Raw genomic sequence first — 72089 nt, 5'->3', positions numbered from 1 at the left:
GCACTCCGCGTCGCGTAGGCTTGATTCATTTTTGGGCGGGATGAAGCATTTATATTTGGTTTTGTTTTCCAATATTTCTAGTGATAATTTTGTTACAAAGACAGCAAAAATCATGTGTTTTTTCTTCTCGTGTATGAAAAGGGTTCACGCGTATTACTTGTTGGGAGATAAATTAGACAAAATAATGCACGCGAGCTGATGTTGATGCGTCTTATGCACGAGCCCCGAAAAAAATCGCGTTTATTAACATATTAATGTGTGTTCATAGTTTACTGTTCATATATATATATTAGTTAAGTCAAAAACTTCAATTTGGTGACCACTCTCTGGCTAGTAAGGTTTGACGATTGATTCGACTTCTATGGACCATTTAGAAAAAAAATAGCCTCCATGTCCCTCGCGAAAATCCCGGCATTTTTCGCTAGAGGCCAAAATCCAAAATGGCCACCACCACCATTTTGAAAATTTAACTTTTGAACTAGAGCACCTATAATCATGCACAACGACTCTTTTTCGGATATGTCGAGAACAAGGATTCCGATTCTGACATTAGTTTGACATTACGGCATCATTTTCACCCAGAAATCCAAGATGGTGGCCAGCACCATCTTGAAAATTTTTGTTTTGAACCAGAGGACCTAAAATCGTGTACAAGGACACTTTTTTGGATAAGTCGTCCACAAGGATTTCAAATTTGACATTACTTTGACATTACGACCTCATTTTTACCCAGAAGTCCAAGATGGTGGCCGCCGCCGCCATCTTGAAAAAATAAGTTAGTTTTGAACCAGAGTACCTAAAATCGTGTACAAAAACACTTTTTCCGGTAAGTCGACCCCAAGAAATCCGAATCTGACATTAAGTAGACGTTATAACATAATTGTTGCCCAGAAATCCATTTGGTAGAGCGTAAATGTGATTTTTGAATGAGAGCAGAAGCATAAGTGTGCCATTTCCGCCTTATCTGGGGTTCATGTCCATTATATGGGGTTTAAACTGCCTTATCTTGGGTTTACATCCCTTATCTAGGGATAAGGTGCCTTATCTGTGGTTTAGACGGCCTTATCCTGAGTTAACGTTCCTTACCTGTGGCTAAGATGCCTTAACCTTAGCATATCGCAGTCTAAACCCAGATAAGGCATCTAACCCCCAGTTATTGCGCCGTAACCCCCGATAAAGGACGAAGACCCCCGATAAGGCAGTCCAAACCCTAAATAAGGGGCCTTAACCCTAAATAAGGAACATAAATCCCAGATAAGGCATCTAACCCCAAGATAAGGCGCCTTAACCCCAGATAAGCGACGTAAACTCAGATATGGCGGTCTAAACTCCAGAAAAGGCGCCGTAACCCCATATAAGGGACGTACACCTCAGGTAAAGCAGTCCCAATCCCAAATAAGGCGCCTTAACCCTAAGAACATAAACCTAAGATAAGAGTAGTAAACCCCAGACGTCAAAGTTTTTGACTTAACTATATAGATTTTCGCATTCATTTCTACAGGAGTTTTGAATAGATAATCCTCTATGTGTCTCTAGACATAAAAGTTTGTGCTTTTGAACCGTATTTCCCAAATTCTCTAATGATCAAAGGTGGCATATAATATGACCTGAGCACATTGTCAACAGGTCAGCTTAACCAAACAGAATCTGACACATGGACATTGTATGCACAATCATGGCAATTGGTCTGTAGCAGTGACAAAATGACAATGGTAATGCATAATTACGTGATGCAGGCAATACTGAACGTGAACATCGGTAAATTGTTGAATACAATTTCTGCTGTTTTACAATTTTTTTCTCAAGATTCGTGCTTGGAAAGAACAAGAGCTATTGATTTTAAGCTAGGCGATTTCATCAATATTACCAAACCTGCGATTTATTTCCGTATTCAGGAATGCGTGTGGTATCTGCGTTCGAGCCAAAGCTTGGCGAATGACAGCATTTTGCAATATTCAAGTACGTGCACAAATTCACGAACCCAGCGTTGAAATTGGCGATACTGTTATTTATGCTGGTTTTGGTGGAGCAATAACCCAGCTGACATCTTTGTTTTCCTTCAATACCATGGATAATGGTGAACAAATAGTATGGGTGTATGATAATGAAGCATGGATTATAGCAAGCTGTGTTGCTTTTTGTTTAAGAAAGGAGTCGACGTACAGTATTGCAATTACGTTGCAGACGTCCGCTGGTACAGGTCGGTCATGAAACGACGGTTAAAACAGCTTTCTCTGTATTTTGAAGTTTGGTCATTTTGATTTTAATATTTAAGATTTACTATATTATATTAAATAATTCAATAATTATTGTCTTGCATTTTCAAAATAAATCTTAGTATAACAATAAAGAAGATATCTGGTAGGCTGAAAACCACAGAGGAGTAAGATAAGACAGAGCGCGTACCACCAGTCAAAGTCTCCGCCTCATCCGATAATGAGGGCCGATTGTTCCATGAAATGCGACAGGCGAGACTGCTACGCAATTACCGCGTATTTTCATGGTATATCGCGTAATCGCGAAAGCACGCAACGCTCTATCGCGTATACGCGAAGGCACGCAGCGCTGGCGTGATTGTTTGACACGGCACAATCGAACAATCGGCCCTCATGAATATGCGAGAACTGGTAGCATACAATACACGGGGACTTTGACTGGTGGTACGCGCTCTGTCTTATCTTACTCCTCTGTGCTGAAAACAAGTAAAGATGAGCGATATCAATGTGCTCAATCGCATCCATCAAATATTTAATTGATATAATGCTAGTTGACCATTGAAATACAAAATGTCGTACGTAACATGTTGGTAATAGTTAAAAACTGATTCATTCGGCGATAACGTAATTTCAAAAAAGTTATCCCATAAAATCACTGATACCGAAAATACACTTAGCCGGTTTTGCCAGTAAAAAAAAAGATAAGTATTTCGTTGTTCCTCTCTTTTTAGATATTTTACACAATTCATCTGTACGATGCTCGTTTGGAAGTATTGTTGAAGGTCTTGAGTGTGACGGATGGCAACACTGTATACCATATTCGGAAGAACAGCATTGTGGTATCGGTTTTTTTTTACCTTAGCCAAATGGCATTTGGCTAAGGGTCTCTTTTTCTTAGGTTCTGATTCTTTCTTTCTTTCTTTCTTCTACCAATCGTATAATGAGCCATGGGAGGGGGGGGGGGGTGCCACAAATAGCATGTGATAATATCTGCCGTAAATGTCATGTCAAGGTCATTATAGCTCAAAACGCGTTTTTCACTTAAAATACTACTCCTTCCCCATATTACATAGCACCGTACATCGTCTATAGCCAGTGTCTAAACTTTTTACACAAAATTGGGGTCAAAGGTCATTTAGGGGTCATTTGCGGCATGTAACCAAATACCTTAAATCGGCCATCGTAGCCATATGATTTTTACCATGTTGACCACAGATGAGCACTAGGACAATTGGGTGGTGCCACAAATGTCATGTGCTCATTTGCGGTCACAGTTCTTCCACTTAAGGACAATGACCAAAAAGGTAATTTTCACTAAAATTTCCTGGGGGGTGGCTATGACCCCCAATGATACATGTAGATTTGTACACAAATATGTCGTCCATACAGAAAAGATATATAGTCCTTACAAGCCCACTGTGGTTCAATGAGCCATGTATAATAATAATTGGGCTGATGATTCCTCATTATAATTTTGAATTGTATATTGTTGTTAATTTATGCTGTCTTATTCGCTGCACAAGGGAAGGCCACTGCAGCTGATGTTGAATGATATTAGTGATATAAGTGATATTAACAATCATTCCCTTATGTAATAATTATATCAACAATTTATATAACGAGAAAGGATATTTGCAAGTACCGAGCATCCTATTAAATGCAAGCTTTCATTTTCAATGAACAAAACCTAATTACATGTCTTGCAAAAAGTTTAAAAACAACGAAAAGGATTCACCGAACAAAATATAAAACCCATTGACAGCTATGTGTTGTACTTGACTGATCTTTCTTTCAAACTTGGAATGAAGTGAATTGATGCATGCGTTATGTAATCGCTCGTTTCTTCACAAACAGTCAACCGATTCCAGTAAAACTAGTGTTTTTGGATTTCGATGCCTATTTTCTCGACTTGTGTCCAAATTCGTTTATCAGGTATTTTTCTGGGACACCCTGTATTTACGTTACACTATACAATCAACTTTTCACGTAATAAACGACATTCCCCTTTAAAATACTATTGTAAACAAAAGGGAAACAGATACATTTTATCTTTTCTCTTCTAATTCCCATTTTAGGATTTTGTCATGACGTTTCACGTATAACCTTCGAAGACAGTGAAACCATATCTTCTCCGTTGTATCCAGCATTTTACCCCCGAAATTTGGAGTGCATTTGGCTTATTAAAAGATCAGGCGGCCTTCATACATTTCTACAATTTGTACATGTCAACATTGATGACGATCGACTCACTATTGGGTTTGATGATGATGTCAGTACTGAATCTAAAGTAATGGAAATGACAGGGTATAATATCTATCCAGTATCGTTAACTCTTAATACAACGGACGGGTGGATCAGATTTATTACTAATACCATTGGACATTCGATGGGATTTCTAATAAACGTAACATCTATGGATGAATATGGTATGATACCAATGTACTAAAAGGGAAGTCATACGCTAGCACAGCTAATTTTCTTGAAAGTACCAATTTTGTATCCAGCTTACAGATCCTGGTAGGAAATCCAGCTATTTTGTTCCTGGCATAAGTGTCTTGGTAATCATCTTCATGAAAGCATAGCTGAGACCAGTATCTGTGAGCTATCTAACATTATCCAGAAGAATCCAAGGGACTAAGCCAATTACAAACGATATAATTATGGATAAGTTGACATTTGTTTCCATTTAGTACGCCTTTGGTTGGTCAGAGATAAAAAGAAAAAAAATGAGTTATTTTCCTAAAATTCTTATATATTTTAAGAATGGAGCAGTCAGTTGTAAGATATCAAACATATGTGATATCTGTTTTCTTCCTAAACCACAAATCACATGTCTTGATTTGTTTGCATGGTTCGGGCAGCAAAGACTCGACGATGTAGTATTTTTCAAAGACACCACGCATTTCAAATATAGCCCACGACCAATACGGAAAACGATGGTACACTCAGGAATATTAACTGTGCCAGCACTCGCCAGCAAAAACAAAACATACACATTCTAGCATAAGGCCAAATGATTGTATATAGTATGCAAGATGAACAACATCGAGTAAAACATACCACTGATAGTACTGGTGAGGTATGAAACTAGGACGAGGAACTATTTGTTTGGGGGCCATCTGAAAAGGCTGCATTAAAATCACTGACATTGACCAGGTTACATAAGAGGAACAGTATTGTGGACACGAAAATGAATATAATACAGTGTAGAGGGTATTGCTTACTTGCTTATTTCGGGTGGTTTTCCCGAACCACGACAGCTCTCCATATCCTCCTGTCCTGTATCGCCGTTCCCAAGTCAAATGCTCCCATTCCGGTGTCTTGCTTGAGTGCATTAACAAATATAAGGGTGGTCTACCAGGATTTCTTGTTCCATGGTTGGGAGTCCAGTTCATCAGGTTGGTGACTGGTTCACACTTGCTCCTGAAGCAGTGGCCAGCGAAGCGCGTTCCCCTTTCTCTGATCTTCTCTGAGAGCTTTGGGAGGTCTCCATACAGCTCTTTGTTACTTATGTGCGGCTTCCAATGGATGTTGTACATTGCCCTAAAAGCATACAGGTGTAACAGCCATCCAGCTCTTTAGATAGTTTGGGAGTTATGGTCCAAAGACTCCACTGTTGCACTGAAGACCCGCAGTTTGAAATTCGTTGGTAGAGTAGACTTCCAGATCTTGCTTAGGCTGTTGCATGCTCTCCAAGCGGCTGCTTTGCATGTTTTGACATCATGCTCTGTGCTAGCCATTCATGCTCCGAGATGTTTGAAGTCTTTCAGCTCGTCTAGCTTAGGCCTTGGAGACGCATACAAAATTATTGACACCTTTGTTGGAATGTTAAATAAATAAGCTTATAGTTTCGAGGGTGCACTGTCATTTTATGTATTTGCATTTTACGATTCAGTGCGTAGCGTATACTTGTATACGCAATGGGCAGTTACATTATTATTGTCCCTGCTACTGTTGATTATTTGATGTTATAGTAAGTTGTCAAGACTCAAACAATTTCCAATGCAAGTCTGGATACGGGTGTTTGAATGTGAATCAAATATGCGACGATTATCCATTGTGTGTAGATGGGTCGGACGAAGAAGAGTGAGGTAGGTATTATTATTATTATTATTATTATTATTATTATTATTATTATTATTATTATTATTATTATTATTATTATTATTATTATTATCGTTATTATTATTTTACATGAGAAAGCAAAGTCCAATTAACAAAATGTATATTTCAGAATAATCCAAAATTATCAAGTTATTGAACAGCAAGGATGAATATAACTGACGAGTTTCTTTTGTGTCTGGTGTATATCAATACACAGTGTTATGATTCTTAATTTTTCTTAATCTCATTTCAGGCATTGGTAATATGTGACGTGTCATGTCAAAAGGAGACACTTTTGGGCAGGATCGTAAATGGAGATATAGCCAAAAATCTGCCCGGGGGTGATTTTTTCACAATTTGGGATGGTTGCGAATTTTTTATGTTATTAATGTTAAAAATATTGTCTGACAATTTCAGACCGGAATATAACCGGCATCTTGTATTTTTGAGACATTTTTCAAGGTAATTCCTACTCTCAACATTGTCAATAATATTTTTAAAGGCCGATATCTCAATTTCCAATTTTATAATACCATAACTTACGAACTCGATATCTTCGCTAAGGAATGTCCGATCTCATTTGGGAAAACGGAGTTGTGGACCAAAATATCTCTATATTCAAGATATGTAAAATCCTCAGAATTGATAACCTGCCCAAAAGTGTCTCCTTTTGACATGACACGTCACATATTCCTATCTGCTCGAGCAATATTTTGATAAATATCAACGAATCGGTCAATTTGACGTCACCTTTGTATCCACGCACGCCGTTTTACCCACCAGGAACATTGTTTTGCTCGTGGACTTTTCAATTCCAAACTCCACTGGAACCCGAGATTCGAATCATTGATTATAAAGGATCAGATTCGATACGGCTAAATGTCTACATGGAAACAAGAAAAACTTCTATCAACACAGATACTTACAACAATCCCTTCACGAACATGTATGACATTTATGAAATTTACAGTTCTATGGCTCCTATTGCATTTTGCGGAAGAAACGTTTCTACCTTACGCCTGGATTTTGACGATCGAAGTCAAGACAGGAACATGGTCAGATCACCGGAGTTGGCCATTTGGATTCAGGTCTACCTCCACAATATAGGTGCAGGTATTTATATCGATAATTAATCATTTCAGGGTTCACAATGAGTTGTGTACAGAGTCAAACATACATCGTTGTGCTTCAAAAAGAAGTTCATTTGACCCAGTTTACATAGCCAATAAAGTGCTATTTTAATACAGCAACAAAGGAGAATTTGAAAAGGAGAGTCTGGTTCATAAAACAACACATCTGTCAATAAAGTAGAGCAGTAAAGAAAGAAGACTGTTTCCTGGAGAAAGAGAGTGATTGGTGAAAGAAACAATAATTTGGGAAAACTGCGCAAGAAGTTAAGTGTTTGGTCAGTCCTGTACAATGATTTTGTAAAGTCGATAATATATTATCGACTTTATATACATCACATGGGCACAGCCTTTTGCAGTTGGCACCAGGTTGTCTGGCATGTGGCTTGAAGCTCTGCGGGTGGTCTTCCTGTAGTTTTCAATAGCAAGATAGGAACTGTGGCCATTTTTCTGCTTAGAAAATTGTATTTTATGCCAATTTAAACCAATATTACAGAAAATTTCTCGATTACTTTTTAAATCTCTCGGCAAAGATTTTACAAATATTGTTTTGCGCATTGTATGTGAAATTTAGAATCACCCGGTGCTCAGAAGTTTTGCCGTAAGCGGTTTATCAAAAAGTCATGATTCATTTTCAAAATTCTCCTATTCATTTGTGCTTGTGGCTGAAAATCATCCAGCCATCTGTCAACGGGTGGTCTGCTAATGGCTGCCTCCATGTGCTCTACTCGATAATATTGACTATATAAAACCATTGTACAGGACTGTTGGTGAACGGCGCATCGTGTTAAGTGTTTGAAGAATTGCCCAAGGAGGTAAACGTTTCGAGAAAGCAGCATCATTTCTGTGCGAGGATTGTTATTGTTTGCGCAAGGATACATAAATGCAAGTGTACAATGGACTTCGCTGATTCTCGCTGAACAAGTGAATAAGGATATATACATCAGTAGTCTAGAACTTTGCTAGAACTCTATGATTACCAAGAAGAAGACTTCTGGTTAAATACCGATTAGTGAAAACTGTGATTGTGTGATTATATTGTATGTGCAATTGTTGTTAAGTACTAAGCATATTTTACTTCCAATTAAAGACATATATTCTGTTAAGTTAACTAAACAGTGTATTAGTGTGAATTCGGTAAAGGTGATGTTGGCTTTGAATCATTGCGGCTCGTAAAACAATTGGAGGCTCATCCGGGAACTACACTGTGAAAAGAAAGGTTACATTAATTTACCATGTCTTAAAAGTATTCGTACAGTATGGCTGTCAATGCAGAAGAGGTTCTTAAAACTTTAACTTGGAAGAAATATAGTTAGCTGCATTACTAAATTTACTTTGCAAAATGCTATGACTAGGATGTCAAGCAATTTAACAGAAAACAAGTGATGTTTTGGTTGATGAAGAGTTTTTTGAGGAGTCCGTATTGGACATGTACACAGAGGTTCAAACTGAAATCGGTGGGGATGCAGTTAAGTTGAAAATAACTAGAAGTTAAGGAAGAAAAATGAAAATGAAATTACAATTAGATATGCAAAAGTTAGACATGGCTAACCAAAAAAAAAACCGAAATGAAGAAAAAGTGCGCAAAGAAAAGATGGTGTTTGAAGAAAAACCGTGTCTTCGGACAGGGATATGTATGCGTTGGGAGTGCATTCTACATGCGGGAGGTATATGCTACAAAAGGGCTTTGATGTCTGTCTTTGTTTGATCGTAGTATTATGACTGCAAGATAGTGCGATCTTACGGACTGTCGACGCCTACGACCTGGAGTTTGTGTGTTTGGCATTAGCTGACACTTTATAGCCTTCTAGTAAAATAGTGGGCTAAAAAAAACGGCAAGAGCTTATTTGACATAACTATGGGCAGCTATGACGGCGAGGAGATTCGTGAATTAGTCGGATTCTACATTCTCAACACCCTATCCCGGAAGCTTGACAAGAAGAACATCGGACGACGGACTTGCAGTTAGACATCGCTAAGACATTTCGCGACTTAGGCTTAAAAATCACTATCGACTGCAATCGGAAAGTGACCAACTTCCTTGACATCACCCTAAACCTAGACAATGGAAGTACTGTCAGGTGACAGGCCAGTGTGCATCCACAAGGACTCTATCCATCCGCCTTCAGTCATCAAGAACCTGTCAGTCTCGGTCAGTAGACGCATATCAGACATTTCGTACATCATAGAAGCATTCAATGACGCAGCAACAGTATACAACGACGCATTAAGATCCAGTCGATACTCCGAAAACCTAGCCTACACAGAAAACAGACATAAGAGGACGCAAAATCGGAAACCCAACATCATTTGGTTTAAACCCACCGTACAGCAAGAAAGACGCTACCAACATCTGTAAATCATTCACGAAGCTCATTGATAAACACTTTCCCGAAGGATCCAACCTCAACAAAAATTCCACAGAAACACAGTTAAGGTAGGTTATACAGCTGTATGTCAAACGTAGCCAGCATTATAAAGTCTCATAAAAAGAAGGTTGCGTCCAAGAAAGAAAGGAAAGCAAAGGAAGACATGTAACTTACCAAATTGCCGCAAGAATACAACATGTCCCCTACAAGGTTAATGCCTACGGTAAGTAGCAAATAGCCCTCAGCTTCCTTAGCGTGAACCTCAGAGTTAGAAATTTCGTTCCGCATGTTTTATTCGTTTTTATTTATTTAGTTATTTAATTAAAGTCTAGACATTACAGAGTAGATAGTTTTAACGCATAAATGCGTCGTCTGACGATCGCCTTTAGGCGTGAAACTCAGAGATACAACTTCTATTCTAGAAGGTTTAATTAATGTATTTATTTATTTATTTATTTATTTATTTATTTGTTTGTTTGTTTGTTTGTTTGTTTGTTTGTTTGTTTGTTTGTTTATTTATTTATTTATTTATTTATTTATTTATTTATTTGTTTGTTTGTTTATTTATTTATTTATTTATTTATTTATTTATTTATTTATTTATTTATTTATTTATTTATTTATAGGAGAGTGTTCGGAGTCTAAATACGTTTGCGAGTATTTTCCAGATCGTTATAATTATACATACTTTGTAGTTCGCCGTATTAATGAAAAACAGCAACCGTCATGGATTATTACCTGGCTGTGTCTAAGTGGTGATCAGTTATGTAATAGCAACATAAAAGAGTTGGGAGGAGGGCCATGTTTTACAAAACTCACAAGACTACCATCGCAAAATGTGCCAACATAATAAAGCGCCTTGCGGTAAGTTCATATATCTTTATGTTGTAAGGATTCTCCGCACGCATCGCAGCATTGTTGTGGGGAATCGTATTCGTACCATATAATACCCTTTCCGGGGAACTTCTTTGTGGGGGCATAAATCTTGTTCCCAGTCAAGTTACCTCAATGGACCCCTATGTGGAATGAAAGCCTCATAAATACTATCCGCTGGAACTCAATCTTAGAGGCTCGGGCGGTTAAGGCCACTTGTAAGCAAGCACACACAAGTTTCCTACTGGGGAACAGATGTGTGTTTATTTTCACAGAGGGCCCACCTACACCACCTTTCTAATTCCTAACGAAAGACATCAAGTTATTTCTTGTACAGTATTTGACTTTTTCCGAGAGACAGCTGCGATTTTCCGGGCCCACTAACGGTGGCGGCGGGCAACGGAGTGTGGGAAATTTCATCACTGTGCACCACTGTTTCATTGTTACGAGACGGGGCATTTCTTGGACAGTAGGTGACTTTTCCGAGGGACAGTTATGGCACAAAGCGATTTTTCGGGCCCACCATCGTTGGTGGGCAATGAAATGTTGAAGAGATGTGAAAAATAAACACAAGCAACGTTGGTCACATTTTCACATTTTTCCGGACAAGATCCCGTGAAGGTCCGCGGGTTGTGAAGGCATTACGGACACACAAAAAAAAGAAACGAAAGAAAGAAAGAAAGAAAGAAAGAAAGAAACAAACAAACAAACAAACAAACAAACAAACAAACAAACAAACAAACAAACAAACAAAGAAACAAAGTAAGAAAGAAAGAAAGAATAAAGAAAGAAAGAAAGAAAGAAAGAAAATCGGGCAACACCAACCAATAAATGTTATAAAGGCCATATCTTGTAACATGTTGATGTAGACCTATTTAAGCTAAAATCCCTGCGTATGTTGCTGTGATGATTAATAAAATTTGAGGAATTATCTTTGCCTTCGTGGCGCAATTAGTTAGCGTGCTTTTACGTGTTGTTTATGTCACGCGTATATCGCATGCCGACGATTTAACCCGGGTTCGAACCCCACCCAAGCCTTCTCTCATTTTTGTTTTCTTCTTCTTCTACTTTTCTACATTTTCCCAATCGATCCTAATTAGATTTTAAGGCACAAAATTCAAGTTTCAAACGTTATTTTAATGCTGATTTTAATGCTGAGAAAAATAACTCACGAAAGATATAGGCCTCTCATATACTGACCGACCACACTTTATATATAAAAAAAAAGCTTCCCTCACCCCTCATCATTACTTTGATATAGATAGGCTTATACTACCAATCATACTTTGACGATGACTTGTTGTTCACAAAAAGACCGTAAAAATGCTGTTATCATGGAGCGCGAGATTTAAATGGTAATCCACAAACGGTCACACGCGTGAGATTTAAACATTAACCAAATGCAAACTAGTGTGGTGATAAACGTTCAAATAGAAAATATAGAGATATTGGACGGGTGAACCGTCTATATCATTGCATCTGTGTGGGGAGCCTCGACTAATAGTGGCTAACCACATAAAAATATGTATTGGTAGGTGTTGTCCATATTCTATATTTCTATACATGTACACAATGATATGTGAGTTAATAAACCAAGGAGCAATATACGCATTTATTAACCTTATTGCTTATTAAGGGCTGGGGTATGAGCGACCTTCAAGTTCCGGTATCTGGAGAGGGGAAGCAATGAGTTACCCCAAATCACAGCGGCAGGTAGTGACTGGGCCGCCGAGTGCTAATATATATTTATTTTGGAAGGTTCGTGTTTGTTTTTAATTTTGGGGCGTTTTTCCAAAATTTGATATTTTTGGTCATATTTCAAAAAAGCGACATGCCAAAGACAACTCTTTGGGCACATAGTTTGTTATTGTTATTGCAGTTCTTTTCCACATACCTACGTTAACATTCGATTGGGTGATTTACTAATATTATATATTTTATGACTGCAATTTGGCGTTTTCAATGCGTTTTACACGTATCATGAAATTAACGCAAATATCTAGTCACGCTGCTTTTAGAATTTTTACCTGATCGTCGGCTTTTGCAGGCAACAGAATGCAGATTGGCTCACGATAGATGTCGTATTCCTCTATGTGGTTCACTCATTGATAAAATGAGTTTGCATTCCTTGTAACAACACACACATTGCCGTCTGGAAACCGGGTCTGGTACTGATTTTGGGACAGCCAATAGACTTCAGCGCCGTATCAAATCTCATAAAAACCACACGACTGACGACTATGTGTTTATGTTTCCCGCACGAAAGCTTGTGTCTACATCTATTACTATACTTCTTTGGAAACGTTGACCTTTGACCATTCTTTGTATAAAACCCTGATATGACCTTAATATGTTCGCTTGATTGGGTACGTTATAGCATCCATTTCATTGAGGTGTTAGGACTTGGTCAGTATAATACTTGCAGGGATACAATAGTTTAACATGGTGTGTGAGCATGGTGAAAGACTCATTATTGATTAGGCGCGGACATATTAAAGGCACAGGTCCTTTGCGTGTATAGCAGAAAATTATAATAGAATGTGTGAATAGAATGTTTGGAATTTTGCAACTAAAATACTAACTGCATTCTGCATTATGTATTTATTTATTTATTTAGGCCTATGCCTATTTATTTATTTACTGACTTATTTATTTATTTTATTTATTTGGTATATTAGTTAGTAGGCCTAGTTAGTAATATTCCATGATAGGCCTACGTCGGTTTATTATTGATTGTTGATAACTTGACAACTTGATTGATTGATCGATTGATAGTCATTTCACATTATATTCCTAGTTTATAGGCCAATTTGAATAACATCGTACATTAGATAAATAGACCTATCAGTATTGATTTATTCTATTCAGCAATATCAAGGATTACTATCAAACTTCTCATAGCTGATTGTCAGTTGGCTCAGTGGTAACGCAGTAGGTTTTACAACACCGAGGTCTCGGGTTCGATTCCCACCTCTGCCTATTTTTTGCAAGGCTGAGAAAAAAAATGAAATTTCTGGACTGCAAACTTATTTGGCGCGCGATCTGAGCTGGTCCTTTTCTGGTGGCTGTGTCTGTTACAGGCACACTCCCTCTGCATCCAAACCAGGTTCACGCTCATTAGACCTCCCTTAATGATTGTGTGATATTGTCAATTGAAAACAGAAAGATGCGGCGAAACACAAATAACTCTGAAAGATGATGAAACACATATCATTAATTCGACTTCACTTGATGTACAATTTACCGATAATATCATATGCCATTACGACATAAAAGGCGCAGCGAGTCAACGTCTACTCATTCGAATTCATGAACTCCATCTTGAAGAAGGTTTAGGAGAATTAACAATTGGTGATTATATTGGAGAATCATTTCGTGAAATTAAACTCGCAGGAAAACCGAAGTTAAAAACGATTATGTCGCAATCAAACAACATGGATGAGGTTGGTCATTGAAGCATATGTGACTCAGCCGATTATGGATTTCTTTTTGCAAGTTGAAACCTTTTCTGGAAACGTGGAAGGTAAGAACAGAAGCAATTTTTTTTAAAAACATTTTATACATTTCATTCAACATTCTTTGCAACCTTAATCATCAGTGTCAGGTAACATGTTCCCAATTAGTATTAGTTTGGACCGATTGATCCCATATGTATTGGTCCATAGACGAGACGTAGTCATTATTACCTTTTGGATCCAATATTTTCACACACTTGGATTCATCAAAATAATAATGGGTGATATTGTACTACCTAATATGTTTCCAGATGCTTGTCTTGGCTCGGAGTTTCATTGCGGAGAAGGCTTTTGTATCGACGAGGAGAACGAATGTGATGGATTTCATGACTGTCAAGTCAACAACGGAGATGAGACATTTTATGGTGTGTATTGCACGACCTAACCCGGTTGTATGATGTTATGTAAAACTTAGTTATTTTAAAGAAAAGTTGAACAATGATGGCGCTATTTATATTAAATCTTGTTTGCATCTTTGCAAGGGGTATACACTTGTAAAAAAAACTAATTAGCGCCCTCAATTTGCTCACAAATGTACAGTTTATAGAATAAAAATACCACAAAAAGCATAAAAAGATGAATAATTTGACATAGAAACGAAAATCCATGCTAAAAATATCAATTTCAACATTTGGAGGTTTAAACTACAGCTAAAGAGTACATGTATTGACTTCTTGTTTAACTTTTGACATATTTGCTTTGTTTAGGATATACAGGGGTGAACATAACTGACACATATATTCTTTATATACAACAACAGCTTCACCACCCCAACCCCCCACCCAACACACACACACAAACCCACCCCTACACCCCGCCACACTCTGCGCACCTTCATAATACAGTATCGTTTTAGAATGTTCAAGATAACACATGTGAAGACACTATACTTTGGGGTTTTAGACTCTAAAAGCAACACAACCACTGCAGCACGTGTATACATTGTATTGTAAGTGCACGTCACTACATTATGCCAAAGAGCACAGACACTTGAGAGGGCACAAAATAAATTGTATAGCATGCCAACCCCTCATTTTTGGTATTTATAAATTACAAGCGATTCGGGGAGGGGTGGCAAGCTTAGAGACAGTAGAGAGCTTAAAATGACTCTCGTGTGACGGGAATTTAAATAGATGTACGGGCATATGATACGTAATTTTGGAAATCAAAAGCTCTCTCACTAGCTAGAGACCGAGCACGCAAAGTACTAGAAACACATATTCTTTTCAGATAGAGGCTCGGGCAGTTAAGGTTAATTGATTAATATATAGTATCACAGCACCATTAATATGCAGTCCACATGCCCAAACGAATATACTGATCCACGTCGGTGCCCCTATATCACTAGCTAGAGACCGAGCACGCAAAGTACTGGAAACACATATTCTTTTCAGATAGAGGCTCGGGCAGTTAGGGTTAATTAATTAATATAATAGTATCACAGCACCATTAATATGCAGTCCACATGCACAAACGAATATACTGATCCACGGCGGTGCCCCTATATTGGCTTGACTTTGCAAATCCGTTTATCTAGATTTTCTTTGCATCTGTTTTGTTTAAGAATATTATGCTTAAATAATACAACTAACTTGGTTTTGATTTTATTTCCGTTTAGTAATAGGAATTGAATGCAAGTATCATAAGCTTATTATGTCGCCAAAAGGTGCCGGGTTTACTATATTTCAAGAAATTTTTCCAACCCCATCACCCTATGCCAGAAGGAAATCTACGCCAATGGAATTTGTACTTTATTACTGAGCGATCTAGCTATCGGTTTCTAGCAAATCAGACAGGACTCCTTTTCTTATGTTGGTGAAATACCAATCGTCCGTCGCTCACCAACGGATTATTAAGACGTGATTCATTTCAAGGAAAAAAAAACTTATTATACATGTTGTCGACACTGTGTAGCGCGGACATTGCTTTATTCGCAAACCGCCGAAAACGATTTTATGGAATGTCATGGGATCTCTTTTTTCATTCTTACTTTCTTATTTATTGAATAGCTTACATCTTATGTCCAGATTACTACCTGTGCAAACGAGATGCAGGACATTCGGATACACTCTGCATTGTAAATGATTTCATTTGTGATGGTATAATGGACTGTGCCTTGGGAGACGATGAAACATTTTGCGGTATTGACTCTTGTAATGCCTACCTGGCAAAAAACTATGTTATATTACTGTTATTATTACTAGAACATATGTAGCAGTGAGGGAAATAGCAGCATGAAAGCAATCAAACTGTTTGACCCCCTTGAATTTTCGAAAAGCCTAATCGGGCATACTTTCATCTTTAACCGTTTTTATTATGACCTTTAACCTCGGTTTATTTTTTTCATGCTCCTCTAATATAATAAATTAAACCCCTCAACAAAAGTTTAGAAAGTTTTATAAGCATCTGTATCTCAGACTATTATATGTGCCTTGCTCATATCGTGTTGCATATAAATGGCAGCGAATATTTTTCCTTTACAGTAACATCACATTTGAAACAATCACGGCTGAGTACACGTCTTGTGAATGTCGTGGGGTCTCAGAACGGGACAAATTGTTTGAAAAATGTTTTGAAACAACTTTTCAAACTTTTGTGAACAAGTTTATGACCAATATGGCAAAGTTTAAAATGTTAGCCCTTTGGTGACCTTTGAACTCAGCAACCTCGTTTTTTACATGTTTTCTTCGTATAAAGGATCATCATCTTCATCATCATCATCATCATCATCATCATCATCATCATCATCATCATCATCATCATCATCATCATCATCATCATATTATTATTATTATTGTTATTGTTATTATTATTATTATTATTATTATTATTATTATTATTATTATTATTATTATTATTATTATCTATTATTACTATCATAGCCTAACCTAGCCAGGGGAAGATGAGAGAATTTAATGGAGGTTATGGTTAAATCCTGTTCAAGAATATAAACTAATTTTTATTTGACCCCACCTCATAGAGGCCCCGGCTTTCGGTAGTAAATTGGCTTAGTGAAAAGTCCAGTGTATTTCTCCTATATGCCCAGCCTCATTACTTTGTAAATAATTACTCGCCAATCAGTAAAGCCTGTTATAATCATGTGATGGCCAGAATCCAATAGTAAATATGATTAGAAAAAGGCTATTTCATACACTGTACAGTCACATTGCTAGATTAAATGGGATAAATTGTTCTTGACATGTGAGGCAGGATTAGAAAAAGACATTCAAACGAGGGTATGAGATATTAGGAAATATTTCCCAGCCTCTTAACCACAAGGTTGGTGGGCTACAATAGCTATTCAAAGACACATGGTATATAGGGGATAAATTGTGCATAGGAGATGTGAGTGGAAGTGAAATTAGAATTTCACTCCGTGAACAAAAACTAGGTATAATTCTGGACCATTGTTTGAGGTATCATTTATTAATCATTCTGGACCATTTTGAGGTCTATTTGCATTAGGCTGTATGACCTAATCCTTTTTTTTCATTTCAATAAAGCAGTTACGCATTGTACATACCGGACTTTTGATGTTCAGTTGAGTTCATCACTAAAACAGTAAACATTCTGATCTGTAAGCCAGTTGCTGCATTACTAAACAGTTCACTTCAAGTTGACATCACTGATATCACCTAGTGTGGAAATTCAAGAAATAAGATTTTATAAAATGGAGCAACCTTTTACAAGAACAAGCATTTATCCTCCAGGTTTCTGAAAAAGGGCTTCTCCATGCTGCACTTACATGTAAAAGAATCCTAGCTCCAAAGTTACATGGGAGGTGGGTCTGATCAGTACCAAATTCAAAATGTATTAGTGAATTGTTTGGCTATTTTAATATTTGAACGCTAAAGTAAACTGCGCAGTGAGCACCCTTTCATGCTTTGGATAACCCATAGCAAAAAGAAAAGGTATCGGTATAGTTCCGGCTACTATACGGGATAGTATCCGGTAGGTATTCTGGAGGTATCCAAAAGTATCTGCTAGCAGATACTAGTTGGATACTAGTATCGTATAGTGGTACTATTCCGATACTATACCGATACTAGTATCTGATACTATAGTATCGGAATAGTACCCGCTTTCAGCTGGCGCCAATCCATGTCACATGACTAATTAGAATAACTGCCATATCTACTTGGAGCCAAATTGCTATACAGTCAAGGAATGAGTTCCTCTGATTCAAAGGATAATATATACTGTTGTACAAGGAATTGTACAGTGTGTTCTATTTCTGGGCTTCACAAAACAGGTATGGTTGTATTGGGTGACAGTTTTTGAACAGAACTTTATATTTTATCTAAATTTAGTATAAGCTTAAGAACATCGTACAATGTAGGCTATATCAAACCACGGAGTATGTTGAATTCTGCACCCAAGACAAAATGGTGCTCAATGCATGCAATAAATGTGAATGTGTATATTATATGTTTTTAGCATGCAAATGAGCATTCAAAAGGTACATTTTCAATTGCTTTTTGCCACAAATTTCAATGCTGCATGTATGTGCAATAATCAATTGCTACACATTTAACATTTAATGTATGTACAACTATAATCATTTGAAATTTTCCAGTGACCTTGTCCGTATACCATGTAAATCTCTGGACATATCTCTATGACCATATTTGGGCAAAACAATTTACATGTGAAACAAATAGTATCAGATACTATCCCGATACTAGTATCAGGTACTATCCCGATACTAGTATCGGGCACTATTCCGATACTATTTGTCAGTGTCTCCCAGTAACAGTATCGGATACTATCCCGATACTATATGTCCATATATGGGCAAAAAATTTGCATGTGAAACATATCCGGATACTATACCGATACTAATATCCCACTAGGTAGCGGGTACTATTCCGGTATTAGTATCAGATACTATCCCGATACCTATTATATTTTGATATGGGAAGTGCTGCAAATTTCTTCATGCACACATATTGTGTACATCCCAGCTGCGCGATGCTTGGTGCAATGTAAATAGGTCAATGTAATATGAACAGCAAGCTAAATACAAACATTGTAAGCGCTGGAGTGAAATCATAATTTTTGATATTACCTCATTTGTTTGGCTCAAAATTAAAAGGGGGCAATGTGATAAGTGAAAACTAACATTTAGGAATCTATTTTATGAAAATCACACATTATGGCTTTAATAGTCCAGTGCTAGCACTCACTTTATCTGACCCATATAATGTTTCATACCGTCCAGTGCTGGTCGAGATTTGCTGTGAACATACCAGGTTGGATGATCAGTGTCTGTAAAGGAGGGCTTTAATAGTCCAGTGCTAGCACTCACTTTATCTGACCCATATAATGTTTCATAACGTCCAGTGCTGGTCGAGATTTGCTGTGAACATACCAGGTTGGATGATCTGTGTCATCGTTGAAGCACTTTTTCACCAGTTATCTAGAGCTGTGTAGCCTGTGTTGTGCCATGCAAAACCAGACCGAAGTAAGAAACAAATCCCTGAGAAAAAACAAAAACAAATTGCATATCTATAACAGAATAATCATTTTATAGGAGTTGAAAGAATAACTTTTTCATACTAAGTAAATCCCTATAATCTAAGTATTCTTCTTCCTGATCCTGGTAAATGTGTAAACATTGAGAGTGTCCCTATGAACTATGTTACAATATTGCTTTACCTTAATTGACATCTCAATCAGCACCAAATTGAAAATAAAGTTTAACACAGTGCAACAAGTTAAACTCATTTACCCTTGCTGAGAAATGGGCGAATCCATGTTATTGTTTACTGGGTCAGAGGTCAATCATTGTCATGCAGACAAATGTGTATTGTTTGGCTCGACCCGGGAACTAATGGAATTTTCGCGGGTTTCGGGCGTGATTAGGTGGTGATTTATTCACTGTTGGTTTTGTATTGGACACGACAACAACAAAAATCTTCCCACCCACCGCTCCCTGTGTGGACATGTGAGAAGGAAGTAAAATATAATTATGTGTGCCAGTAATGAGATAATGACCTGTATAAATACAGATATATTTTATCTACTACATGGTAGTGTGTTAAATAGTTATAATTAAAGCATTTAAGTGTCTGTAAGTTTAAAAAGAAAAATCAAGAATTATGGTCCCTGTAGATAAGGAGGGAGGAATAAAGAGTTGACGCCGATCATTAAAATTACATGTGACTTGCAATAATTTCCCTTTCTCAGTTCTTCAAAGATACAATGTACACTGTTTAATTAGATCATGTGTTCAATATGTTGCTACATAAATTTTATATAATTGTTCTGTATCAACCTTTTTAGGATGATAGTTCAAGAGGGAAAGTAAGTCGTCAAAACTATATATTTCTTAAAGGGGGGTAACCCTATTGGTTTTGGATATGGATTGTCTTTAAAATTACATAATAATATCAAATATCGCCTCCTTTATGCTGCTTTGTGAAAAAACGAGAGCATTTTCAGCGTAAATGTGAATAAATAGCCAAATTTGCAATCCAATACCTTGGTATACGTGAATTGCATTCTGGGCAGAGCAATGACGAATGCTGACATGCTGTACAATGCCCGCCCGTATTGAACGGAAAATGTTTTTTTTTCGTACAGTAACAGAAAAAAAGGAAACAAAATATATTTCCCCTTGCAATATGTACATTTCAAATGCAAAAAAAAAAAGTTTGGGTAAAATGGAGAGGAAAAAAAAACCTTCCGAGACCGGGTTTTGAACCGGTACCTCTCGGTAAAAAACAAACGCAGCTAGTCAATTGAGCTATTTAGCACACCACGCTTACTGTTGCCGTTTTCATAACTATATATACGGCGCACCGTCTCTCTCAGCAGTTAGTGTGGTTCGCTTTTTCACAGAATGTGTATGACGCGAAACCAAAGTAGCTGTTGCGGTGACTGATATTTCGCTCATAATTCCTCCCAGAATTCCAAAGTATTTACCATTGTTTACAAACTGGTATACCTGTAAAACCGCTGTGATTCATGATTTCTCCGGAAATACATCGACTTGGAGCGCCAAATTTCAGGATAGTAATGAGAAAAATAGTATCTATTATGTGATACCAAAACCTCATCAACAATGAAAAAAAATCGGGGATGATGCTGTCGATCGGGTTACGGACCTTTAATATGTACAGGAATTGACAATCGTATTGTTACATGCAGGTACAGGTGTCATCAAAAACAGTAAAGTAGTCTTTTATAAGGTCAAAGACTTCACACAGTAAGCAAAAGAAAATAATGCTGGGTTTTGAATTATCTTTTCTGTATTTATTTATTATGATATGTACATGTCATAGAATGCTAATATTAATACTTTATCCTTTGTAACTTCAGGTCGATCACCTGTTGAGAGTCTCGAGAATTGTTCCACTCGGGAGCGTCTGACCTGTATGCACCAGTACCGTAATTTATTGTTGAGTTTCCAGCCATTATATTTGATTTAATGATCCAAGGGTTCGGGGTCAAACGCTCAGAATTTGAGCTTCGGGTGGCAGCTACCCGAATGCAAGTTTGGATCACGTGTTGGTTTATGACATAGCATATTTGTTCCTTTTTATGTCACATTATGTTAAAAATATGCATAAACTAGGTATGTGGCAAGTGAACCTGTGTACTTTGTGTGCCGCTAAATATGGGTGGTTTTATTCTTGGGTTTGCTGTGAGCAGTTACATCAATTTTTTTTTATTGAAACATGTAGATATTTTCATTTACAGTGTATTATAGATCTGTAGTTACAGCCCTTTATACCCGGTACATGAATTTAGTTTTTTTAATAACATTGTAAATGATTGGAATTAACTGATTGGATTTGGAATTAAGGGTATTAATTTGCTCCACAGATAATTCCATTATCTGTGTTTGCTCAGTCATTTTATTGATACCGAGAAATGTACAACAACTTAAGGTGGTTTTAAATGCAAATTAAAAATCTATGGACCGTTTTCATCTTTGGCACAGAAGATAATATAATCAGATTGTAAATGATTGAAATTAACTGATTGGAATGAAGCGTATTAATTTGCTCCACAAAAATAATTCCATTATCTATGTTTGCTCAGTAATTTTATTGATACTGAGAAATTTACAACTTAAGGTGGTTTAAAATGCAAATTAAAGATCTATGGATCGTTTTCATCTTTGGCACAGAAGAAGATAATTATTTTTAAAGATTTTCGGCAGTGTTTTCAGCACCCTACCTCCTCTGATTATTGCTCTCCAGGGACCGACGAAAAATTTCAGACCTGGATACTGCTCTCATATGGTTGAAATTGCACATGTCCAAATAAATTAGGAAATGGTGTCAAATCGTTCAAGAACGTCATGAATGACCTCCCTGCTGATTTTCTCGTAAAAAGTTTGTAAGTAATGTGGAATCTGTGGCCAAAAAACAAAAATTTCACTTTGACCCCCAGGGGGAATTCCACTGGTATTTTTTTTACGGGAAAATCAGTGGAGGTGCGCAGGAACATGACTCAACATGTGAGTAGGCTATACTTTTATTGGGACAAATGAAGTGATTTGCGACTCGAAAAAACAGCAAAAAACTTTCAATGTGATTGGTCAGAAGCCAATAGCGACTGCTTGGTTACCATGGCAACAGTTTTATTACCTTCATAACATGGCCAACATATCCATACATACGTACAAACTGACTTGAGATTGTATCATGAAAGGTTTTGGAGATATTTGCAAAAATGTTGGAATTCATGATTTCCCTAAACCTTGCCTTTAACACCAACAATGACCTAACAAGTAGGTGTTAATATGTTAAAAAGACATCAAGTCTGGACATTAATTTCTTACATATGCTATAGTCAATCACTTTTCCTCACATTTCTAAGTTTATATTTACAGTGTACAGGATCTGTTCAAGACCAATAAACGATTAAATGTTGTAGCATTAAATGTGTTAATTGAAAAACTAGAAAGGTGTTAATATGTTACAAAGACACAAAGTCTGGACTAGCATTAAATGTGTCAGTGCCAATGATATAAACTAAGTTTTGGTACAATCGTTTTGAATGTGCACTAATTTGGAGAATTTGAGACACTAATTGCTCATGACTCGCGCACAGAAGGGGCCTATAGACAGCACGAGCCCAATTGGTGCTTTATCTATTGACTTGCCGAATGTAAGGCAAAGCAACACTGAAAAGCAAACATTGTAGGCGCACTCTCTTTTACAAAATCGCCAGATCAAGGAGTTTGTACAGTGTTTGTAATATGAAAAGCACCACAAACAGTCTGCAAACTCTGCATAGGAGACTATTCCATGAAATTTGGTAAAAATTTCCGTAACAAAATGCTCCAAAAATGACACTTTCCGTCCGAATTTTCCTAGCTAAATAAGTAACAATCATGAACGATCATGCAAAGATAGCTCATAGCTGCCTCAAATTACCAGATCCATTGCTCAAACGATGTAGCAAGAGAAAGAAAAAAAACATACAGAAATCTGGACCATGACAATAGCATCATTTGCGTTGCAAATGTGCTAAAAATCTTCCTAAGCCAATGCAAATGTTGATTTACCTTGTTTTGCAGATGCAATCAAAATTCAGTATCTTTTGTCGCTGTCATAATTCCCATTCAAAAAATTGGTAGACCAGTAGGCCTACAATAGATTTCTCAGCCATTCTAAGTGTATATAGGCCTAAAGCAAACATAATGTAAAACAGACAAAATAAATAAAAGCATATTACTATTGTATCATGAGCTGGACTGTCTGGACAATGGTTTATCTTTAGAACTAAGCAAGAAATATAGTGCTATTTTTATTAATTCAAATTAATCAATTAATTGTGATCCCATGGTGGATGCCATTCCTGCTAGATGTACAGGGAGTGGGGAAGATATTTGGAGAGTTTTAATATGTCACATTAGGAGTTACACACACATATTTGATGAGATTTGGTCATGGCATAGAATGTTGGGTGCAGCCTGTCACTCAGAAGACTTGGTAGTCAGAAGACCTGCTATTCAGAAAACCCATTATTCAGAAGGCCTGCTAGTCAGCATTTTCTGAGCAGCAGGCCTTCTGAATAATGGACTTTCTGAATAGTGGGCTTTTTGTTGTATTTTATGTAAAAGTCTCGCTACTCAGAATTTTTTTCCCGGCTAGCATTTTTTGGCTAGCGGGCTGTATCCGATCCTTTACCCGCTACTCAGAATGCCCACAATATTGACTATAATATAGTGGCCTGCTTTTATCATTTGAAAGAACTGAGTTAGCTGTACATGTACATGTAAATTATTATTTTGATAACTAAAACTAGTTTTATAGGGAAAATAAATTAACTATAAAACAAACAGCCATGAAAACTTCCCTCATTTTCAAATTAACAAATTCAGTTGCGCGTACTGTGTGGCGTATTACTTCGCAGCACTACGCGCAGCTAGTGCCCATCTCTCGACAAGCGTGTTATAATGATGCATGTACGCCGCACCATATCCTCTACCGTGTTTTAGACGACATACAGGAACTCAATGAAATGCAGTGCTTACAAGCTAAACCACAGCCACTGACTAAGATCAGAATTAACAATTTTATATCAAGGCCTATGCCTTTGCAGAAACTATATGCCTAATCTAGTCCGTTATAGACATAGAGTTGCAGCTAAACTATATGGCTATTATCTAAGTATTAAATTCTTGGCCAAGCTGGAACATAGTGCGCTAAGTGAGGTACCGTACAGTAGAAAGCATGCACTCATAATACATGATTGCGTACGGTACACGATTTGTACGCTACATGGATGCAACAGGTATGTTCGAGCTTGGCCAAGAATTACTTTATAGTATATACTGTAACGCTAACAGACAGGGAAAAGAATATGTTACTAATTAGTTTCTTGAAACTGAGATTACGTACCGCGTGGCGCAATTTTTGTGGTGGAATGGCACAAATAGCGTGATTGATTGAGCACGCATAGGTTACTGTTTAATTACTGTATTAAGCATTGTATGCCTGACAGTCACAGTTGTCATGACACATCATGGTTGTCATTGCATTATCAATATCATTGCGTGCCAAATGGTGCCAGGATCGGGAAACTTTTATAGTTTTTAGCTAGATTGCAAAATGCCGGGGCAAAATGTTAACACACATGCACAGGCTGCAAAGCCTGCAACTGAATAACGATAATGCCCCCAGCTGCGGCAAGCGGCAGGGCGTTTCAACCAATGACAAGCCTTGATTGTGTCCGTTTGTCTGCCAATGCCAATGCGCGTGCGCCACGCCGCTCAGCAGCAAGCGGCAGGGTAGTATGAAACCAGAGACCTTGCAAATGATTTACAGTTATACATGAGAATATTAAGCTTACCAATGTAACAGCATCATGCAGTTGTGCACCTCTACATGTGTCTACATTCATCATTCATGATTGACATTAAAGAAAATTTAAGCTTACCTGAATTGCAATGTAATTCACATGATTCATGAATTGTAATGTAACATCATTCAAACACCTCGTCTATACGGTACATTACGAATTAGATCGACCTTCCTACACATGTAAACTGTCATGACGAATCATTTTCCACGAACCACGGACGCGGGTTTGTGTCGAAATTGAAACACCAGATATAAAATCAGTAGGGCCAAAAATAGAGCTACACAGCCATGACAGCGTTGACACAGCTACACTGAGCCCGTGAGGCCGTGACTGAGCTGATAAAATCGATTGATTGATAAACAAGGTCGCGACCCGGAAGTCAGAAGTTGCCAGTCATAGAGCTGGGTTTGAGGCAATGGAACTTTTAACACAGGTGACCCTGGGTCATTTGGATGCCCTAAGTCCTAATTTATACTAATAATCTCATCCCCACAAAGTTAGGGCATTTTTGAAAAAACATGCATGATGAAAAATTTAAATTAACTTCACAAAAAATACTTATATTTCACAATAGTTATCTGTATGACACGTAAATACGTTTAGCGTACTTAAAATCTCTGAAATTAGCTAATATGAAACAGTTTTGAGTCAAGTGTTGCCTGCCCATTTAGGGCGTATGCCCTAACTCGCTATTTGTAATTATTATTATTATTATTATTATTATTATTATTATTATTATTATTATTAATAGCGAGTTAGAAAAAAAAAAAATGCCCTAACTCGCGATTTGTAAGTTGACTAGCAGTTAAGGCATACGCCCTAACTTTCACCTCCGTGTATCTCACGTAATCTCTATTATTTTTCATTCATGTTACTTCTGCCAACTAATGTCATTATCTTCGAAGATTTTATCTTGTATTTGTAAGGTTTTTTTCAAGAAATTAGGAAGAAAGAATGTTTTATTAGAAAATGCGTATTAAATACTATTTACGTTCAAAGTATAGACGGCGACTTAGGGCATTCATATGAAATTCGATGATATCATTAAAAGTGGCCTTTATTATTGAGAAACTACGATACAATATATTAACTTGAGCGACTGCAAATACTAATTGTGTGTAAAAATGTCACAAAAAAATCAAATTTGATTATAAAAAGGTTTTATTTGTCTGTCTTTGGGATGATGTTGTTATCAATAACTCCCGATATTTTGTGTCGCCAAATTGATGATTTCGAAATTCCCCGTACTGCCGTAATATTTTCATGGGGCCTAATTTTTATGTTTTTGCATAAACATTTTTTTTTTTTTCAATCATTTATAAAATTTATTTTTTGTAAACATTTTTTGTAGAATTTTAAACATATGCAATGGCTGTAAAAGCATCTAGAATTCATTTAAAATTAAACAGCGAAATCCTCAATCAATTAAGAACGTATACAATAGTCAACCCGCACCCGCCATGTTATTTGGATAGATCCGTTCGACGTCACGTTCTGAATCAGAAGCACTGATCTCTACACACCTCAGAAGTCGCTGCCTAGTGGCATGAATATCTCCAGGATACATCATGCATGTATGTACGGACATGGCGACTTCAAATCTGTAACCATGTACTGACAGTCGATGCACAAAACAGATTTGATTTAAGCAAAGTAAGTATACACCTTGTATATTTTAGCTTAACAAATAACACTGCAACACATGAACTGCACCAGTGTGTAGGGCCTACAGTCATGACAGTATGGCTTTACTTATAATTGTTTTCATCATTCATGGTTTTATACTAAAATGCAGTAAACCTTTGACGAGCGCGTATTGTAAGGATACATCGCATATTTACTGCGTTGCACGCACTTGTCTCTGATTGGCTGCTAAGGCGTCATAGTCTATCTACCTCGAGTCGAGACACTGCACTGGCACTAGCTTTGAAGTTTAGCGTGTTCCGCGTCAGAGCGTTACTTGGTGCGTGTACATACTTTTATGCGGGCATCAATGACAATGTGCCGCATAAAATTATGTGCACACAACTTAACCACGCTAAAGCTGGTTTCATACTACCATGCCGCTTACCGCTGAGAGGCGTGGCACACGCGCATTGCAAGCAAACGGACACAATCAAGGCTTGTCAATGGTTGAAACGCCCTGCGCTTGCCGCAGCGGCAAGCGGCAGAAAACTAGTGCCGTCGTCTCGATGCAGTTGGCAAGCTATTTGTTTGAGGGAGTTGAGATTTAAAAGCATATCTCAAATTATTCCACTTGTTCATGTTATTGGTCATTGCCATTTTGGGAATTAAGGCCGTCAGCCTTTCGCCATCTTGTGGGTACAAATGATACGCGTGTTCATGCGTCGGACACTACGCGCAGGGCGCAGCTTGCCATGAAACTGTTATCATGCATCATCACGCATGGAGATGGAAGGACCATCGCAGCATGTACCCACAATATGGCGGCATATGAGTATGACGTCACGCTGACAGCCTCTATTGAATGAATGCAGCTTTCAACAGCTGTACACAATCCAACTGCGATCCTATATCGCGCATTTCAAACTACAACACGAGCGGTCGAGCGCACAATGGATACCAAAATTACCATACAATACCAACCAATCATGAGTGCATTGGCATGGATGGGTCCGCGTTAGGCATGAACAGTCGTACATGGTGGCGTATATCACGCAGTGTACGCACAAATTTGTCACGCTATGCCTATGTCAGGCTGTGTTCATTCAATTGGAATAATCTGTAAAGCACATGAAGGCTTGCTATAGGCCCGAGCATCACAAATACCGGTTAGACATGAGCGGCTGACGCTAAGCCCAGCCCCAGCAGTAGTACATGTACATGATGTTTGAAGCATCTCTCTTATGTCATGTTCTCTAGACCTATAGTGGGAATTCCAATTGAATGAACGCAGCTTTCAATAGCGTGACGAATTTTTGCGTACACTGGGCGATGTACGCCAGCGTGTGCGACTGTGCGTGAGTAACGCGGAAGTGAATCCAACCATGCCAACACACTTGTGATTGGATAGCATTGTATCCAAGGTAGAGCCTTCGCGTTGTAGTTTGAAATACGCAATATACGATCGCGGTTGGATCGAGTGCAGCTGTTAAAAGCTGCGTTCATTCAATTGGAATTCTTTTTTTTTTTTTTTATAGATAGTATATAATAGGCCTATTTTGCAGTAAACATTTGATGAGCGCGTACTACCAACCATGATGTTGCAGAGTCAGAGCCAAAAACGTGTACGGTGCAAAGTTCATTCATAAATTTCCACTCTGCAACAGCAGATTGCCTCAGCAGCCAACAGGGCAAGTGCATTTCAATGCAGGAAATACACCATCGCCATGTAGGCCTACGGTTAAAATATGTGCTCGTCAAAGGTTCACTGCAAAAATATTATAGGGACTACTTTTCACCTTAGGGAGATAATTGGAAATATATTACCGTGATTCGTCCGAGTATAGTCCCACGTTAGGAGTATAATCCCACCCCCATTTTTCAAAAAAATTTCAGAAATTGTAAAAAAAAAAAAATTGAATTTGAATGCATTTTGAAATCATTAATAGAGTATGACATGAAAACAAAGTATCAATTTTCATATTAAAAATACAAAATATCTTGAAATTTTTTTTTTTTTTTTTTTAGGTCAACCATGAATGACTAGCATCTAGTTCTAGATTTTTTGAAATTCGAGTATAATCCCACCCCCAATTGTGAAAAATTTTCACATAAAAAACGGGTGGGACTATACTCGGACCAATACGGTATATCAATCATGCATAAACAAAGTTTGCTGACTCAAGCTTGCCTTGTGCATATGCATACTGTATGTAGGCCTGGCCTAGAGTGGGGTTTGAGTACGGTACTAGTCTAATGTGCATCATGTTCAACACTGTTCATGTCACGTCCGTCCGATAGTGATGTCGTTACAGTGCGCTGTAAGCGCGCTGAGAAACCACCCTTGATGTGTGCATGTACGCTCTGTGCGATTAACATTATGTGTGCGAAGTGTAAAATTCACCAAAGTATGCGCATTTACACAACACGCAATTAAGCACAATTCATGACAGGTGCTGTGCCTACAGCCTACTTGATACATTTATGGCGTGCAGAGAACGCGCATTAAAATGGCATTTTGTGATCTACAGCCTCATCCCCCACTATTCTCAAAAAAGTTGTGATTTTTATACCACTCACTGTACCTCTGGCTACATAATGTTTGGGGCTGTGCAATAATTATGAGCCCTGGGGAGGGGAAAATTGGGGGGAGGCAAGAAATTTTTGGTGAGTCGAAAGGGGGGAAGCAATTTTGCCAAAGCTGAGAGGGGGCAAGAGATTTTTACAGCGTTCTTGGGCGCCTTTTAAATAAAACGCTCTAAAAGGCGCAGGGAAACCGTGACGGAAACGCTTAAATATGCAAATTTTCATGCTGCCACCGCAAACATGTACATAGACCATTTAAAGTTTGCAAATTGGCATTGTGCAAGTGGGGGGGGCAAAGATTTTGGCAGGCGAGAGGGGGGGGGTAAGCAATTTTGGCAGGCCGAGAGAGGGCAAGCGATTTTTGAAATTTTACCCCCCGGCCTCATAACTATTGTACACCGGGATTGCACAGCCCTTATGTACCAAAAATTTCTTGCAGATTAATTTGTTTAGCCAAAATATCACCAAATTTGAATTTCCTTGAACTGGTATGTACCAGAACGAAATTACAACAGTGGCCTATGGAGCAGTGCAGTGTAATACACTAAATCATGCATATAAACTCAAAGCATAAAATTGGAATCAATAGAAATTTTGGGAATAAGCTTTTTTCAGAGATATCTATTGAAAAATGTCATAAAAAGAGGATGCTAGGATCACAAAATCCTCCTTTAAGTTGACACGCACAGTGACAATTAAAAAAGAAAAATATTTTTTTGCTAATTATAAGCTCTCAAATTTTGGAAGATTAAAAACATAGGGTAGCTGCAGGTAATATGGGACAGCAGGTAATATGGGACACCTGTTTTCATTTTAACAAAAAGTAGCTTAGAGAAGGTAAACACTTTAAGTTGATTTGTTAAGTGTTTAGAGACATCAATTGTGCTTCTAGAAATGCAGTTTTGGAGTCTGTGTATCAAACTCTTGGAAATCAATGCCAAAGAGAGTGAAATTGCCCAAAAAATTATGTCGTTTTTTTGGCCTGATATAAAATCAATGACGTCACATTTTATGATTGTGTATCCAAAAACTCTGGTACTGAGGGGGCATTTGTCATTTTTTATGATCTTTAGGTGATGGGTTAAGCTTATCAGCAGGTAAAATTCCACTGACAAGTGGCACTTTCCATTTATAAATGATTATTTTCTCTGATTTTCAACTGAATGGGTGCAGGTAATATGGGACACATAGGAAATTGTGTGCATTGTCAATGCGAAAAGCAAAACTATTTAGAAAATTGAATTTTCTTGTAGAAATTTGCATTTAACATTCAAAATCATGTAACAAAAATGTTTTTAGAACAAAAGAGTGATTTTCAGAACTTTTTGATTTTCACCATAGAGATAACACAGTGTCCCATATTACCTGCACTTGCAGGTAATATGGGACACTTGACGATGACGTCATTTTGACGTCATAGTGTCCAAACAAACATAAAAACAAGGTAACATTGCCTGTTTTATTAATCTTAAAGGACAGGTTGTTCATCATAACAATCTCTTGTGGGCATATATCTTCTTTTTAGTTTTTATGCAAATAAGCTAAACGTCCTTAATGGTCCCATATTCCTGCAGGTACCCTAAATTAATTAAAAATGCACTTGTAAAGTTAGATATTCATAAAAAAAAAATATATATTTATGTAATGGGTTTGAGCACTCTAAATTCCAAAGTTAGTCACTTGTATAAAAGTAGGCTAAACTTGTTATAGCAATATTGTAAAATATGATGAGTTAGCCCCCCCCCCATTTTATTTGTCAAAATTCCGATTTTTACACAATTTACATAATAGTAAGTTGGTGGTGCGCCCCTAGACATTTGGCTACGGGCTGGATAGCAAGGACAATTTTCAGGAAAAAAAAACACCATGTTGTCATCAAAGTTTCACCAGTTTTCTATAACATGGCTAGAAAGAAATTGCCCCATTTTGCACTACAGCAGAAGAAGAGCTGAACCACTGCCCTTGTGAAGTAATTTTGTGAGCTAAGATTTGATTAATACCCAGTTATGTGAGTAAAGAACAAGAAAGACACGAGAATTCATCTGGTTTAGCTCTGACAATTCAACTTGTAGGCTGAAAATAAAAAATCTGGTACATGTATCTAATGAATAGTTTACTGACATCCAAACGCAAACCAAACTTGAGCCAAATCTCGATATGAGAGCTTGCATGTAATGGTGGTATTCAAGGTCAAAGGTCATTTGAGGTCAACTTGTAAATAGGCTGAAAAGGATGATTATTAGTTGTGTTTACATTGTCCGACGTGACGCCCGGCGGACCTTGGCCGGAGTAGCGGTAGGCGCTTGCCAGGAGTAGTGGCAGTGTGAACGATGGTCAGCGTAAGTTCCGCCAGGCGCACATCGACAATTTACTCCTGACAAAAGTCAGGAGTAGCAAGCTGGTGTACCCTCCGCCAGGTGTAAGTTGCAATGTAAACACTGCTACTCCTGACACCGTGTAAGTTTCACCTTTTGTTGGTCGGAAATAAGACATTACATATTGCGTGGTTGAAAAAGGTCACAGAAACACTGGAAGTGGTAGTCGATGTTTACACCGACCAGAAGTGAATGCTTGGTGGATCGGCGTAGTGCTAGGAGTAGGCTAGGTGTGGACACGCTGTAGGAGTAGCGAAAATATTTGTGGAATTTTTATCAATGTTAGCGTAACTTTACGCCGGGAACACGTTGAATTAGTGGACATGCTTGTAAGTCCTTGTCAACTTCCAGTACATGTATAGGGATCAGCAGGAGTAACATATTTCCTTTTTCGTAGCAGAATTGGGACTAGGATCATATGCATAGGCTCTCAGAACCTGTGACTAAAACTGTTGAACATTGCTTTAATTGCACAGGAGTGTAAAATTTAATTCTTCATTATTCTTTGTTAATTTGTATTTTTTGATTTTACAGCTAGAAGAACCTTAATGTAGAAGGAAAGTATATATATAGAGAGCTTTTTTCGAAATGGCAGTATATCACAAGTAACAAGTTACAGACTTCAAGGTTTCCAGAGGTAAGAAATTGAAAAGCAAGCCAGTATTGCAGTGGGGGCAATCTCTCCCCGGGCAATCTCTATCTGTGCTCCCTGATACTAATATAGATTCCATATCATGTTGGAGCGATGGGAAAAGGTTAAAGGTCATTGGACCTCGACCATTGTCCCAAATAGGGGACGATTGGTCATTAAGACTATTGGTCATTAAGATTTATATTATCAATTTCTGATTCGCGTCTCAAAGAAACTTGCCATGAAAGAAAAAGGAGTTATGTTGTTCGTACAATCAACTATAATTTTTGTTGACATAATTATAGGCCTAAATCATGTACTTCACCATGTTAAAAACTTCACCATGTTATTTGAATTTTATATTGATTTGGGCAATGATACCAAGGCAGACAGAAAGTCAGATGGAGGGATGAGATAGCAAGTTTCATAGGGATCAGGTGGATGGCAAAAGCAAATGACAGGAAACTTTGTTGCCAACTTGGGGAGGCTTTCGCCCTGCAGTGGGCTGAATACGGCTGATGATGATGATGAAATCAAAATTGTGCTTAGCTTATTATTTTACTATAGGACTATTTTTCCCGGGGGGGGTTCTCAGTACAAATGACCATACGGGGCGTGCATAAATATGGGTAGCATTTTCAGCCTCTTGGTATATCAATGACCCTTTTTCAAAGCCTATTTTGGTATATGAATGGGTCCTTTTTCAAAATTTTCTCATTTTTTTCGGAAAATAGCCCAATTTTTCGTTAATTTAGCAAACATTTTCAAAATTTTCCCAAAATTTTGGGAAAATTTGTAAAAACTAGGACAATTTGGGTTAAATTCGGCCGAAAATTTTGACTTTTGGTATATCAATGGGTCCAAATTTCTTGAAAAATTGGTATATTTATGGGTCCACTTTCAAATTCTCAGCGGCACGTCCCTACCAAAACCAAACTTGAGTACCCCCCCCGGGCTATTTTTACTTCACTACTCTATGTGCGTGTTTAAAGTGAGCCAGATTATCCGGTATTTAGCATATATTAACATAAATCAATTGTTAGGCCCCCCAAAAAAACTGTTTGTTTGTCCTCCACAGCTTTGAAAGAGGTTGTGCGGGCGGGCGGATTTTTTTTAATTTTTTTTTTTTCGGATTTGGCGTATTCCTGGACCTAGCTAGAGCTTAAAATAAATGCCACATTCATAATGGTGACTTTAAAAAAAACACATTTTGTGTATTTAATATGCAGTTATAATTTGTGTTCATGACATAGTCTTTTAATGATTTCATATCCAATGTATTTTGAAGTCACTAAATATAATAGACTATGACATGAACACAAGCTATTACTTTGCATATTGAAGACACAAAATGTTTTTGGGGGGCTTTTTTTTTACTTTCAACCATGAAAGATCTTAGTATTTAGCTCTAGCTAGGTCCAGAGATACTCCAAATCTGAAGTTGAATTTTACTTATTTTATTTTTAAAAAAATTTATAAAAAAAATTGGTCAGGCCTTGATCTGAGGAGCGGCAGTGGAGGACAAACAAACCACCTTTTTTTGGCCTTATTGCAGTATAATAAGTCCACTACAATTTTAACATTATTGAGCCCCTCCATTCCACGGGCACCACCTGCACAAAAGTGATGTTCGCTCCAACTAGATATTGAACATATTATAGACCGTATTTACACTATTTTTGCCCCCCCATCAATGCCCCATCATTTGTTTCAACCAAACATTTGAACCAGAAGTCCAAATATAGTTAGTCATTTTGGTGTGATTTTTAAGCTTACCTATTTTTTCTTGAATTACTGTTGTAAAAAAGACCTAATAAATGCCCCCTCTTTGAAAATGCAACATCACCACGGCTACTGGCTACAGCTTACAGACCCAGTACAGACCAAACACACTAGAAACCCACAAAGACAAGAAAGTGCTCATAATTGGCGAGGCTAGGCGAGAAAAGGTAAAAGACAAGGTAGCATACAAGAATTTGTCTTTAAAAAGACAAGTTCACGGATCAAGTGTATAGTACATGTACTTTGATCTAACATTTAATATTCATATCTAACCTACTCTGCACTTATTCGACAATAAATAAGTGATATGAGGCTTAATAATGATACCTGCGTCTTGACTCTGGAAAAGAATATTTTTTAAAAAGCTCATTTTGCATTTAGTTTTTTAAGCCACCTCGGGAGCCACCTACAGGATCTCATTTTGCATTTAGGTTTTTATTGCGTTGCAAAGTAGCAAAACTTTCTTTATATATGGCCCAATCCGTGCCTGGAAAAGGCTATCCCTCTTACAACCTATCAACAGGTCTGATTTCTGTAATGAGGTGTCACCAGGTTTGCAAGAGATAATAATACCAAATATAAAGACCATGAAATTCACCACATCACAACCAAGCTCACATTGGGTGCCCATTCCTTTTTTAAAGGAATTTTTATTAACTCATTGCTAGCTTTTGTTAGGGTCAGGGTGTCAGGGATATTTGTCTTTGTCAATATTATACAGGTTTATACACATGGGTTATTACAAGCGTTAATAAACATTCAATTAACTATAGATAATGGACTTAGTTTTGTGCAATGTAGTTATATTGAACTTTATCTGAAGTAAATAACATGCCCGGGATAACATGCTACACAGTTTTCTATACAGAATGATGAGGCCTTTTGTGATGAGGCCTGATCTCGACCTGCTAGTTTTGATTAACCAAATCAGTTATGTGTATTGTCAGCATGTGATGGCTATAAGCCAATTACAAACATGTTTCTAAAAAGGCTAAAAAATTCCCTACGCTGGATAGACTCTTGGCTAAGTTAAGTGCTAATAGTAAGTTGTCATGTTGGGCAAGATTAGATAAAGGCAAACAAACTAGGGTATGAGATATTGGAAATATTTCCTAGCCTCTTAAGCACATGGTTGGTGGGCTATATAGATATTCAAGACACAGGGTATGTAAGGGACAAACTGTGCATATGAGATGTGGGTGCAAGTGGCATCATTTCACTACCTTGAAAAAAGGCAAGGAATGGCTCAGATTAAGTCTTGCTCAGATCCTGGACAAGTTTGGCAAGGAAAGGCAAGGTACATCCAGCACATCCATACCCTTGTCTGGAATATAAGATTCCACACCACCAAATCACACCATGAAGGTAAATGGCTGGTAAAAAAAAATCAGTGTTTTTATTGTAAGAACCACACCGGGATTGATTTCAAAAGAATTAAGGCTCACGTGCCTATCTTTGTGATAGCTGTACTTTGTGGATGGTTTTCTCAATATCTAAGCATAAAAAGATTACATTTGTTACAATTATGAAATTTGAGGCACGCTTTTTGTTCTTCTTCACCAGATGACGTCACTACATATAATCAGTGTGCTGTATTGACAGGATGTACATAGTTTTCAACATGTCACTGTGAAAAATCAAGCTTGCAGCTGCTGCTTACCTACCCAATATTTGTTGGTTATATGGAAGAACATATCATAAACATTAGGTAACATGGTGTTTTGAATGAACCAGGAGGTTTAACAATGAGAAAACGATCAATTCCTCCATATCTTTTAATACATACATGAATAGGAACTCTATTTGTGACCCTCGGCACAACTGAGCCCGGATGTCACCAGTGCCACTATTGAGATATGCTCCATCGAACTTAACAACAAACAATAGGAAACAAAGGATTTATTGACTGTTTTATTGATTTTTCACTACTTAAATGTCAAGTACTATAGACGTGATATACATCATTTTAAAGCTAATTTCAAGCAGAATATTTTGGTTGAATATCTCAAAAATGATGATTGGCGACTTCAGGGCTCAGTTGTGGCGAGGGGTCACATTTGGCTGTGTGTACCCTGTATTTGACATGTATGACAGACACTCTAAAAACATTGTCTGGCAATGTGCTATATTTAGATCACTGAGCAAGATAAAATACAAATTGTCATGATTGTGGAATAGTGGAACACCTGATTTTTTGGCATATTTGTCATGTTTACACATGTCCCAACTTGCACCTAAATGGAATCAGCCAAATTTGTTGTGTTTGTAATTGTAGGTCATCAGAGCAAAGTTCGACATAATGTCATAATTCAAGAATTATGACACAATGTCCTCCTATATAACTGCATGTTAAACGGCCATAATAACCAGCTGGGTTTATTTCACTTTACCTTGTTATTTCAGCTCAAATGGACAGAAACCTTTCCCGATAATTATTATTAGCATTATTTTAGCATTTTAAGTGCATAATAACAAATTTAAAATTTGAAGGAAATCATACATTAAGGCTTTAAGCTTACCTGAAAAAGTCTTCTTACCATGCTAAAGTACATGTAATTATTAATCAGCTAGTCAAGACCATTCCTCTTGTACAAGATATTAATTAAGGCCTATAAGCCAAAACTGAAAAATTGGGGTTTTGTGGAGAAGGCTAGGTGCTAGTTACTGACTCGGAGACATGACTGAGTTTGGTTTAATGCAGTTGCAGTAATCTGTCTGCTTTCAATTTTATTTTTGTTCAGATATGACCATGTATGTGACCATCTGCCATCAAGAAACCTGCCGCAAACAAGAAAAGCCATTAAAAGGGGATGCTGTGTTTCATGGGTAAGTCCAACTCACTGAACTATTGCTTTGCCTACTTAACAATAGGTATGGTTATATTAATGTTTGTTTCAACTTGTTCTGTGACTCAATTAAAAATATCTGAAAGGTTGAGAAACAAAAATTAGGCCCTGCCTGATTATCATAATTATCTTAATGTTGCTATCTTCAGTAGATAGCACATGGTTAGCAATACACATGCTGCATTAATTCTAGTCGGCAACTCGGCATCAATACTTAAACTTGAATAATTTCACTTTTAATGGTCGAGATATGTTGAGAAAGGCTACAGATCATGTATGACCCTTTATCATTCAGTAGACATGAATAACAACATTTCATTGGTTAATAGCCAAATAATATAATTTCATATTGTTCAGCGTTCATAAATTACCGTACAATATATAGCCGTATTATTCAGCTCTTAATCAGTACCGGTAATTAACGGGCCTGCATACTCGCGTTGTATTGTGCTGATCGCGTATGCGGTAGAGATGGCAATTACTGCGCTACCTCACGTCGTGTGCTAAGTGCATCACACGCGTGGCACTAAGCGCTGTATTACATGGCCTGGCGGTAGTTGCATGACAGAAAACTGTAAAGCATGCATTGAAGAGTTTCAGGCATGAGAATTTTCAGTTTAAAAACTGAATTCAGTTTTTTTTATAGTCCAAACTTCCGCAACTTTATTTAATTTCAGCCTGTTTTTGGTACTTTTTGCCCAATTTCACGCGCTTTTTCAGTTTTTTTTAGGAAAGTGCAGTCTCATGCCTGGAGTTTGGAGTAGGCCTATAACTTGATCACTTTATGATTGTGGTATTATTTTTTTTAATTAATAATTAATTAATTAATTAATTAATTAATTAATTAATTAATTAATTGATTGATTGATTGATTGATTGATTGATTGATTGATTGATTGATTGTTTGTTTGTTTGTTTGTTTGTTTGTTTGTTTGTGTTTATTTGTGTTAAATGTATACTGAATGATAAATTTGTTACCCCCTGTCTGTTCAAATGCAATACGAAAAATATCACTGGTTTTGAGGTCGTATCACACGAGGCCGCATTCGTATTGCATGAACAAACAGGGGATAACTAATAGTATTTGACATGTATGACAGACACTCTAGAAACACTGTGTGGGGATGCACTATATTTACATGTACATGTAGATCACTGAGCAAGATAAAATACAAATTGTGGAATAGTATATAACCAGATTTGTCTGTTTTGGTGTAAGTTTTTTGCTAATTTGCATTACATGGGGGTGGGGGGCTAGATATGAGGATTTGGAAATATGCTCAAAAATGGCTTCAGATTGAATTTTGAAAGTTAAAGATTTCCTTCAATTTAAAGTTTGAAGGAAATCGTACATTAAGGGATCTAAAATGAGCGTTTATTGCGTTTCGACAGTATTTTTTGTGGGACATGAGAGCACCTCAGACCTATCAAATTGCATTCTGAATACGAAGCATGTCTTTCTCATATCAAATAATTTTCATTTTTTGATAATTACAATATAATACAAATTTTATGACAAATTATAAAATTTGATATTTTTCAATTTTTTTATATATAACAGTATTCGAAGTAAATTATAAATCTAATGATATATTCTTAAAGTGTATGTAGCAGGGAGGAAAAGCCGACGGTCAATTGAACATTTTGACCTTTCATATTGAAGATATGGATTTGTTTCCCAAAAGACCTAATTTATTTTGGTGTTTTGGGAAAAAAATCCATATCTTCAATACTGAAAGGTCAAAATTTTCAATTGATCGTCGGCTTTTTCACCCCACCTACATACACTTTGAGTATAAATCATCAGATTTATAATGTTTACTTCAAGTACTGTTAAATATAAAAAATATCAATTTTCAATGATTTGCCATAAAATGTGTATTAAATTGCGAATTTCAAAAAATCAAAATTATTTGATATCAGAATGACATTCTTCGTATTCAGAATGCAATTCGATAAGTCTGATGTGCTCTAATGTCCCAAAATAAATACTGTCCAAACGTTCATACCCCAGCCCTTAAGGCTTTAAGCTTACCTGAAAATGCATGCTCAAGTACATGTAATTATTTATCAGCTAGTCTAGACCATTCTTCTTGCACAAGATATTAATTAAGGCCTATAAGCCTAACCTGAAAAATTGGGGTTTTGTCAAGTAGCCTGGCCAGGTGCTAGTTACTGACTCTGAGACATGACCGAATTTGGTTTAATTAATGCAGCTGCAGTAATCTGTCTGATTTCAATTTTGTTTTTGTTCAGATATGACCATGTATGTGACCATCTGGCATCATGATGAAGTTACAGAAAAAATCCCTTTGACTATTTACAAGAAAAACCGCCGCAAACAAGAAAAGCCTTTAAAAGGGATGCTGTGTTTCATGGGTAAGTCCAACTCACTGAACTATCACTTTGCCTACTTGATAATAGGTATGGCTATATTAATCTTTGTTTCAACTTTAACATGTGTTCTGTGACTCAATTAAAAACATCTGAAAGGCTGAGAAGCAACAAATTAGGCCCTGCCTGATTATCATATCTTAATGTTACTATCTTCAGTAGATAGCACATGGTTAGCAATACACATGCTGCATTAATTTGAGTCGGCATCAATACTTAAAGCCATATTATAACATTTGCTGAGGAAGACTCCCTCACTGAATTTTTAAAATTCCTTTTTTACACGATTAAATTGTACTTTATTAAACCAATATACCCTGCAAAAATCAAGACTCTAGGTGCTGTAGTTTTGTCAAAATCTGAGATTTTAATAAAACGCCGGAACCGGCGCTTTATTATTACGATGGAATTATTAGTCGAACGCATACACAATGTTCATAACACACAGTACGTACACGGCGTGCGGGACGGTGATATACACAACAAAGGGTCGTACCACAACACGACCGAAGGAGTGGTACGTATAGGCGACATGTGCGCTGGTAGTAAATTCCAATTTTCTTTGCTTTGCCGTAGTTGTTCGGCTCAAAATAAAAGGGGATATATCTGACGGTAAAAGCTAACATTTTATGGCAAAGAAATGCTAATCTATTTTGTTTGAAAATGTTATAATATGGCTTTAAACTTGCATAATTTCACTTTTAATGGTCAAGATATGTTGAGAAAGGCTGCAGATCATGTAAAATGGGGTTTTAAGAAAAAATTTTAACCCTGCAGATTCCACACCACCAAATCACACCACCAAGGTAAATGGCTGGTAAAAAAAAAATCAGTGTTTTTATTGTAAGAACCATTGAGCTGCTTACCTACCCAATATTTGTTGGTTATATTGTAGAAGATATCATAAACATTAGGTAAAATGGTGTTTTGAATGAACCAGGAGGGTTAACAATGAGAAAACGATCAATTCCTCCATACCTTTTAACACATAAATGAATAGGAAATCTATTTGGTGGTGTGCACCCATAAGTAGCACCCAATTAACACCTTTGTTATCATGTTGACTCAATTGGTCATCAGTCAAGATTAATAGGTAAATTTTCACGGAAAATTGGACATGTGACCAATGCGTATCAATGTAAATGTAACCTTGAGCCTGATCTCTGACCCCTGGCGGTGACCTCGCTATTCAAGTCTTAGTTATTTTGAATTGAAAAATTAGTTTTGGCCGCAGTTTCGATAGAAATTCGAGCATTGCAAAATCATTGATTTCTTCACAATATCATCAAAACGTAATTTCAAAAATATTTACCTTCGGAAAAAAAATATTTATCTACGGAAACTCTTGTTATAATATTATAAACTTCCGACAAGTAACTTATTTTGCATCCAAGGAGAAGTTCTTCCTATTCAAATACATTGGAAGACCACCCGCTGTGCTCGGGGTCACATTCCATAATGCTAATATGTCTGCGCCCATGGGTATCACGTGACCAGAAAATTTTCCCGTGAATATTTTCCTATTAATCTTGACTGGTCATTAACAATTTTAATTTTTATTACAGTAATTCCTGCCAGACAGCCCAGGAAGGTTATGACCAATTGAGTCAACATGATAACAATGTGTTAATTGGGTGCTTTACTTATATTCCAGACAAAATGTGCTGGAATTTAGTACCTCACCATTTCTTGCCAAACTTGCCCAGGATGCCATTCCTCACCTTTTTTTAAAATATAAAGAATATGTGACCCGTCACATCAATAGTTACTGATTGCTACATGTACCTGTCCCTATTTAGTATGGGGCTTGTTTGAAACAAGTTTGTTGATGTTCAAATGCCAAATTGACTGCTCAGTGCCAGAAGTGGGTAAGTGCAATAGCTGCCATGTGAAGTATGAGTACAATGTACTGTGTGTAAACTGCCAAAATGTTCACAGGGCAGCTATTGCGCTTACCTACTTCTGGCACTGAGCAGTCAAAATACTGATGCCCTTGCACATTATTTTTTTCCATCACAATGCACTCCACCTTTGGGGTTGTATCGTATAGGAAAAAAAATAAACAGCATTTACATTGATATTTGTCATTTGAACTACAATAAAAATCATATCTAGTCATTAATCTCAAATCAAGAACTTAATTTTGTTAATTAAATGCAAGTTTAAACAAACAACATTACTTAAACTCTTAACGAGAGTAACAAGAGTAAAAACCTATATTATGTATTGTGTTATGTGATAGACTTGAACTGAAAGCCTGATGATTCCAAGAAAGATGGGCTAACCACTGAGCTGTTATTTTATTAATTTTAATTTCCATAAATCTTCATTTTGTCACAGGTGATCATATTCGCCATACCAAAATCACAATGCGTCGAACACAAGAGGTGCAGCTGTTTGTCTCAAAAGAGGAGAATTCCATAGAGGTGATGGGCGCTTGATGACATCCACTTGCTAGCCTACCTTATACCGGAAGAAAGGAAGCGCTCCTTAAGAATATTCATATAGGGCTGCTTGGTAGTTTGGTTTTAATAGTCTCATGGAATTGAGACTAAAATAGTCTATAGAGAACTAAAAGTAGCACTTAGATAGTCTGCATGCTGTCTACTGAAGCTAATGCTAAGTATGTTTCATATGCTATCAGGATAGTCTGTATGCTATCTACTGAATCTATGCCAAGTAGTTCATTCCACACATGCTGTCAACTGAAGATCATAGCAATATTGTAATTTGTTATTAATATGTGATGTGATCAAGCAAAATCAGTTGGAACTTGGAAATATTAAATTTTCTGTTTCTTATAGGATAGTAAAAACATTTACAAATCTGGATTTTGCAGAAAACAGCATTGAAATTGAACAACCAATTCCAAAGATATGAGCAACTAAAGAGTTTCCAAAGCAACCAGAAACAAAAGGAAATATTTACTTTGTGTGGCTATATCTCAAAATCGATATTTCCGACTGATTTTGCTTGATCGCATCACATATGTTATTATTTTAGCACCTATCAAAAACAACCTTATTGGTGCAAAGTGGGGGCAATGGCTCATCTAAAATTGTAAACTTTGATAAGGTTGCACCAAGTTGATGTATCGTTATGATACACAAAATTTTCATTAGAGGTGAGGACTGTACAAGAATACTGCTTGGACTGCTTAAGACTTGCCCCTACTACTGTATGTAGATACCATTTTTCCTTCCAGAAATGTTTGATATTATTAGTTCATCGACACATGGCCTTATAGTAAACATTTCACTTGAATGAACATATCCCTGATCTTATTTCAAAATACAATGCAAACGCACAACCTTGCATACTTAATGAAAAACACAAGCTAATCACGAGTGAGTTGGATTCTCTTCCCTGTTAGACACATGCAATAATTAATCACACAGTATTAGTGGACAATCATCGCACTGTTGGCAGCTTTGTTCATTCAAATGAAATTTTTACTCTAAGATAAGATGTTTTGTATTTAAGGTTGGTCTGAACCCTGGAATTATGGAAACTTTCGGGCCTCATAACTTCTAAATTGTTAGTCTAAAGTATATAAAAGTATACATATTCAGAATGGCAAAGACTTGATAATTTCATCTGTGAGGTCAAATTGGGCCAAAATGCCATTTTTGGCCCAAAATCCCAAAAATAACGGTTTTTGGCCCACTTCTTTTTCGTGCATCCTAACAACAAAATTCTTAGGCCAAAATTTTTTTTTTATCAATTTTTAAAAACTAGATCAAAATATCTAGGACCCGTTTTTTCATTTTTTTTTTTTTTTTGAATTTTGACCAATTTCACCAAAAAGATTTGAAATTTGGGCCAAAATCGGGCTTTTTATGATTTTTCTTTGAAAAATCAGCATTTTTTGACCATTTTGGTGCAAATTTCTCAAAGTTGGCCCATGGTTCAGCTATGGTGTGGTAACCGCTCTAGTTACTCCATATTTTTGCCTTTTATTTTGAAAGAAAATGTATAATTTTTGCTATTATTAGTTCACGACACATGGCCTTTTAAACACAGTGCTTTCTACTGAAGATACACTTCCGGGTTTTGTGGTGCAGTAGCTAGAGCATTGGACTAATGATCGTAAGCTTGTGGGTTAGAACCCCATTCTACATGTTATACAAGGATGCATCTGCTAAAGATATCACTTATCATACAAAACAATATAATTATCTACTGAAGATAACATTTTGATTGTTTTGTATTATCTACTGAAGATAGCACAGGTGCTAGCTATATAAATAGATTCATCAAGGTTATTGGTAGACAATATGAAAGGTTTCTTTTGAACAAAACCAAAACTTTCACTTGCCATTGACGGTTTCACCTATCATGGTCAGTGACAGCACAATGAATTTTATTGGGGGGAGGCAAAGTGAATTTCAGGGGTGGGCAAAGTGAATTTCAGTAAGAGGGGTGGGCAAAATTAACAAATTTTGTGCAATCTCAATAGCTGCAAAAAGTGGAAATGTTCTAATTTTGGTGAAATGCCTTCCTGCCCCCTGTAGTTCCGCCACTGATCATGATCGATGGGCATCATCAAAATGATGATTGGTGATTCCTCCAGTTGGATGTATCCTGACTGAAGGTGGTGTCTTATAAGGCAGGAGTGGATCATGCACATGACTTATGAAGTGGGTCCCTTGTCTTTGTTCATGACATTGGGTCCTTGTCTTCTGATCAAAATTGATTCTTGACGGTTTCACCTATCATGGTCAGTGACAGCACAATTAATTTTATTGGGGGAGTGAATTTCAGGGGTGGGCAGAGTGAATTTCAGGGGTGGGCAAAGTGAATTTCAGTAAGAGGGGTGGGCAAAATCAACAAATTTTGTGCAAAATAGCTGCAAAAAGTGGAAATGTTCTAATTTTGGATGTATCCTGACTGAAGATGGTGTCTTATTAGGCAGGAGTGGATCATTCACATGACTTATAAAACAAATGGATCCCCTTGTCTTTGTTCATGACATTGGGAATTTTGACCTTTGACCTTTATTAACTCTGTGCGCCATCAAAATCCAAAAAAGTTTTTGCTGGAAAATGAAACTTACCATGGAGGTCTGTAATTACAAACTTGTTTGGACTTGGGATCTCGATGGCGTGGCCCATTATGATGCTGAAGTTTGCCTGAGGCTTTTCATCAAAACATTGGATTTGCTGTTTTTATGTACCATTTTGTGATGTAACCATTTGGTACTTCAAAAAAAATGCAAAACGCAGGTTGGGATGATGATGTTATGCCCCTCCAAAGTTTGCCATTTGTAAACTAGGCTCACAGAGGCGAAATTTCAAGATTTTTTAGCTGAATGAAGGCGCTGTGCATGCTTATATTGTACATGTGAGTTGTTGGTGTTAATATGTACCAATATATATTTTTGTATCGAGTTGGGTACATAATAAGGAAGACTGGCTCTTAAATTACAAATCGTGTGCAAAAGGTTACTATTTTCAATGAGCTATGACTTTGCTAAAGAGTACTTACAAATTAATAGTAGCACATAGTTTGATTTGTATTTCAAATATGCTATCTACTAAAGCAGGCTTTAACGCAGTGCGAGTGTGATCACACTCCACAACACTCCTTAAATGATCATAAGGAGTGTGATTTATTACACTCCTTAATCTTTAAGCTTAACACTCATGATTCACAAACAAACTAAAAAGCCTGCTAAAGGTAACACTTGGATAGTTTTGCATGCCATAATGGTGCTGTCTACTAAAGATAGCACTTTGATTGTTTTGTATACATGTGCTATCTTCAGTAGATACAAGGGTATTATGTGCTTGGGTGTTAAGCCCTTGAGACCAAGGTAGTGGATGGTACTGCGGATTGCCTGAATTTCCCCCCGTTTTTACCTTCAATTTTCATGATTTTTTTTTCAATTCTCAGAAACCGCTAACTGTCAATGGCCCATGGTTCAGCTATGGTGTGGTAACCGCTCTAGTTACTCCATATTTTTGCCTTTTATTTTGAAAGAAAATGTATAATTTTTTCTATTATTAGTTCACGACGACACATGGCCTTTTTGTAAACTAAAACATTTCACTTGAAATGAACATATCCCCGATCAGATTTTAAAATCATAACTTAGATTGTCGTTTTGTATTACATGCATGCTATCTACTGAAGATAGCACGTAGTTTGTTTTGTATTTTACACATGCTATCTACTGACGATTAGTTTTTTCCTTCATTTTTGACCATTTTTGTCAATCTTTGCCCCCCTTAAAAGTTGGCTCCCCCTTGCCCCCTATTTGCATACCCTCTGAAAAAGTGCTTGCTACGCCACTGCTGGTTTGTCACTAGCACTTAATATTAGCATCTAAATTGTTTTGTGTGAAACCCATGCAATCTACTACTGAAGATATCACTTACATTGTTTTATATTACACATGTGCTATCTACTGAAGATAGCACGTACCAGGTAGATTTTGTATTACACACATGCTTACTACTGAAGATAGCACGTACCAGGTAGATTTTGTATTACACACATGCTTACTACTGAAGATACCAGGTAGATTTTGTATTACACACATGCTTACTACTGAAGATCATAACTTAGATTGTTGTTTTGTATTACATGCATGCTATCTTTTTGATTGATTGATTGATTGATATCTACTAAAGAGAGCACTTCGATTGTTTTGTATTCATGTGCTACGAGGGGCAATTGATGATGAGTTTGTGACTTAAAGTAGAAGATGAGCAATACAGTTGTAACTGATTTTCTTTGCAGTTCACTGAATGATTAAATAGAAAGTTTGAAGTAATTATTTTTTTATAGTTTTTCTGTTGGAGACAATTGAACCTTGGCAGTCAGCTGTTTCTAAGAATTGTCAATTTCGACCCTGTGGGGATGGTGGCTGGCTTTCCTGGGCAGGGATCGTATTCAGTCTCTCCTTTCCACATTTGAACTCGACAGCCCACTTCATGCTGTACGAAGAGAAACCCCCAAGTGTGGTCACTACGTCTTAGTGGACCTGCTTGGGTGTTAAGCCCTTGAGATCGAGGTAGTGGATGACACTGTGGATTGGCTGATTTTCCCCAGTTTTTCCTTCAATTTTCATGGGTTTTTTTGCAATTCTCAAAAACCGCTGTCAATGGCCCATGGTTCAGCTATGGTGTAGGTAACCGCTCTAGTTACTCCATATATTTTGCCTTTTATCTCAATTTCATATTTGCTGTGTTTGGCCTCCATGGACCAGTTCGTAGCACGATTTAAGATGTTCTATAGTGTGCCTTTAAGTGCCCAAGCAGGTTTGCCTGCCTTTTTACAGGTCTACTGATATTTTTACTGGATGAATTAAATATAACAATTCAATATTACTGTATGTGTGTATGTATGTATGTCATTATGTAGGCCTACATAGAAAACCGGACTTAAACACATCCTTGATGAACAATTGAAAAAGGCATATATAGTTGAATTTCAAAGCCATTGCTAAGTATTTGAGCATCAGTGCTGCCATTGGCTCAAAATTTGTGTGGCAAATGCATGTCTGTGCCAGTGGTGTGGCGTGGGCCATCACATGGGGGGGCACCACCATGATTGGGGGGGCACAAGTGGTTTTTTCAGCAATTTTCCTATGGGATTTAAAAATTTCAGATTGATGGGGGGGCATGTTCCTATGGCGCTGTCACCACTGGTCTGTGCGGTCCATGCACAGAGCTAGTTTTCGCTCTTCTGGTTGCCATTTGCTTGGCTATGGGTTTGCCATGGTTTGGATTTTTGCTTTTCATGTGCTTTCCATGGTTTCTCACTTTTGCTTGTAATTAGATTTTGAATTTGCTGCCTGCTCTGTGAGCTTTATGTATGCGTTCTCTGTAGTTTGTATACAGTGTGGTCCAAAAGAACTTTACCCAATTTGAAAGCTTAATTTCTCAGAATTCAGAGAAGTCATTCCCAATATTGTTACATATGTGATTGGACACTTTCTGAATCAGCCGTAAATTCGGTCCCCGGTCAATCTTGTTTTATTTCTCGTTTAGAAAATATATATCATAAGCTTTAAAAGGTATATCATTTGACTTCAAACGATTTCCAGAAGCAAGGTTATGGTGTGTTGAACTCTGCTCCTTCAACAAAATGGTACTTTTTTCGGTTCTACATGTATCTCTTTTTCCACATTGCAAGTAATAAAGTCATAATTGGCGGTCATTTCAAATCATCCCCAAGTCAACAAGCTTCGGGAATATCCTATCATTGTTAATTGTTGGTTATTCATACCCAGACAACATACAATGTAATTGTAACCCACCACATAAACAGGATTTAGCCAAAGCAAATATTTAATGATTCTATATGTAGAAGATTATTATCCTCTTCAGCAATAGGATTATTGATTGGTTTAAACGCTATCAAATGAGAAACATGTCAGCGCCTATTGAGACACCTATGTATCTCAGAATACAATTTGCAGAGTTTACGGCTCATTCGTAGTGTCCACTCACATATTTTAAATATATATCTGTCTAAAAATGGGTCGAAAATCACTTTGTCCACACGCAATAAATCAATGGGATGTATACGATTACTATCTGCATTGCATTAGGCATAATGGGTAAACACCCTCGCCTTGTCATTCAAAAGTAATTTTGTATAAGTTTATATGCAGGAATGAATTACAATCCAAGATTTTAATCCTTACTATTCATGCTACAACCATGGCCAAAATGTGTTGGGACACTTATGGAAAACGTACACTATAGTATGACCTTATTTCGTTATTATTAACATGATAAAGTGGAGGTTTCTTTGGTGTCAAGCCTAAACACTTTCCTAACACCCCAACCCTCCCCTTCCCCACCAATCAATGTTGGGTGCCACAAGGAAAAAAAAAAAAAAAAAGTCGAATTCAACATTGATCGGGGGAGTGGGGGCTTATTTACATTACCCTATCAAACCGTCCCAACACTTATGGCCAGCATTGTCTCTAAGGTACAAAAATCTAATTTTAAAATGTGTGTTTTGGCCCATATCTCCTCAACCATAGCTTGGATTTTCATCAAATTTTACATGAAAACGGAGAAACTATTTATCTTTTCACTTATATAAAAATTATTGCATTTTCCTCATGTGATTTAGGGATACGGTCACGTTTATACATAATATCATGTATTTTACAGTGCGTTCTGAACATTATTAGCCTATGCCAACTACATTTTTATGTAAAATGACGCTTTTATTTTGAAAGAGTAGTGATTTAATCACCAGAAATACATGATATTTGTTGACAGGAATTGATTGAACTCTTTTAAAAGAGTGATTTTGGGAAAAAAATACTTAAAATTAAAAAAAAGCTAATTTTTAGAAGAAAAAAACAAAACTTTAATCATTTTCATCGCTTGCATCAAAAACGTATGTGGTATTTACAACGAGTATATCGTGTAAATATAATCATAGTCGGCAGGAGTAGGCTTAAATTACATTTTATGACTGAAATTTATTAAAAGCGCTTTCAAAGAAAACTTATAGTAAGTATAGAAAGTAAAATATAGGTAGACATACAGAAAAAAAGAAGAATGGACATTGGCAAAAATTAATAGAGCATATACAGTCCAAGGATATTGTAAAATGAACAAAAGAAAAGAAAAGAAATTTGTTTTAGCTAAATAAATTCAGGGCTGAACCCGTGTCCATAATGACTGTGGCAAAATCGACGTATACATTGCGCCTTTAAAGAGCTTTCAAAGTAAAGAATTTTAATATAATATAACTATTCAACATGCTTTTACAAACGCTCTATCGCCGCTATACAGTCCCAAAATCATTTTACCCCGCCCAAAACTGAAATATATGTGGAGCACAAATGTCAGCCAACACCTGCTATATGATAAATATTCAGTTAATGAAACAAATGCCGTAAAAGTGTGATTTGTTTGACTGTTATAGCGTCCGTAGAGCGTATATTTATATAAATGCATCTTGAATAGCATTATATTACAGTTTAAGCCTGTTAAAGTAATACAGCTCTGTGGTGCAATGGATACGGCATCTGCCACAGGCACAGTGGACACGGGTTCGAGCCCCTGAATTTATTTATATATCTTTTTACTTTTCTTTTTGTTATTATTTTACAATATCCTTCATCATATCATATTCGCTGCTCTATTAATTTTTGCCAATGTCCGTTCTTCTTTTTTTCTGTATTTTGTTGCTTCATTTGTGGTAGGCTGCGGTAAATTGGGAAAACAAGTGTGCATGGGTTCGATTCCTTTATTTGTTTTTTGATCACGAGATGTTGTGATAACTTTTATTTTCTTCTATAGCTGTAATGTAACATTTTAATTGGTGGAAACAATAATTTTCCATTTTAAAACCCAAGTTTTTGACAGTTAAAGTGACGAATAGTGAACTTAGACAGGGCCAAAATATCGTTTTAAGACATTTTAAGTGACCAGTCCCTAAATTTCAAATGTAGCCATCCAAAAAAATTTTTGGTAAAGCCACATGATAAGATCTCTAACTGCTCCAAATTTGGTGTCAATATCATATTTACTTTTTGAGTTATAAGCAAAAAACTGAAATTAGATGATTTTTTTCAACTTTTCAAATACAACCATGGCCAAAATGTGTTGGGACACTTATGGAAAACGACACTATAGTATGACCTTATTTCCGTTATTATTAACGTGATAAAGTGGAGGTTTCTTTGGTGTCAAGCCTAAACACTTTCCTAACACCCCAACCCTCCCCCTCCCCACCAATCAATGTTGGGTGCCACAAGGCTCGTGTGACCAAAAAAAGTCGAATTCAACATTGATCGGGGGAGTGGGGGGCTTATTTACATTACCCTATCAAACCGTCCCAACACTTATGGCCAGCATTGTAGATACAATAGTGTACCCGAACTTCAATTCCGTGATTGACAAAGAATTATGAAATTAACAAATCAATCACAATTTATTTTAAATAACTTTTTCATCAAATACTCTCAAAAGATTTTCATAAAATATGCAAAAACAATTTGAAAAGCCATTACGTGATATGCGAGACAAGCTGTTGCATATTATATAGCTGACTCTGGAGTATTAGGCAGTAGTTCCGCCAGTTCTATTACGTCTACTCAGTCCTTCACATCTATTCAACATAATAATAGTTACTAATAGTAATGTACTTCTTATGATAGGTTTGGGTGGGATTCTGACAAGTCAAAAAAAAAAAATCTGTTGTCATAATACTAATCATGGCGTGTCCGTCCGTCTGGCGCTATCGGCGCTGCGCGGCTCACTAACGCGTGCTCAACGGTGCGTGATCGCGTGCTACGCTGTATGTCTGCGCTTATCGCGTAATGCGTGGGGTACCGACGGGCGCAGTGCGAGCATCAGAAAGCATTAGTGTGGTTAATCGTGCAGGTGCATCTCATCGGATCGGAAAGCATGCAGTGTGGTTAATCGTGCAGGTGCATCTCATCGGATCAATAGGCCTATTCAAATTGGGTCTTGATCATTGAAAGACGTATATTAAAAGGCGATCAGGGCAAGTAGGCCTATATGGGTACCGGGTGTTGGGTAATTAGAGATAGTCACAAGAACCACCGAACCCGAGAACCGCGAAATCTAGTTAAGTATACTTCTGCCAAAAAATCATGTCTTGTATTGTAAATTGCCATATCTTGACACCTTGAAATCCTTGGATTATAAAAATTTGCTCATGCATGTAAAATTTTGAATGACAAGCCGGGGTTTACCGGGGTTTACTAATATGCAATGCCTAGCGATCCCTGTTGGTAATCAGATACATCCCATTGAATTTCGGGTGGACAAGGTGATTTTCGACTCTGACATAAAACTGCTGCCATTTCATTACTTTTCGCTTTTTTTCTCATTTTTCCACCACATATTCTTAGAAAGATATATTTTTAAATATGTAACACTTTTGAGAATAGCTGCTAAAACTTCGAGAACTGAACCTTTCAAATTGGGTAAAGTTCTTTTTGGACCACCCTGTATAATTGCAGTTATAATCTAATAAAATACTTGAAATACTAAAATATGTATGTATATCTGTTCTAATGTGTTTCCTAGTGTAAATTATAGTTATTAAATATGTACTTATTTTTCCCACATGATTAGGCTACTTGTTACAAAGCCTAATGTTTACAAATAAGGAAAGGAAATAAATAAAGTATGAAGATATTTGCTTATTTTGGGTTTTGATGATGATGATAAAACATTAGTCTGAAGTTAAAATTATGAAGATGATATTTTGGCAAAGTCTGTACAGAATTCTTATCATCTAATAGCATTTCAGTATTTCAGCTTGATTTTAATGTGCCTTGAATATAGATCAAAGCAAAAGAATGTGTCCAGTGCTTTATTTCATTAACCATAATTATATTTATTAGCTCTGAAGACCCCCATTTTTGAGTTATTGGGACATTTTTAGTTCCCAAGACCCTACTTCTTGTCTAGAAGATCAGTTCCGTAGACAGCAGCGACTTACTCTGATCCTCCTATCAAAGATTATCAATGGGTGCATCCAACTACACATGGATCAAACACGGAACTTTTACACTTAAAATCCATACGTTGGACCATTTTAGTGGAAAATACTGCACATATTTTGAGATATTTTTTGAGATCCCAGTTTGTAAATGTTAATGTTTTTGATATACTGTGAGTGTAGCGAGCAGGAAATTTTGCATGTTCAAAGGTTTCCATACTATTTTCATAAGCTTTTTATTCAAATGGCACCCATAAGTGTGTTCCATATTATTACATACTAGACCACAAACCTAGCCGGGCAATGTTGGTGTTTGGAGGTATCTGACCCCAGCAAAATGTTCCAAAATGTTACCCTGGTCATGAGGTTTGTTGTCACCGAGTTTGAGCCATGTGCTAATACAGATTTCCTGAAAATGCAATGCTAAGATTTGGCCCAGATGACCTTTCATCTGACCCTTCAAAATGTTCCAAAATGTATCCCTGGTCATGAGGTTTGTTGTCACCGAGTTTGAGCCCTACCTGACCTTTAACCTTGGATGACATTTGCAGTTTCATACTCCCGAAGTGTGAGGATTATTTTACTTGAAAGTTACAGCTTGATCGAGCAACTTGAATTTTGTCCTGACCTTTTGACCTCGGATGACCTTTACGGTTTCATACTCCCCAAGTGTCAGGATCATTTTCCGCAAGTTAGCAGCCCAATTACCTCCGATGACCTTTTTGCGGTTTCATACTCCCCAAGTATCAGGGATCAATTTTCTCAAGTTACAGCCCAATCGGAGCAGACCTGATCTTTGACCTTGGATACTCCCCAAGTGTCAGGGATCACCCCCCCCCCCACCCCCGAGTTAAGGCTAATAGGAGCTACTTAAAATTTGACCTGACATTTGACCTCAGATGACCTTTGCAGTTTCCCCAAGTGTTGGGGTCATTTTACCTGAGTTACAGGTCGATCGGAGCAACTATAAATTTAACCTGACCTTTGACCTCGGATTATCTTTGCAGTTCCCCAAAGTTACAGCCCAATCTGAGCAACTTTAAATTTGATTTGACTTGGACAACCTAACAAATGCAAACTTGCTCTGGCTTGGACCAAGTCGCACCTACCCACCAAGTTTGAGGGAAGTTTTCAGGAATTTCCAAAAATAGGGTCCGTATTCTTTGCACAGTAAATAGAAAAATTAGGGTTGGTTGGTTGAAGGCAAGCCTCCAAGCTAGCTAATCTGATTATGTGCCCAAGAATAAGAGAGTAGCTAGACATACATGTGTTTGTTCTTCTGGATTTTACCTGATTTCAGGATTTTTATGGCCAAAATTTACACAATTGTTCTGATTCATTTTCAGCCCATTTTGGGGTATTTTAGCCCAATTTCACACTGTTTTTCAAGTTTTCTACTACTTTCAGGATATTTCACGAGCTTTCAATCACACCCTGGACATGGCATATACCACAGTAGTAATATTATGGCAAACATAGCATGTTAGTCAATTTAGAAAAAAGTAAGGATGAATTAGATATTTCTCAGTTATTTAAATCATTGAATTTGAAAGACATGACCTCTAAATGAGTACTCATATCCCATATGCATGTTCATAGAACAATCAAGTTACTTTATTATATAATGTAGAGTAAAATACAGACAATGATCTTATTTAGACCTTACATACAAGAAGTGGATATGCCTACTTGCTAAATGCAGCGTGGAGAAGTTGGCTCGAGAAATTTGAAATTCGCTATTTTGATTAATTTTGACCTAAAAACAACTCATTTTGTACAGTCAGTCTTCTAAAGTTTTTGACACTACTTGATTTTTGGACATCCAAAATATTCAAAATTTTGTATCTTTGTTATTTGCCCAAATTTTGACCTAAAAACAACTCCTATGTATAAGTCTTCTACAATCTTTTGGCACCATTTTTGGGCATTCAAAAAAATTGTCCAAAAACTTTCACAATTTTGTATCTTCTTTATTTGGCCAAATTTCACCTCAAATTTTTTTTGAATGTCCAACAATGGTGTCAAAAATACTTACTTCACCGATACATAAAATTGGTTATTAGGTTCGAAATTCTTCCAAATAACAAAGTTCAAAAATTTTGAAATTTTTGGCTAAAATTATTGAATGTCCAAAAATTTTTAAAAATACTCGAGAACACTTGACGGATACATAAAAGTGGGATATAGGTCGAAATTCACCCAAATAACGAAGTTCAAAAATATTGAAATTTCTGACTAAAATTTTTCAATGCCCAAAAATGTGTAAAAATATACTCGAGAACACTTGACCGATATATTAAAGTGGGATATATAGGTCGAAATTCACCCAAAATAACAAAGTTCAAATTTTTGACATTTTTGGCCAAAATTTTGAATATCCAAAATAGTGTCAAAATACTCCAGAACACTTGATCGATACATGAAAGTGGTTATTAGGTCGAATTACCAAATAAGGAAGTTCAAAATGTTGAAATTTTTGGCTAAAATTTTGAATGTCCAAAATGGTGTCAAAAATACTCTAGAACACTTGATCGATACATGAAAGTTGTTATTAGGTTGAATTCAGCCCAAATAACAAAGTTCAAGAATTTTGAAATTTTTGGCTAAAATTTTGTATCTTAGTTATTTGGCCAAATTTTGCCTCTAAAACAACTCTTATGTATAGTTTAAGTCTACTACAATCTATTGACACCATTTTTAGGCATTCAAAAATGTGGCCAAAATTTCAAAATTTTGTTTCTTCGTTATTTGGCCAAATTTCACCTCAAAATTTTTGAATGTCCAACACTTGATCGATACATAAAAAGTGGGATATAGGTTTAAATTCACCTAAATGACAAGTTCAAAATTTTGAAATTTTGAATGTCCAAAATGTGTAAAAATATACTCAAGAACACTTGACCGATACATAAAAAGTGGGATATAGGTCAAAATTCACCTAAAATAACTGAATTTCAAATTTGTGACATTTTGGCTAAAATTTTGAATATCAAAAAATAGTGTCAAAATACTCCAGAAAACTTGATCGATACATGAAAGTGGTTATTAGGTCGAATTACCCAAATAAGGAAGTTCAAAATGTTGAAATTTTTATTAAAATTTTGAATGTCCAAAATGGTGTCAAAAATACTCTAGAACACTTGATCGATACATGAAAGTTGTTATTAGGTTGGAATTCGCCCAAATAACAAAGTTCAAGAATTTTGAAATTTTTGGCTAAAATTTTGTATCTTCGTTATTTGGCCAAATTTTAGGGTAGAATACCGTAGATCGGATGAGCGTCGAGTACCCAAAATAACAAAGTTCAAATGTTTGACATTTTTGGCCAAAATTTTTGAATATCCAAAAATAGTGTCAAAATACTCCAGAACACTTGATCGATACATGAAAGTGGTTATTAGGTCGGAATTACCCAAATAAGGAAGTTCAAAATGTTGAAATTTTTTGGCTAAAATTTTGAATGTCCAAAAATGGTGTCAAAAATACTCTAGAACACTTGATCGATACATGAAAGTTGTTATTAGGTTGGAATTCGCCCAAATAACAAAGTTCAAGAATTTTGAAATTTTTGGCTAAAATTTTGTATCTTCGTTATTTGGCCAAATTTTGCCCTAAAAACAACTCTTATGTATAGTTTAAGTCTACTACAATCTTTTGACACCATTTTTAGGCATTCAAAAAATGTGGCCAAAAATTTCAAAATTTTGTTTCTTCGTTATTTGGCCAAATTTCGACCTCAAAATTTTTGAATGTCCAACACTTGATCGATACATAAAAAGTGGGATATAGGTCTAAATTCACCCAAATGACAAGTTCAAAAATTTTGAAATTTTGAATGTCCAAAATGTGTAAAAATATACTCAAGAACACTTGACCCGATACATAAAAGTGGGATATAGGTCAAAATTCACCCAAAATAACTGAATTTCAAATTTGTGACATTTTTGGCTAAAATTTTGAATATCAAAAATAGTGTCAAAATACTCCAGAAAACTTGATCGATACATGAAAGTGGTTATTAGGTCGGAAGTCGCCCAAATAACTTGAAGTTCAAAATTTTGATATTTTTGGGCCAAAATTTCAGCCCAAAGTAAACAGTATTTTAAAGGTGGGTAACCTGATTGAAAATCTCATCCTCCACTTTTAACCTCATCAAAATGCTGATTTTGGTATCAGATGAAAGCTCATATTTTTTTTCATAAACATATTGAAATTTGGTGTATTTCCGAAGAAATCATCAAAAAACTGCCAAATTAATCTCAACTATGGTATACCATATAGTTGCGACTAATAATTAGGCAGTTTTTTGATGATATCTTCGGAAATACACTGAGTTGGAACTTCTAATTTCAATATGTTTATGAGAAAATAGGACCTTTCACTTGAAATCAATATATTACATGATGATAATCATTAATAAAAACAATGTAGACTACCAATATCACACTGTATAAATGTCGGTAATTCCATTAGGAATTAGTCACATTTACAAAAAACATTTACATTTTCTTTTGCATGAGTGCTTGAAAGGGATGACATTTTATGTTATACACAAGTTTTAAAGAATTTGATTTTCCAAATATATCAGGTCACCTTCCTTTAATAATCATTTTCTACTTTAACAAAAGGAAATTCTGATGGTTGTCCCTTAATCTACTTTGAACTTTCATCCAAACTTTAACCTTGGGTTTCACTACTCCTTGTAAACAGACTCAATGCAGCACTCATAACTCATCTAGACCCGATGTGAAACAGACTCAACGCAGCACTCATAACTCATCTAGACTAGACATATTTTAACTCTCCATGTAAAAGCAGCTTTATACATTTTCAAACATCCGTTTTCAATTTGGTAGCTTAACCCTAATCTGCTAGGGGCTTTTTGATGACGGGAAGGGAAAGAAGGAAGGAATAAAGAGAGAAAACAAAGGAAGATTTTGTTTGCTCTGGGTGGGATTAAAACCAGAGACCCCCTCACATGCCAATCACTCGCTCAGCAACACTTTGCCATGGGTCTTGGGCTTCGCTGGTCAGCGAAACCATGCCTATATCACTTAGGGCGATATTGCATCATCACACTACATGGGATGCACGCACAAACAGCGCATATATCAAGTAATATTTTGTAGTACTCAGACGTGTTAGAGTTAAGCAAAGGGCGGAAGGGGGGGGCTGCAAAAATTTTGCGCGTAAATGTGGAAATGCAGACAAAACAATTAAACATGGTCCTCATCTTCCTCATTAGCTATTTATTGTTTTATTACAAACTATAAAGATGGCTTAATTATGAAGAAATCCATACAAGGTGTATCAAAATGATTGGGATCCATAAGATTGTTAGTCTAATCAAATACCTGCTTCTTCCACATTCAGCATTAGATCCTCTTGAAATTACTACAATTTATTGTTTAATGACAAATCTACAAACAAGGTACATAAACTGGCCTCAAAAAGAAACTTATAATTTTTTACAAAGTCATATCTTAATATCCTCTCATAAAAATGAATAAAATTGCACACAGGATAACTTCAATACTCTACTCTAAACACATGTCAGTAACCAAGCAGTTGTCCAACTGACACAACAGTAAAATGCACTGACACGAACAGCTTCGGGACCACATTCACAGGTGAATAATTGGAACCCTACAACGAAATCTGTTGGGATGTGAATTTTGGTCCAGAAAGGTGTTCCATGTCAGTGTATGTTGCTGTTGTGTCAGTTGGACAACTGCTTGGTTACTGACATGTGTTTAGAGTAGAGTATTGAAGTAATCCTGTGTGCAATTTTTGTTCATTTTTATGGAGAGGATTTTAAGATATGACCTTGTGAAAAATTATAAGTTTCTATTTGAGGTCAGTTTAGATGTAATGATGCATTTTGATGAAGCAGACTTGGCCATGTTCACTGGATATTGATATGGGTACCAATCATTTTGAAACACCCTGTACCATATTTTTGCTGGACCATGAAATGGTATCAGCCTACATTAGTGTATCTTACTTACTGACTGACTAACATTTTGGTCTAAAATGGATATATCTCTAAATGCCACAAAGGTATGACCCCTCCCAAGTGGTGTCAAATTAAAGAGAAAAAAGTAAAGAATATAATAAAAATATTTTCACACCTGGGGTGGCACTCAACATAAGACCCAGGTCAATATTCATATGGGTCCTTTTCCTATCTCAAAAGCCTAGAATATATGAACCCCCAAGTGGTGTAAAATGAAAGAGAACATAGTAAAGAATATAATAAAAATTATTATCCCACCTGGGGGTAACACTCCTCATAGGACCTGGGTCAATAATCATATTTTGGGCCCGGGGGGATCACTCCCATTGTGGCCTGTACACCATCTGCGATAATAAAACGTGTAAAAAGGGTAGTTTTTTCATGGGTAAGCATGATACGCGCGTAACGTGTTTAGGGTGTCAAAAACATGAAATATTGGAAAAAAGGGTAGCAAAATTGCAATTGCTAATACGCAGAAATGGAATTTAGGGTATGAAATTTCATGCAAGGAATAAAATCCCTGTTTAGGTACGGTGGAAAACACCTGTTTAGGGTATCGCTTTAGCCAAGCTGCTAAATCCTTTTTAGGGTGCTTTCCAAAGTTGATTTTCACGGATGGTGTACAGGCCACAGGCCACAATGGCAGGATTTTGGGTCCTTCTCATATCTCGAAATGCCAAGGTGGTATGAGCTCCCGAGTGGTGTCAAATGAAAGAGAAAGAAGTAAAGAATGTATGTCAAATAAAAGAGAAAAAAGTAAAGAATATGAAAATAATTTCTGTGGGGAGACACTCATAATTAGACTGGGGTCAATATTCCTATTTTGGGTCCTTTTCATATCTAGATAATATTAGATATCCAAAGAATGTATGACCCCGGTGACAGTGGTATACTGCAAAAGGCCTGTGGTTCAGCTGTGGTGCCATAACCGCTCTGGTTTTATATATTAATAATTAATAAATCTGGCATTTTAGACTGCATTATATTCAGATTTTAATTTTTCACATACCTCAAACAGTTGGTGCACACTGCACAGTCATTGACCTCTGAATAGGTCATCTTCCAAAGTTAAACTGTATTAAGGGGACTCGATCTTTTGTTGGTAATTATAGAGGGCCAGGGGATTCACTCTATCATTAAAAAAATTTTTTGAAGAAGTCAAAGTGCCCTAGGAATAAAAACTGTAGTGCAATTCACGCCAGACACAATTTCTTTATACGACAAAAAATAATTTTTGTAATCGATCAAAAAACAAACGCTTTTATCAATTTTAAATTTAGCCTGAATCCGTAAATATGGTACCTCTCGCCCTTTTTTTAGGTCAAGGCTATTTTTACCATTATGCAGCGAATCATTGTTGAAGCTTATTTCACATACATGTACAAAAAACATTCTAGAGAAAGAATGAGCTATATACTGTTGAAATATCTTTGTTGATTTCGAATGATAATGTCATGAAGTCGTGAAATTTTAAGGTCAAATTCCTAAAACCAAAACAAAACATTGCGGCCTTGATAATTCCCGACTTACGCTTAATTTCATCATCACATCAGTGTCTTTATTATTTGTTTGAAACCTTTCCCAAACGTTCGGTACTATTTATGCATAAACGGCTAATCTATCTTTACAAACCGCATCTTTTTTAGTAAACAAAAGGCTAAAGATGGCATTATGAGATTTATCATTTATCATTACACTCATCCGCTCAACTGCCACCATGGTCGAAGCGGTAAAGCGCTAGGACGCCAGTAATCAAAGGAAGTTTAGAATCGCTGGTTCGAGTCCCAACGAAGCCTGTGGAAACTTTTTTTTTCTTCAAAATTCATGATCGCATTCCAAAATGAGTCACTTGTCGGTAAATCATGTATCGTATCCTTAATGCAGTGTGTATAATTTTCTGTGCGTGAAGTTTCTCAGTTTTTTTCAGACCATGATGTCACCTGATATGTTTCTGGTAGTTTACTCGGGAGTTTACTGAATGTCATCCATTGCCCGTTTCACCAATCATTTTCTTCCTTAGTCTGAGGCACTGCAATAAAATACAGAAAAATGCAGTAAATGAAATCATATTGTTCACATAATACATTCACATGATTTTACCAGTCAGTGGACCTTGAATGAAATCAGATCAAAATAGTCCTCATCATCCAAGAAGTATTTTGAGCCCTGCTTGAACTGGCTATCATTGAGTACATCTTGAAAAAAAACACGGGTGCTCAATGCAATATGTTCCCAAGTTGCACAAAATAGCTTGGAGGAGTATAATACTATGTTCATGATGCAAAGTCAAAAACATTCAACAAACATGATACAATTCTCAGCGCATTGTGCAGAGCCACCATCTCGCACTGGCAACCAGATATGAGATCTCGTGTGCTATACAGGGTGTCCCAGAAAAAAATTATCGGGCTAAGAAATTTGGACGTAAGTCGAGAAATAGACATCAGAACTCAACAATCTAAAAATAGCGTGTAGCCCATCTTATTCCGCATCTTATACGCTTAATTTTACTGGAATCGGTTGACTGATTGAAGAAATTACATAATGTATGCCTCAATTCACTTCATTCCAAGTTTGAAAGAGAGATCATTCAACACAATGCGCACTAGTGGTTAACACTGTCAGTGGCCTTCATATTTTGTTCTTTTTAAACAATCTGTTTCTTTCAAAACATCTAATTAGGTTTTGTTTAAATTTGAAAACGTGCTTGATATTGAAAAGTTTTGCATGTAAGATGATGCTCGATTGCTCTGTACTTGTAAATGTCTTTTTTTCATAATGTTGATATTAAATGTTGCATAAAGAATTATTGTAAAAAGAATTCCAGCTGGCTTTTAAAAATTTCTCACACACATTAATGTTTTTTGGAATATTTCCAAGAAATATCAAAATCACACGTAAAACTGTAAGCACTTTATCATTGTCATTCTTGGCACAAATATTCTTTGGAAAGTTAAAATATAACATATTTGCACAACCTAAAAAATTCAAGTTGGAAAGCTTCCAATTGCAGAAATCAAAGTTTTTTTCGACACACTGTTATTTATCTTCAGTGAAAGCATGAAAAACATAACACTGTCAATTTATAAAATAGATAATGTGGACTAAATATAATGAGATACACAAACTTTAGGAAGCGGTGAAAGCGAGTATGAAAAAAGCTACTGCTGATCAAACTTGGACTGCATTGATCTCGCTGCATTATGTAATCGTTAATTTCTTCAACCATACACATGTAGCCAGGACATGTAGTAGGCCTGGCCTACATGTAGTTTATTGTTGAATTCCCAAGTGTCACCTATATTTGGTACCTGTGGCTGTATGCATGGGCGGCTTTACATGGGAAGGAGGAAAGGAAAGAAAACAGGAAGAAATTGCGGCAGCAATTCCAGATCCAATATTTTCAACATGAAACTGTGGAAATGGTGTAGAAGATATTGAAATTCCAACCAAATTATAATGGTATTTCCATCCAAATCCATTATTTGATTTTGAAATTTTCAAATCCAATTATTTTCATCCAAATATATGGCATGAAAATCACCAACTAAAAGTGCTGAGCATTTCCCAGGGAGGTGACGCATATCTAAGGCTGTTAAGACCCCCTTTTTCAGCATTGCTCAATGCTTATGGTTTAGGCATGAATTCTACATTTATGTACATTCCACCAGACCCTAGTAAATCCCTGTCATGGTCAGATAACAATGAAAGAAGATGAGAGAAAATAAAAAGAAACTTGAGCTTGTTTTGCCTCACAAAACATTTTTAACATAGGTTTCGGAAACATGGGGAAGGGGGCTTGTGGGGGGCTCAGCCCCTCAATAATCTCTTTTAGGTCTGGGGGCTCAGGCCCTCCTATAATTTCAGATAAAGTAAAAAAATATGACCAGATAGCGGGAAAATGGGTGTTTTGACCTATTTTTTGCAAAATTTCCTGACACCGAGGGCACCCCCAGTATAGGTCACCAATTTTTTTGTCAGCCCCCCTCCCCCCATGTTGAAAATCTTCCTAAGCCTAGATGTTTAATGTATCTGATTTCAACAAGGTGTCATTTAAAATTGAAGTTTAACCTTCATAGTGTTTAAATCTCCTTTTTCATTTCTGAAGCCAAGTGGTTGCTTTTATATGTGATGGGTCACATATACCCTTGTGTAGAATATGTGGTTGAATTCCACTAATTTCAAGATGAAAGTAGTTAACATTTCTGGGATGTTTGCACCTTTAACAAAGCCTTTAGTTCGGGTTTTTTTGCAGTGGTTGTTCGTGACTAGAAATTATGACTTTTATGTGGAGGGATAAACTTGGGAGGTGTGCACTTATTTGCTGAATAGCCCAATGCTCTCAAAATATTTGCTTTCTTTATTTTCCCCATTTTTAAATTATGGTATTTCACCGTAAATTACCAACCCTTAAATTTACTTACAGATTCAGCACACTCAGTTATCTGGTATTGCACAGTTTAGTCCTGAGGCCATCACATGAGTGAAATGAGTGAAATCGAGGTGTTTGTTTTTTGTCCTCATTAACTTCTCAGATGCCGCAAAACAAACAAGGCTGTTTTCACCTGTAGTCTTGACTTTTCTACAAAAACAATACAGTAAAATATCATAAATGAAACTAAACCTAAATGTAAAGGATAAACTGTAAAGCAAGGTACATATTCTCCATGCATATGTAACAAGTAATATGCTCTGTTTTAAACTGAGCCTGCTAACAACATCAAAGACAAGATTAATCTGGCCAACATTTCTTGTAAATCTTGAATCTTCTAATAGTAATATCTAACTTAAAATACACTATAATTTACTGCTTGAAATATGAAATGAAATGATTAAACAATACAGAGAATACATACAGAGAAATCATCAATACATGAAAGTTCCCATAATGCAGCTATTGCCCAATTTTGGTTGCAACATAAGATTTGAATTGTTTCTAAATCCAAAATTCAGATTAGAATGTGTGGAATAAGATTTGTGTATATCCTTGACACCTTCAAGTGAATATCCAATTAAAATTGAACTTCTCTATACAATTTAAGGTTTATCCTTCAGTCATACCACTTTTCTTAGCATATATCAATAAATGATGTACTATTCATTTACAAACATGTCAAATTGGTTCACTGTGATGTGACACATTTTGGGTGCATCTCATATAAGATACGCTGCATCACATTCCAATTTGTGTGTTGCAAATTATGATATCACTTTTTTTCTGCATGACACTTTATTTTCTGCACAACAATTAAAGGGGGTAAAAACAATTGCATGTTCTAATTGGGTAAACAAAATCCACTGGTTTTTCCCATTTTTTGAAAATTCCCTGATTGGCTAGAAACCCTGTTTTTATATCAAACATCTCTTTGGTTACATTTACAGGCATTTTATGGTGTCATTCACCAGAAAATACCATGGCGCTTACAAGAAATATACACAAAAAGTCAAAAAACAAGAGAACAGTTCAAGAAAACAGAGATGTGGTCGTGGCAGATTTATGTTCACATGTTATGTAATTTCATGCATTAGCAGCTGCAATGTCAAATCTGCTTTTGCCAGTGATTCTGTGGCTATGTCTTTAATAGCGAGCCGGTTACTGTCAGAAAACGAGCTCAAAGGTATGAGCAGGAACATAAACGGTATAGTCCAAAATTTAGTTTGGACTTGGGTGTGGCAAGGACCTATCTACATACAGAGGGAGTTTAAACAGTACTATGAGTACTTATTGGCAAACTGGAAGCTAGTGCAAGGTTGTCAGGAGGCCTCCAACACTGTCACATATGGGTAAAGTAAAAATAATGGCACCGTTAGGTTGCTGATGTCTGCTGTGCAAATGAAAAAGACCAGCAAAGAAATTCATCTTTTAAAATGTGTTTTTATGATTGGCCTTAACCACAGCAATTTGTAAAATCATATAGCTGTCATGTAAAAAATAATATGCCCAATTTTCTTTCCCATATGGTCAGGAGTGTTACATGTTAGCGTGACAAGAAAAGAGAATTACTTGTATTTTAATCATGCATGTAAAAATCTACAAGTTAAAAAGTTTTGCATCGGTTTTCATGGCATTTGTGAAGTGTCAGCTATTATTAAGTACCAAATTCTTTCATATTAGTCACTTAGTAGTTCACTTATGAACATGTGAAGACCACATGTTGCGAAAAATAAAATATGTTCCAAAATCACTTTCGTCACCAGATTGTGTAGCATAATAAGGTAATGATGACAGTAATTATCTATTTACCTAGCTGGGGGTTTACACCCCAGCTAGGTACTGTAATGCTCTCGATTCTTCTTTCTTTCTTTCTTTCTTTCTTTCTTCTGGCAACAAAATTTCAAAATGCCTCTCCTCCCACATGTTACACCCTACAATTACGTAACTTGCACATATGTATCGGCTATATCCAGTGCCCATAGGGTGCAAACAGAATTGGGATCAAAGGTCATTAAAGGGGCATTTTCGGTATAACCAAATACCTTCAAAATGCTTCTTCTGCCACATATTACATAGCACAATGACGTCACTTACACATGTGCATCGGCTTTACCCAGTGCCCATACCTTGCACTCAGAATTGGGGTCAAAGGTCATTAAGGGGGTAAATCTTACAATTGCCTTATCTCAACATCTGTAAGGTGTGGGGCTCAAAATCAGTGACAACAAATCTCATGATCAGGGAACATTTTACAGGGGTCAGGTCAAAGGTCATGCAGAGGTCAAATTTTCAAATGCATTTTCTGGACATCTGTAAGGGATACGGGCTCAAACTCTTGTGACAAGAAACTTACTGACCAGGGGAACACTTTGGAACGCTGTGCAGGGGTCAGGTCAAAGGTTATCTGGGTCAAATCTTATAATTTAATTTTCTGGGCATCTGTAAGGAGTATGGGACTCAAACTCGGTGACGCCAAACCTCATGACCAGGGGAACATTTTTGTAACATTTTGCAGGGGTCAGATACCTCTAAAACACCAACATGCCCCAGCTAGGTTTGTGGTCTATGACCACCATTTGCCACTAGTTCAGTCTGTTTTAGTAAAAAAACAACATTTGGGCTAAACTTGGAAAAAATAAAACTTGCATGATATCAAAACCGTTTTCTTTTAGAGTGGGTTGAAAAGAGAAATTCTGTCTCAATCAGGAGGGTTACATCAGAATTCAACTTGATTTTTTTCATACACCAAGGTGGCAATATTCATGTTTAATTTTATTTTATTAGTGCATTGTGATAGGAACTCAAAACAAGAAAAATATTCACCATTGCTTGAACATGTTTGCTACAGCTATCTAAATAGTCAATGTCAGGAGTGTTACACAGAATTAATTAATTGGCAATAATTCAAATTTCTGAAGAAATTACCAGTCTGTTGGTGTTCTTTTTTATAGCACTGAAAATTTATTCCTGAAGCCAAACTGCTGCAATTATGATGTAAAGACCTTCATATTCAAGAAATATGTACATAAAAAACATGGTTTTCATAGCTCGACCAAAATGTTACACTCCTGACAATTAATTGTAAGTAATATAGGCTCAACAATAATGTAATTCAATTTTTTGCCCCTTTTTGAGATAGCCATAGATAGTGTTACCAAAAAATTACAAAAACTACTTTAGAAAATGTGATTTGCAAATATATATTTGAGGCTTATGGTAGGCCTACTGTAGCAAAGTGTCAGGAGTGTTACAACAACATGCAAGCTGGGCTCAAAAAATAAAATTGAACGTAAATCACCTAAATTCTGTGCCTTTTTTGAGAGGGCCATAGATGTTGTCAACAAAAAAATACAAACACTGTTTTAGAAAATGTAGTTTATAAAATATTTCAGGCCATACAGGTATTGTACAGTGTCAGGAGTGTTACACAATAGCACTAGTTTGATGGATCTTACATCAATTCAGCATTATACAAACTTAAACAGAAAATAATTTAAGATGTTTCTTGTGACAAATGTGACCATCCACCACAACTGAGCCCGGATGTCTCCAGTGCCACTATCAATTGAGATATGCTCCATTGACCTTAAACAATAAACAATAGGAAACAAAGGATTTATTGACTGTTTTATTGATTTTTTCACTACTTAAATGTCAAGTACTATAGACATGATATACATCATATTAAAGCTAATTTCAAGCAGAATATTTTGGTTGAATGTCTCAAAAATGATCATTGGCGACTTCAGGGCTCAGTTGTGCTGGATGGTTACAAATAAAAACTTTTTATTCCAGATTTCCACAAATTTTTAGATGTTTTTAATGAATTTTTTTTCCTAAACTTTGTTTCCATGAGAAAATTCTACATGACTATCTTAGTTTAGTGTCTAAGTAAAATTAGCCTTGATTCAAGGCTTCTGCCTTTTCCTCTTCTTTCTTCCTTTTAAAAATTACTTTACTTTTTTGCTCGAAATTGAACATGAAACCTTTAAATACCCAATTGACTATAAAAGACCTATATTGCTTATAGATCAATGTTTTTTTCTGAAGTATTTCCAAATCATTCTTGGATGTCATTCTATCCTTGCACTGAGCATGTTGGTTTTGGCCACAGAGGTGCCTGAGGGTTCATGTGTTTGACCATGGTCTGCCTTCCCTGATCTAACCTGGAAATCCCTGCTGGCTGCTTACAATAGCATCAAGCACACTGTATACAAGAGAGACAGGGTATTCTCACACTAAAGGACATTCCCTCCAATGGCAGAGGCATGGCTGGATGATGTTCTGTGCAGTGTGCATGTTGTGTGGCCATGGTTTTAAATAGGTTTATATACCAATGGATATAAATGAACAATTGATAGAAAATGAATCAGTCTATAGAAAGCCTGAGGACTTGGAGCAAGTCTAAGTAAAATTAAAACTCAAAGAATTACATATGTGCATAATTTTGTCAAAATATAACAAGGAATGGCATAGATCTTTTGTGTTGTTTCTAAAAATGTTGGACTACTTTTGCTAATAAACCAGTTGAAAAATACATTTAGTAACATTACTGAAGTAATTTTTTTATTTTTTCTTGACTTTAGATAGGTTGTGCTTACAATAAGACAACAATTACATCTCTGAACACTGTTTGTATTTTTGACCCTTTTGTCACACTTTGGTGCCATTATTTCTGATTATACCCATATGGCACTAGTTACTAGTTAGTGAGATAATATGTCACTTAGTAATAATATGTCACTTGTTGATAGTAATATGACACTTCTATCTGGTACCAATCCGAGAAATGAATCTGAGAGAATGGCAAAATAGTATGTACTCTTGCAAGGCATATAGCAACTTTTCTAGGCGTTGTTGACATGGTACCTTCAGGAAAGAAAGTTCAACTATGAAGACCTAACTTTTGAGTGTTGGTGTTGGTGGTTAGTAGTGTATATTTGTACTGTAATGAATGTATAATGCTCTTACCTCCCATTTTCTCCAATCTTCTCTTTAAAATGTTTTGGCTCTTGCACCCAAATGGCTTGCAGAAAAGCTGGGACATCACCTTCAATTTCTTCACTAACATATTTGTCCTTGGCTTTAGTTCACTGTCAAATCAAGCATAAATAATATATAAATAATATTCTTTATGAACAAATGCTGTGTTCAAATTGTTTTGTTTTTTTACCAGACGACGGTGGCGACAGTAATTTATCACGGCAACAGCCAATAGCGTAAACAAAATGACAATATGATGGCAACACTGCCTGCACGTTGGGCCACGTGCCGTGGTGCGTTTTTAGCTCTATTGGCCCGTTACAGAAAAAATGCCTGCGAAATATATTTCCCAGTGCAATGTATAGATTTTCAAATGAAAATAAATAATTTGGATTCAAAATTAATGAAGAAAAAAAATATTATAGCCGTAGTAAATCGATCTCGGACCTTTCTGCGTGGCAAGCGGAGACGTTAACCGCTACACCAACGCATACATTGATACATGTGGGGGAATTTTTTTGTATATAATAACATATATATAGTGAGTTATTCATAAAAAAAAATAAAAAAACAGTACTTAAAATGAGGTTCACTGTTGAACCTCAACGGATTAAGACTGATAAAATAGTGCTTGATAACATGCATACACTTATGGAATTATTTGAGACATTTTAGTGTTTCACGTGTAAAACCAATGATTGACGTCAAAATTCAGTCAATCTTTTGCTGCCCCTGTTTTTACCTTTAGGTGCACTTTTTTGTACCTCATTTTATAAGTTGCCCACCCCCACACAGTAGGCCTAACAATGAATAAATTTTTCTCAAAAAATTATGGCGCATTGGTTGACAAGTAAGATATGTATAGTATTGGGGCAAGGACTACAACTACTGCACTGGAAATTTTATTTCAGCACAGACAACAGTTGTAGAGTTACAGTCAAAAATGAGGGAAAACCAATATTTGATCAATAAATCAATAACTATGGTACTTGCCTTGAGTTGCTGAATTTTCAGTGCAGTAGTTAACTTATAGTACTTGCCCCTATAATATAATAATAATAATAATAATAAACAAAGATTTAATATAGCGCCCCATGCAGAAAAGCCTCAAAGCGCTTTTACAAAGAAAAACAATGCAAAACCTTAAAAAACTACCAAAATTACTTAAACTTACACATGATACAACAGGATAATATACATAAAATACAACAATATTACTATAACATGATAATATAGAAAGCAATTAAATATAGGCATATTGTTTTTTTTTAAAATCAATACAAGTAGCAAGTAATATAAAATGTACAAAGTAAAATACAAAATAAGATATCGTTGAAAACACATTTGGTGATGTATACATATCTTTCACTTGTCACCTATGCACTATAATTTTTGAGAAAATGCAAAAAATAGGCATAAAATTGGCCAGGGGTGTAGTATGAGCCTACCCCTTAATGCATTTGAAAATTTACAATGATTAAAAAGGGCATTTTGTGACTCACTTTTCTCAAAAAAAGTTGAGATTTTTATACCACTTGAAGTCTTGAACCGTCTGGCTACATAATGTTTATGTACCAAAATTTCTTGCAGATTATTTAATTTAGCAAACATATCGTCAATTAACAGTGGCCTATATGGAGCAGTACTTGTAATACACATATTCATGCATAACTCTGCGCAAAATCTGAATCAACTGACATTTTGGGAATGAGCCTTTTTTAAGTGGTTATCTGCTGAAAATGTCATAAAAATAGAATGCTAGGATCACTTAAATACTCCTGTAAGTGACTGAAGTAGTTTATAGTTCCATGCTCTATCTCTGTCCACACAGTAACTATCGTGTCATCATGGATAGCAGATTTCTCGATCAAATGACACACAGACAGTAAGCTTACTTCAACCCAACAAATATAGCCAGCTGCTCAGTCTGATATTGAATATTGTGATCTCTATGCAATATGGTTCTACATGCATAGGCCTACCCATTTACATGGCACTGCGTGCATAGCACTCACTGACTCAGACATGTATGGCCGTACATGCATAATGCAGGTCTCATTTCCCACGGATGTTACTTGCATACGAGACCAGATATAAAGAATATGTACCAAGTGCCCAAAATTCTGAAAACTTCAGAAAGATTTGAAACTCATACCGGTACTGCCTTGCCCTTGCTGCAGGACGGTCAATCACAATGCAGAGCTATGCCTACTACTATGGAAACATATTAAATTTGGGTGCAAAGTAATGTACAATTTCATGAAATATTCATCGCTGATGATGAAACCGAATTCATTTCAAGAATATTTTAGATCAAATAATTACAACTTCGATTCGAAACTTTAGTTGCTCTTGCAATAACACCTTTTTGCATGTAGCATTATTATTCCATCACGGTTAATGTTTACGTGTGGGTTCATGAGCATCCATCTTTAAATATTGCCTCTTTACCAGTCGTTTCTCTAAATCCATGAAATTTTCCTGTCAGGGTTGTTAGCGGTTACCGCAATTCATAAAGCTGAACCATGTTATTGTATTATACCAGGGAAGAACAGATTATACCACTGTTCCCCTGGGGAATCAGACCTTCTTGGGATTCTGAAATATAGACCCAAAATAGGCATTTTGAACAGAGTTTTATGAGGGAGTGTCACCGTGTGGAAATTTATAAAGTAATTTAATACCGGGAGGGGGGTAGGCCTACCGGTACATTCTTCTTTATTTTATTTCTTTTATTTGAAGCACCACTCGAGATACAAAAAGGACCCAAAATATGAATATTGGCCCAGGTCTTGTAAGGAGTGTTATTTCCCATTTGGGAAGTGGTTGTAAAATAAATAGACCTATAGGCGGGATATACTGCTTTATTCTACGTTACCTACGGTACTTCCTTTCTCACCGAGATTGAGCCAGAAATATCTGAACGCACAATATTTCCAATCTGTATCTGTAGCAATATTGCTCAACGCTAAAATTACGGTGCTTGACGAACAGGAAATGGTTGTGCACATGCGGAATGCTATTTATTGTAGGGCCTAGTTGCTTTAGGTGGTTGGTTGCTTGATTCTTGAATTCTTTTGAGTCTTGTATCGTGGTGATGTGGTAGGGTAGTTTGTTCCAGTCTTGTACTGTCCTTGGCCAGAACGAGTACTTCAGGCAGTCCTTATTTGCTGTTATAATTTGATATGAGTTCTGATGAAGTTACCTAGAAAGGACGTTGGACCGGCAGAAGGAGGTCGTCGACCGGTAGGGGCAGGAGACCCTCTCTAGCCTTGTGGAGGATGGTTAACCTGATTGGCTGTTCTACGATCTTTAAGAGAACACCAATCCAGCTCCTTCAGCATGTTAGTGACACTACTAGTTCTTTTGTGGTCATTCATAACCAAAGCGCGCTGCGCGACGCTGCACTATCTCAATTTTGTTACTTAGGTCCTTTTGGTAGGGGTCCCACTGAACTGGCATATTCAATGTGGGGACGTACACGTGACATGTAGGCATTTTGTTTGGTGCAAGAGTATAAGTTCCTTCTAATAAATCCTAATTGTCTGTTTGCAGATGATGTGTTGCAGTTGATGTGATTTGACCATGATAGATTGTTGGAAATCTCAACTCCCTAGGTAGGGATGGCATTTTGTCTCTTCTAAAATGCTGTCTCCCAGTTTGTAATCAAACATTTTAGTGGAACGTGCATTGGTGATCCTCATGACAGAAACATTTTTGGATGTTGAAATGTAGTTGCCAATCATTCTGCCATTTGACAAGTGTGTTTAGGTCATCCTGGAGTTGAACATGGTCATGATTGTGAACTTCATTGCCTATAGATAACACAATCATCGGCAAAGAGCCGGACTTCAGACTGTATGTTTTGTGGCAAGTCATTGATGTATATGAAGAATAGCAAAGGTCCCAGCACCGTGCCTGGGGAACGCCAGATAACACATCTGTCTGCCGAGTGTTCACCCTGATAACGACCCTCTGTTTACGGTGCTTAAGGAAGTTTGCTATCCATGTGTGGATGTTATTGCGAATGCCATAGTGTTGTAATTTACAGGTGAAAGGCGATTGTGTGGTACCGTATCAAATGCCTTGCTAAAATCCATAATTACAAGAATCAGTTTGTTGTCTGTTATTTGGTGAAAGGGCCAGGTCATGGGGTTGTTAATAAAAAGTTGTGGGATTCGCATGAGTGGTTGCGTCTGAAGCCATGTTGTTTTGTGGTGAGAACAGAATGTTTTAAATCAAAATGATGCATGATGTGTGAATGGATGACATGTTCTATAAGACCTTGCAACATATGGCTGTGAGAGAGACGGGCCTATAGTTCGAGGCAGCTGTTCGGTCTCCTTTCTTGAAAATCGGGCTAATATTGGCACTAAGCCAATCAGATGGTAATTCGCCAGACTCTAGGGATCTTTCAAAAATCATACATAATGCCG

The 72089-nt window shown here is 36.6% G+C and overlaps 3 long non-coding RNA genes across 4 annotated transcripts; 1 reads left to right on the top strand and 2 right to left on the bottom strand.

Moving 5' to 3' along the window:
- Positions 1-19514: 19514 nt before the first annotated feature.
- On the bottom strand, positions 19515-25811 carry LOC140140768 (uncharacterized). The gene is made up of 3 exons (XR_011857285.1): positions 25605-25811; positions 23728-23848; positions 19515-19683 (listed from the first exon to the last, which is right to left on the bottom strand). It is a non-coding gene; the product is annotated as an uncharacterized lncRNA (long non-coding RNA).
- A 6890-nt stretch (positions 25812-32701) lies between these two features.
- Positions 32702-39724, top strand: LOC140140767 (uncharacterized). Of its 2 annotated transcripts, none has more exons than XR_011857284.1 (3): positions 32702-32750; positions 37268-37352; positions 39629-39724. It is a non-coding gene; the product is annotated as an uncharacterized lncRNA (long non-coding RNA). The 2 variants fall into 2 exon arrangements; XR_011857283.1 differs by lacking the exon at positions 32702-32750 and adding an exon at positions 36096-36234.
- A 20476-nt stretch (positions 39725-60200) lies between these two features.
- LOC140141131 (uncharacterized) lies at positions 60201-67676 on the bottom strand. Its single transcript, XR_011857354.1, has 3 exons — positions 67642-67676; positions 62660-62817; positions 60201-60264 (listed from the first exon to the last, which is right to left on the bottom strand). It is a non-coding gene; the product is annotated as an uncharacterized lncRNA (long non-coding RNA).
- Between the last annotated feature and the right edge of the window lie 4413 nt (positions 67677-72089).

This window comes from Amphiura filiformis, chromosome 19, assembly GCF_039555335.1.
Source record: "Amphiura filiformis chromosome 19, Afil_fr2py, whole genome shotgun sequence".
NCBI classification, from domain to species: Eukaryota; Metazoa; Echinodermata; class Ophiuroidea; order Amphilepidida; family Amphiuridae; genus Amphiura; species Amphiura filiformis.
This window is presented reverse-complemented; position numbering and strand designations above follow the sequence as displayed.